Genomic DNA, 58300 nt, shown 5'->3' on the forward strand with positions numbered 1-58300 from the left:
AAGTAACTGTTAAGGTCTTTAGTTTATTAATAGGCTCCATGTACTTTTATCAAATTAGACATCAATGAAAATATGTCAGGATTAAGGACCATGACCCCATCACACCTACAAACAGATAAAACAAATTCAATCAGGAGAGACTTCATTCTGACTGAATTTCCATGTGCAAATACAAGAGAAAAAAGGTGACAGATGACAGAGTCTTTGGTGATCAGACCCCATCGTGATGTCATCATATTTGAAAAGGGGGTGAAACTGTGTTAAATAGGAAACCCCCATAAGGATAAATGATTGAACTCATGTCGAGCTTCATCACTACAGTAGTGATACCTGCCTTACAAATATTACAGACTGGATGTGCAACAACTAAATGAGGAAACTGAACTGACAAAACTTAAATTAATTGGTGCTGATTTATAAATGAGAGGAAATTCAACCAGAACAGAATGAGGCAAAAAGTTTGGGTCTAACAGATTAATTAAACTTCAGTAAGTTTTTTAACTATGTTATGTTCCCAGAAAGAGTAAAGGGATAAAGGGAAGTAACAATGAAAGATAAAGAACCGGGGAAAACAGAAACAGGAAACAGGAAACCAGATTCCAGAAATAAACAAGGAGGAACTTAATTCACAGTAAGGGAAAACTATAACGAAAAACCGTCAGTAGAGCACTGGGTAACAACAACCAACGTCAAACACACAAAAGTAAGACTGTATTTATACCACGAGGGGAGTGATGCAAAAGTGAGACCATATGTCGCTCTTCCGTTTGTAAAGAAACTGACTCATGTTGTGATTTCTACTTGACTGTTTTAACTTGACTAAGCAAAGTACACACTTTGTCTTTTCCTGTTAACAGTGACTCACGTAATTGAACTGTTCATCATGAGTGATGAATACAGTGTACAGTGGCTTCAGAAAGTATTCACACCCCCTTCACTTTTTACTCACTTTATTGTGTTATTTTTTTTATTTTAAATTGATGAAATTATCATCAATCCACATTCATTAACCCTTATTAACAAAGTAAAAACATGTTTTTAGACAATTCTGCAAATTTTAAAATAAATCATAAAGTGAAATCTCATTTATAGAAGTATTCAGAACTGGGTGGGGGGTCCTCATGTAGAGGTTCTCCATGGATTTTAGAGGATCTTTAAGCCACTACACAATTAATGTGGCCCAATAAGTTCATAATAACGATATTATTGTGATATCTTCAGAAAATTAGAAAATAAAAGTAAAATAATCAGTCAAATTAATTTTTAACTTTATTTATTGTGTGTTTTTTTTTGGCAAATGAATTGGACGTAAATATGAGTGTAGGGAGGTGGAGAGAGTTTGTAGAAATAACTACAAAAAGAACAATTAGACTTAATGGAGAGTGAAAAGGAAACAAGATGAACTGATCAACAAAAGATCATCAAGGCTGAACATCTGCCATTGTATCAGTATATTAAAGTTTTTAAAATAACTTCTATTGCTGTTGACGAAATAACAGTGTCATCAATTAGTATTAAAACATGAAGTCAGATGAAGAAACCATGTTCCCCACAGTCTTGGTTAAGCCTTCTTATTACTTTATCTACAAATAGCACAAAGAAGAAATATAACTGAGACACTTGTTGCATATCTTTCATAAAACAATCAATCTTGATCTTTTAATGTCTCACTCAGAATCATCTGTGATTTGATATAAAAGAACAGAGTGCCAGACTAAATGGACAGCACTTGGTAAACGGAGAGCACTTATATAGCTCTTTTCTATTCTTATCGACCACTCAAAGTGCTTTACAACACTTGCCACATTCACTCACACATTCATGCACACACTCACACACTGATGTAACAGCCATCGGGGGCAATTTGTGGTTCAGTATCTTGCTGACAGCTGAATTTAAATCAGCATCAACTCACCCATACAGAAATGCAATATATGACACATATGCCCCTGTATCAACAGTGATGTTGCCATATATGTTAACTATAAGGGGATATATTATTATCACATATATACATCCTCTGGATATATGAAGGCATTTTATAAAGTTTATAACATATATGAAATACACATAGTAAAACCTGTATATGTACATATTAAAAATATATATGATGACGTTTTATATGGTATCTATAGGCTTTTATATGTTTTTCTTATTAATTTCTCATTAATTTTAACATTCAAGGAAAGTGGTCTGAGACTTTTGGACCCTACTGTTTATAATATCTATATATCAACTGGTTTTAGAATGGATATATATATTAACATAACATATGTCTACAATATAAGCATACATACATAAACATACATATTTGTAAGGCCTAGACATATATGTCAATATATGAAATTGTTCCAATTTCTAAAAGGTTTTATAATTTTATTTTATATGTACATGACATGTACTTTACATACTTATGTTTGGAAATTCAATATATGTACATATATTACATTACATACAGTACATGCGTTTGGACTAAGTGGAGTCTAAAGAGATCACAGGGTGTCCAGATACTGAAGGTGCTGTAGATTCATCCTGTTTACCCAAATAAAGGTTATCTGTCAGTGTGGTCACAGGTGAGAAATATTCACACAGAATGTGTCTAATCCAAACAAAACAGGAGAGCAAGTTTCCAACGAGCAACAGCACAAGCAATAATAATAATAATGATAACTTATATTTTTATAGCACCTTTCAAGGTATCCAAGGCCGCTTTACAGAGTAAGAAACACAAAGTAAATAAATAAAACAAATAAATGAAAACAAGACGAGAGAGAATAAGGATGGCAATGATTGGAGGAGATGAGTGAGCTAGACTCCAGAGGCCTTGGTGAACAGATAGGTTTTCAGCAGTTTTTTGTAAATGTCCAGAGATGAGGCTGTGCCGATTTCTTCCGGGAGAGAGTTCCAGAGGGTGGGGGCTGCCACACTGCATGCTCTGTCGCCGAAAGATCGCAGCAATTCTGGACTTTGCCACCAGGGGGTGCACCAACCAAGCATACAATAACAAAGTCTTGGTAAGACAATGTTCCACCACCTTCTGGTTGAGATCTGGTGTGTAACATATGATTCACATTATTTTCATCAACCCACTGACCTCTCGTGTATGAAAGCATCTGGATTTGTTGTTCCTCTCCTCTCATTTACTCAGGTTTTCCCTTTAATTTAACACCAGTTTGTAGAAATACATGTTTCACCCCTCTCAGAGAGCTGTAAAGTTACAGTGTTGATTTGAGGCAGATATACAGTTGTACTTACCCACTGTATAATATTGCAGTAGGCTCTATATGTCAATAATGATTATACAGATTGATATATTTCAAATAGATTCATAATTTTGTAAATATAAAATATCATAAAAATGTAATAGTTGTAGAAAACTACACATCAAGTGAAGCCACATGAGGTTCCTACACCAGGGATGAGGAGCATGAATTTAGTTTTTCAATTTGATCTCTGCAGGCATGACAACACTGCCAAACAGCAGCACAGAGGGAGGCCTCCTACTCTTTGCAAGGAAAAATGAAAATAACACAACATCTCTTCGTCAGGATTCCTAGGAACTCCTGGGAACATTCCCCCCCTTGTTGAATTTCAAACAAGGACAAAGTTCTACAGATTTTTCTATCAACCAGACAGAATTTCAGGCTTTAAAATCCCAGATTTTGAATCTGTTGCCTTTTTCTGCTGCTATTTGGAGCTGGCAGGAGATGATAATGGAGATTTAAGTTGGACATATAGTAACCACACGTTTTCCCTTTTTCTATTGTTTAGTTGCGTCGCTCTGTGAACGCCTCAAATCGCTCAAAAATAGGATAAAGCTGCAAAGATAAACACTGAGCAGCAAACATTCATTGGACTATGAGGCAAAACAAAGGCTGGGTTCACCACAGTGCTCTGCACAGTGAAGTCTGTTGTCAAAATTATGAGCTCAAATTACACTATCATTTCACTTGAGAGCAAATCATATAAGCAAAACTCCACAGAAGCTTAATGGAAAATTGTATAGTTTTGCATCAGCAGAGCAGGACCCTCTAAAATTAATTGAAGGAATAGTTAAACAATTTGAGAAAATACCCCTATTCATGTTATTTGTGTTCTTGCCTTTTTATATAGTCTATGGCTCTTGCCAAGAGTGAAACTGATACCACTGTCACGTATGAAGCTGCAGCAGGATGTTGCCACACTCTTTCACCTGGCAACCAATCAGGACAAGAGTTAGCAGCTTTGTCCCTCATTAAACGTATCCCTACCTCTGGTAGCTACAGCACGCTACATATAAACTGCACTAATCAATATTTGTATTTTAGCAATAGATCAAATGACTTTGTGTAATGTGAAAGGAGTTGCTTGTGGTGGGGGGCGCAGGATATTTTGGTCTGACTCTCAGACGTTTGGGGTCGACCCATGTCCATCTTTGGTTTTAGAGTTTCATTGCTCTTGATGTAAGGAGTTTTCAACAGGGTGTGAGCACAGCACCTTGAACACCAGTAGTTATATGCAAAATATACCTTTGTAGTTCTATTTCCATGTTGTATGTTATGTTGCATGTATGCATGTCTGTGTATGTGCTGTTTTTTGCACTTTGGTCCATGAGAAACAACATTTTGTTCAGCGTTATACTTTGTATGTGGATGAATGACGATAAAAGTTGACTTGACTTGACTTCAGTGCCTTTATGTCTTTATTGTCATTGCACAGTTTACAATGAAAACAAGTGTCTCCAGTACATACAGTAAACATACCTATATTCAATGACATAACCTATAGACAACTAATAAATAGTACATGTGCTCAGTTCTATCGCACATAGGTAAATTGCACAGATAATATTGCACATGTTTAGGGTATTACTGTAGAGGATACCACTTGGTTATGTATTGTTCAGCAGATTAGTTCTCTAATGGCACTTGGATAAAAACTCTGAGTGTGTGTGTGAGATTTTTTAAGGACCTGTATCTCCTTCCAGAGGGCAGCAGGGTGAAAAGCTGGCGACCTGGGTGGGATGAGTCTCTGATGATGAAGACAGCTGTTCTGTAAATGTTCTCTAGTGATGGTAACTGAGTACCAGTGATTTGTTGTACCAATTTTAATTTTATGAGTCTTTGAAGAGCTTTCCTGAGTGCTGCGGCGCAGCTGGCAAACAGCACCTGCATGCCATAGGTGAGAATAACTTGAACTTGACTTGAACTTGTCTCTCTTCTGTTCCACTGCACAGAAAGACAAGAGGAGAGAAATGTGAACATATGACAGCAAAATGCAGTAGAGACTCACCCACTGAGCTGAAATGAAATGAGTGAACATAAATTAGCTAAATAACATAAATAAAGTACTTTTTATTTAAATTTTTTTCTTTGGTTTCTTGGGATTGGGGTGGGGGTCCCACTGGGGGGACAGGCTGCCCCTCAAGGCAGTGGTTGGTGGGGGAAACACTACAGACCACAGAGAATGATCTCCTGAGTCAGCACTTCCTCTCTGCTCAATGTAGAGTTTTCAAGTCTTTCAGCTCGTTGTTTTAAAGCCTCAGCTTTACTGCTTTGTTCACTCTCATGACTCCTTTGGTTTGTATTGGTTGTCTTTCAATAGGCCTGTATAAGCCAAGTTTCTCTGTGTGCTGCTCCTTTATCTCTGCACATCATTTCTCTGCCAGCTTGTGTGATTAATGGCTGACAGTATTAGTCCTGCATGCTCTGGATTCTAACACCCACTCTCTGTCCTAATGAAAACCATCTCTCCCCCATCAGCAGTGAAAACAGGAAGACCTATGTTTGAGAGAAAAGGGATTTAAAAATAACTCAAAAAATGTTGGAATACCTCAAAGATGCCATGTCTAATTTAAATGTGTTAAGTAGGCTGACTCCAATAATGTTAGATATTGCTGTTCATTTTAGCATGACACAGGAGATCTCTGATTTAAAGCACTCAGCATCAGCTAATATATTTTGTTACAACCCCAGGTTGTTCTATGAGAGAGGGGAGTAACAAATATAGATGATGAACAAGGAGTCAGCTCAGTATTTTAGTCTTTTAATAAATAACAAATGGAGTCTGCCCAATGTCAGTAGTAAATAAACTGTCAAAAAAATAAAAGTTATAATCCTGAGCCTGACTCTCTATCAACATGAAACACAGGAGAAAAGGGGATGAAAGAAAACATGGCACCTCTCCCCTATGGGGCTTCCTGACAAGGAGTCAAAGGTAGTTAAAATACAAAACATATGAAACAGTAACTTATAAATAATAAACAACTGATGATTGATTATTGAAGAAACAGTGGTTATACTCACTGGGTGAAAGCAGACAGCAGAAGTGGCCAAGAGGCCTGGAAGTGCAGCCCCTCAGCATTTATAAAGGCTACCATCAGATTGGCTTCATCTCCCCAGAGTCACCAAACAATAGTAGTGTGGAAGAGGAACTACAGCTGAGGCCCAGAGTATAAGGAGCAACACAGCACATATTAACACACCTTATCAGCTGCATATTCACCTATGAATGATTTAACAAATGTATAAATATTACTACTAACTCATACCACCCTGTATAAATAAATCCAAAACTGTTCCTTTAATTTGTTAAATTTGTTTGCCAAAAGCATCTTGGCTAAGACAATCTTAGCTCATAGACTTTCAATAAAATTTTTGTTGCCTTTTAAGCTTTTCAGAAATGGGCCGTGGTTCTGATGAGTGGAGAACATGTTGTAGCAGAATTGTACGGAAGTCTGTAACTGCAAATTTTAAAATTAAATCACTTAATCAGTTTGACATTTTATTTTCAGTATATCTACATTGTATAATCTTAATTAAAACAAAATCTAACTTAAACTAAAACTAACTCATCATTTTCAGTGCCACTAAACCTAACACTGCCACAATGATAATAAAATAGAATGTAACTTTGACTTTTTATTTTCATTTTCAACTGGTCAGACAATATACAACCTAAACTAAAAATCGCAAATTGGAGTATTGCATTAAACAAAAATGAAATTTTTCATAGCAAAGTCAACCATATAAAATTTACCTTGATGGAAATTACCATGAAAATTACAGTGTGAAAGTCCAGTTTGCCAATAATGATGCATTTTTAAAAGTAGTAGTAGTAGTATACTACTAATATACTCTTTTTAATACCGTTGGAAGTAACACAAAAAGTAAAAATAATCAAATAAGTGAAAATTCAACTGGACTGAATCTACTAATCTACTTTACGTTTACATCTTTGTGTTGCTTTATGTTACTGAAACAAAATAATGTCAGTTTTTACATCACAGATCTTGTCGCACACATGCTTGTGTTTATGCATCGAATTGACCTCCTTGTGTTAGTGAGTGTGTATGTGTGTCTTTCTAAAATTACCAGTTAGATGCAATCCTCATCACATCCACACCCAAACTGAGAGTCAGTGGCTTCTCTGTAAGTTTGTGTGAAAGCCTCATGGTCTTAGTACTGACAGGCTTGTTTGTGAGACAGGCTGCAGCACTCCCTCCCTGAGCCTCTCTGTTCCTGACATATTACTACTCCTCAGACTCAGACTTCGTTTCCCACACCTCCCCAAAGAATTTCTCATGTTAGCTCTGGGTGATGAGTTTATTTCCACATTCCTGGGCCCTTAAACAACCACCCTATTAACAGGAAGACTGTGCTTATTTTGTAATGCTACCATTACTCTCATTTATTGGCATTTGAAATGTTGGGGAAATAACTCCATAACATCACTCATAGTATTTGTGGATACATAGAAACATGTATCTCTGCCTCTCATGAGTTATATTTGCCTTGTACCCTCACCTCAGTGATCTTCAGGAGGGTTTTAAGATGATGTCAGGTTGTTGTTTTTCAGAGACGTCACTTCAGCTGAGCTCAGCTTGTTGACCATCTGACCCTAACTCCACCCGATCCTCCCGGCCCCTCCTGCTGGCACCAGTCATCACTGAGTTTGGATGAGAATGATCTTGCATAAAATACTTTCATGGTATGGAGGTTTCTAATATTAATGACAGATACATTTTGTAACAATGAGCATAACCTTTAGTCATGTTTGGCTGATATCACTGATGATTCAAACAGATTTACAGGATTTATCTTTGTTCCTGTGCACAATATCGACCACCATGCAGGATGAATCCTAATGTTTGGTGATCCCTGGATTTTTCTTCTAGCACCACCATCAGGCCAGGGTTTCCACCTGTGTCCATGAAGACTTCCTTTTGCACCACGGCCAAAATATCTGCAGTAAGTTGGCTAATTTTTAGCTATGGTTTGATGGTTTGATAAAAAGCCTGCTGGATAATTGCCATCAGGGTAGAAATTAGATTAGGGGAGTCTGACCCACCTGATTAAGAAGAGGTGGGGGGGGGGTTGAAACATTTATATATCCTACTTACCTGCAATTTCAAATATAATAACATATTTCTCATATTCATGCCAGGAAAAATCTTGTACTATGATTTCATACACCCCTAAAGTGGACCATACCATTTCATAACCTTGACATTAGTTGAACGTCTTGTCTGCCTCACACTCCATCAATGGCTAACGTCTCTTGTGTATTGCACGCACAAATTGAGACATTGTAGGTAAATGTAGCAGTAGCTAACTATTTAGCTTTTTTAATACACTTTACTTTCATACCTTCGGAGTTTCTGAATTAGACTGTGTCAAGTATCTATGGGTGTACAGATCCCCATGGTTCACAGATGATGACTGCTAATGACTATATTGATCTCTGACCTTTCGTCTAGCTTCATCATTATGTCAAAAACTCCCTGTACACACTGAAATGCCTGAACATTTGGGAACCTGCAAAATCTCTTTTTCCATTTGAGTTGGCAAACAGTAAAACTCTGGATCACAGCCAGTCTAGTCAGGAGTTGGACAGACCTGGTTAGTCAGTCTCAGCTGGTAAACCTCTGTCTCCTCCTGCTCTCTTTTATCACCCACACTATGTATAAATATAGCTAAATTTAAAATTTAGTTGTTCTTGTTTACATATTATTGCTTCTCTTGTCAGACTAACTGAACAAGCAGTTAATAATGAGTTGATCATGGGTCATAAAAGCTACTTGTTAACCATACCAACAATAACAATAATTCCTGTGCTTCTGAGCTGAGATTATTCAGAAAAAACACGACATCACTAAAACTACTACAGCTACTACAACATCACTGTGGTGCATTGTCAGCCACAGTGTGTTTGTTGGTGATACTCCTGAGAGTCACCAGAGTCATGCATGCATCCTACAGATCAGGACTTTAGTGGCTCACCTTTCAGCCCCAGGCCAAAATCTCAGCGTCATGAACATGTCACTGATCACAGAAGGTAAAAAGTTCCCACACAGGAGAAGACAAACTGTGTCATCACACCAGTCATCTGAACTCCATCAATCCTGCCATCCACCATGCACTTCTGCAACATCCAGCATAAAGTAAATGATTCTACCTGTAACTTTATACATAGATTATATGAGTTGTATGTTTTCTGGTAAACTTTCACAACAGCCTCTCAGCTGGACATTTTTACAATATTCACCATTCAGTAATGTTTCTTTGATTTGTGTTCCAAGCAGATTACTGAGGGCACAGCAGAGGACTGTGATTCCAAAGTCAGGGGTTCTCTGATTTAGGCAACAAATGCATTTGGGTTAAAGTTAAGAAAGTTAATAAAGATATTTGTTTCCAACAGCCTCTGCATAAACCAAGACCATGATCGTCCTAAACTTAAACAACTGCTGCCTAAACATAAGAACGTTTAAGAAAGCTGCTGTCACTAAAAACAGATGATGCTATTGCATCACGACCTTTGAATATTTGGATAGTTTGGTGGAAAACAATTGAAATACGTTAAATAATAACGTATTCAATTGTTTTCCACCAAACGTTTTACTGATATTCACTATCAACATCTCTAGCCTACGTTAATTAACAATTAAGAAACTATGTTTTCAGAATTATGTTTCCTTCATGAAGTCTGCTGTTGTAAATTATTGTACATAAAACATTTTCTAGGAGACATATCGTGACAGCAGGTGGATTTTCGTTGCCCCCCAACCCTGTAGGTCCCGCCTACACACAGTGCTGCTGCCATTTCGTAGAGGACACAAAGAAGACCAAGTATCCCTGACTGCAGTCGGACGAGCCGCGCCCCGCTGTCGGACCTACAACTTGAAACACTTTTTTCTTTTCTCTTCACCTGGGTGAAATACTTTGTTTCCCGCTGCGAGTATGAGTGTGGCGGTGGCGGTGGCGGAGGGCTGTTTTCTATCCGCCCTGCAGCCCAACTCTTCCTGCACCGCTTATGTGGTTCCCTCGGGCGGCCCGTGTCCGGACCCCGTGGCTAAAGCCAGGAGAGTCCAGGAGCAGGTCCGGATGCGGCTGGCTGAGAAGAAGTCATCCTCCCTGCCCAGACTGGACGACTCGCTGGTCGGATCAACAGGTGAGCCACATCCCGTTGAGATGGTTGGCTTCAAATTCGCCCCCGGTGCTTTGTCCAAGACATTAGCAGGTGATAGTTATTAAACTGTTATTACTATTACAGTTTACATGGAACATATGTTAACCTCTATTCAAAAAAAAAAAAAAAAAAACCTCCGGTCCAGGCACCCTGAGGGGTCCTTGAGGGGGTTCCTGGGTTGAATAATTTATTTTCATTATAATTCCAATCATGACAAAGTCATGGGTTTCAAACACTTTCTAAAACATCTAAAAGCAAAACTTATCAGAGCTGGGTCCGTGGAATGAGACCATATCAAAAGGGGGTCTGTGGTCTAGTTTGTTTCACTTTTGGGGTCCTTGACGTGAAGAAGTTTGAGAACCACTGTCTTCATTGATATAAATGGGGTCGAGAAAATAATAGAATACAGTTTAACAGCATCACAAACTGCAGCCATCATCATAAAGCTGGAAAACACCTCTCTGAAACAACATGCATGTTGTTTTGATAAACTAAAGCAGCTGGTGTCAGACCACTAAATGAATATTAGGCAACAACAGACAGGGTCACCGGTGATAAAATAAAATTCTAATAAGTAATTAAAGGGCAAAGTTAATGGTGCAGAAAATTAAAAAAGAAAGCAAAGACTGGGTTAAGGGGTGTACTTGAAAGTGGAATGTGAGTCAGTTCTGTAGTTTATTTATGGCCACCGCCTATAGATCGCACTCTTAACTGGTTCAGGCTTACACTTGGTGTCCTAATTTCACTCTCACTCTCTTGCAAAAGTTAGCTGAACCCCTCTGAAACTGATCGACCACAAGTTAGACTGTGAAAAGAGTGAATCAATAAGCCTCACCACTGGAATGAAGGCTTGAAGCTGCTTTGCTTATTTTTTTTGGCACGATGAAACAAGTTGTAAACACAACAGGGACATATTATATGTTATAAAGTTGTTGTGGTCAAAGCGTTAGCCAGCAGTCGCCCATTTAAACATCCAGCTGATACAGAGCAATGTGAGCATGTTGAATCTAAGTCTAAAATCCAGTCTCCTTTATCTTTGTTTTAGCTCATACCAACTCCTGAGGACAGTATCTGACTCTTATGGTGTTAAATGCTTCAGCCTGTTCACCAGCTTGTGGGAAACCTTGTCTGTCTGCAGCCCTGTGCCGGACAGGCAGTGTACAGTAGGTTTATCAGGGGCTTTTGTGCTGAAAGCTGACTGCTGCTGCAGGAAATGAGGTTAAAGAGAGTAATGTTGTGCTCTGTAGAACCAAAACAATGAGATGACAAATGCTAAAAGGTTTTGTGGAGTTTCGGGTTACAGCTCTTGATGGGTTCAGCACTGCGAAGGTATTCTTTGACGTTACACAGTCACTGTTTGTTTGTAGTCTGTTGTCAGTATAAAATATTGATTAGTGCAACTGTGGAGTGGAGGGAGGCACGGTGGGGCAGTGGTTAGCGCTGTCGCCTCACAGCAAGAAGGTTCCGGGTTCGCGTCCCGGCTCAGAGATGCGGGGTCTTTCTGTGTGGAGTTTGCATGTTCTCCCCGTGCCTGTGTGGGTTCTCTCAGGGTACTCCGGCTTCCTCCCACAGTCCAAAGACATGCAAATGGGGACTAGGCTGATTGGATACTCTAAACTGACCATAGGTGTGACTGTGAGAGTGAATGGTTGTCTGTCTCTGTGTGTTTGCCCTGCGATGGACTGGCGACCTGTCCAGGGTGTACCCCGCCTCTCGCCTGAAAAGATGCTGGGATAGGCTCCAGCCCCCCCGTGACCCTACTAGAGGATAAGCGGTAGAAAATGAATGAATGAATGAACTTTGGAGTGGAATTTGTTTTCCAGCGATAAAGACCAAGGTACAGAGCAGTCATTTAATCTGCAAAACATCTAATGAACTGCACAAAACTCTCAACAATTCTTTATATTTAAAAGACTGAAACCTGTGAATATAAAAAAAAACCTAAACAGTTCATCATCAGACTTTTCTGTCAATTGTTTAGCACGAGTACAGACTGACTTGTGGGTGAGCTGAACCATTGTTCTTTCTCCTATGACTTCACCAGAATCTAATATCCCCATAGTGCATTTGTTGCATAACCGACACTTAAGTTTATGGTAACCTTGTCATACTTGGTAAAATTGTTTCATATTCTGCAGTTCTGGCTTTTGTTCCTGCTATATTCCAACAGAACCAGAGATTATAATAGTGTCATGGTAACAGATAGATGCTTGTATAATATTTTGTGTCGTAGTTTTATTCTACAGGGACTGTGACAGGTCTCTGTGCTGAGGGTGTACAGTGTTGCACATTGTAGTGTTTATCAAGACTGTCCTCCTGTAAAAAATGAGCCCATAGGTCGTTTGTGCAGCAGGTTATTACGATCCATAGTTACGTTTTGTTGCTAGGCGACATCTAATGGTCGTAGTAATTATGACAGGAGCAAAGGGAAAAGCGCAGTGATGTTGTATAAAGAGAGACAAAGTCCATGTCAGGAGAAGGTTGATGTGGATTAATGAATCAACAAAAGGAATAAAGGAATATGAGACAGGAGAGCGGTGTTTGATTTCCATGTGAAACCATTAGTTTAACAATCGTCTAGTGTTGAGGAGGTACGTACTTTAACCCAAATCATGATCTTTTCTTGAACTTAACCAAGCCATGACCATTATCATAGTAACCATGGTGACGAAGGTATGTATGCCACTGCTGGTATGGTCGGCGTGTTTATTATTGTAACCATGACAACCAAGGTCTGGTAGACTCCTATGGGTTGTATCAGGAGGTTGAAAAAAGTACTTATATGTTGAAGGAGTTGTTGTTTTTATCATAATATTATTTTCATGTTTATATTCTTATGCAGCCTATGGTGTAATCACTGTACCATGAACACCTCATTGTTCTTAAAGATGTAATGAAATATGACTCAACATCTTTTCTCTGGGGTCTGCTTGTAAGTTTGACATTCATTCACCAAGCAGCTCAGTAAACATTAAACTGTCACACAGTTTATTATGACTTTTGTCCTAGTTAAAGATGGAACAGTAGGTATCATTTTTAAGGTGTAAAGGGCATTTTTCCTTTTCTGAAAACAGTATTCTGAGTGATGACCACATCACTCTTTGTTGCAGTCTCGCTCCACTTTCCTGATGTAACTGTACACCACAGAGAGGCTTTAGGTTTTGATCCAGAGGGAGAAGTCATACCAGCAGAAGGGACTTGGCTGAAAAAAAAACATCTGAAACCCTTTAAGCAATTCCTGTTACTCATGTCAGTCGCTTAAAAATAAATTCAGGAGAAATTCCTATTGTTATCTATCGAGGGGGGGTGATGGGACACAGGGTTTTGGGGTCGTGGATCGGTTACACTGTGGTAGGAAATGCAGAAAATAACATTTTGCTTCATTTCCTTCAGAAAAAGAAACATGGTTCTTAACTTAAAAGATAATCCACTGAAATGCTGACATATGGCCAATAAAGAAGAAAGTAAGCAAAACTCTACATCAGTAATCCTCCAAACAAAAACACTCCGACTCTTCAGTTTACCAGGGTTTAAACAAACAGTCCTGATGATGTCATCAGGGGTCATCTCTGCCTGGGCTTGAAAATTTTTAACAGAAAACATGTGTCTCAACTGGAGGTAAAATAAAGTGTGACAGAAGTGGGCATTTAGGAAGCATGGAGGGTGTAATGAAAGACGCTATCCAGTTGCAGCATGGGAAATGTAATGTTTCTGCTCAGATGTAAACCTAACTGGACAGGATTAAACTCATTTATCAGTAATTATTTTGTCCATAGGATGCACTGAACAAAAGAAAATTATATACATAATTCAGTGTCAGGTACCAATGTGTGTGGAGTGAATCCACATACCACTACAACACTATTATTCATACGGTCAAGATCAATCCTCTCAGCATAAAACAACAACAGATGTTACAGATGTGGGAAATCTGTTACACAGGCTTTATGCAGGAAACTCATGTGGAATTTGGGAAATTCCACTTCATCATTACTTTTTTTTTTACTTTTAGAAAATCTCGCTCTTACGGTCACTTGACTCAGTGATCAGCTAAACAGACTGTCCTGCATTGTGTTGTGGGCTAACTTTAGCTCTGATAATAGATGAAACACATGGCAGGAACACAGGAACAGAGCTGTAGCATCCCTGTGTTAAAGCTAAACATGCACCAGGGGCGTGTACTTGTTATTGGGGTCCAGTTCATCCCAAGACTGCTCTGAGGACTGACACATCACAGGACTCATGGCCAAACCATTAAGTAATTTCTCATGAATGTTCATCAGTTTATTCCTAGATGATTAAAACGTCAGCTGGCTTTATGAAGCCATTGATTATAACCATAACAGTTCTTGATAGGAGATGAAAAATTTATAAATGAAAACAAATGAAAAATAATATTTAGAAGTGCATATAAACATTAATTCAGAATATTGATTTATGCTTGTGTATTGTTCATCTTATACACACACTATTTGTGCGCTAAGACTACCTGGAAATGTGTTTCCTGTTTTTTTTCCTGACTATGGAAAATATAATGATGACGGCAGGAGTTCCAGTCATGGGATGGTTTTGTTTTATAAATATTCACATGTTGCACAAGAACTGCTTTCCCATTATGACCCAAAATGTATTAAAGTGACACTTCAGTACACAGATCAAAGAACACCTCCTGGTCTCTGTCTTGACATAGGCAGATTTATGTAAGTGGCCAGTCGTCCTGCAGAGTTCAGATGATGCACATCTGTCTCAGTGCAGACCGGATAACAGGCTGGATCGTCTGTCTAAGAGGAAAGTACAGGAGAGGAAGGAGCAATCCCTCCCCCTTACTACCGCTACCCCTGCCTCTGTCTGATAAGACAGCAGGGCCTCAGTTTGACCCATGACGGAGTCAGGATGTTGCATGAAAGCTGCATGTAAGCTTGTGTGAGATCTGCTCTAATTAGTATTATGACCAACTGCATATCTCCAGGTCATCATGAATTACTTTTCATTCAACTGAATCTCCTTTTGTTAAATAATAGAGATGTTCCTATATCATCTTTTCATTCATTATACCGATCCTGATACCTGAACGTGTGTAACAGCTGATACCGAGCACGGATCCGATACCAATGCATTAAATTACTTATATTAACTGTATACCACTAGCCCTGTGGATGTGATGCGATTGCTGTTGTTGTTGTATGGTATGGCTCAGGTTTAACATAAAGGCCATATAATCTTTATTTTCTCTCACGTAACAATTCCTACATTAGTTGTCACAAAACTAGAGCCACCCTTCAGAATGAAAGCTTTGCTTACTGTACACGTTGCCTTTTTACGGGTGGGACTGTCCAGTGTACCATATTGCCAAATTGGTTATATTTTTCTAATAGCTAACACTGCACTATTTACCAGCCTACACTGTTCAGCCACCGACTATTAACAACGACAGAAGAATTGGTCTCCAAGGAAACGATGATTATAATGATGTGTTTTGAAAGTTTAAGCCCCATCACTACAAAACAGGTGTAACTTACATTTTTGCTGACCATTTTTGAAAACATGCAGTAAAAGTTTAGATTTTTAGTTGTATTTTTCCCCCACTGGAGATGGTGGTTACTGTTGATATGTGGCATTCATTAAAAAGCCTGGAGCATTACTGCACAACAATAAGGTAGTCTTCTAATACATTTACACAAAGTACATATGTGAAAGCGAACTTATGAACATTTGGAAAGTAAGAATAAAATAATTGTAACTGAAATGAAACAAACCGAAATGAACATTATTTGCTAAGAAAGCTGTATACTGTATATAAGTATGTTTGTATTTGTTGAGACTTGTTTACTTATTCAAATTATGTCAGTCAGGTCATTTGCCATCACCAAATCTAGACTGATAAAAGAAAGACAACTACACTCCATCCTTTACATAATATTTCATTTCATTTATTTATTCATAAAGACAAAGTACATTAATCAACATCTATGTATAATGTTAGCTGGCTAACACAGCAACCACAGCATTGCTCAGTGTGCAGGAGATCAACAACACCACTCTGCAGATTCCAAAATAACAACGATAGATAAAATCGAGTGGGAATCAGTGCTAACATTAACAAGCTAAGCTAGATAGCCTCTACTTTTAGAGTGGAATACAAACTTAAAGGGACAATGAGTCCATCCGAATGTTTAATGTTGTAAAGTGACAGACATCTTAAAATGCAAATGGTTGATGATAGTGTGATGTTCTCCAGTTAACATGCTTCATGGAAGTCGACACCACCTGCCAATGGGAAATGTCCAGCCAGAGGTTTGAGGCTAAGAAGCTGTTTCCTCAAAATATGTCCAAAAACTGTAATCCTGTTTTGAAACATTGAAAAATAACTAGTATTTTTTCTGGCCATTTTCTGACAGCGAGAGAGAGACCCGAAGGTTAGGGAAGAGAGAGAGAGAGAGAGAGAGAGAGAGAGAGAGAGAACATGCAGCAAAGGGCCTGAGGCAGATTTGAACCCAGGCTGCTGAGGTAAAGACTGAGCCTAAATGGTATGCACCAGGTGAGCCAGTGGGGAGCTCTCAATAACTGTAGTATTATCATAGTTTTCATTTCTTCGCACAAAATGTGATTGAAAGTCTTTTAAACACAGCAGCAGAGCAACTGTGAAGTTGTTGTAAAGTCATGTAAAGATAGTGATACATGGGGAACCACTGAAACCACTGAGGTTAGGTTTGGATATTTGATGTGTCTCAATTTTAGAAAGCCTAAATAAGTCAGTCAGTGCTTTACCTGTCTGGAATTTGTTCTGTGTGACGTGAAAGAGGATTGTCAGAATAGGATGAAGCTCACACTATAATCTGTGGTCAGTGTGATCTGGATACACTCCCTCCACAATTAAAATAAAAAAGCAAAGGAAACAGATGGAGAGGGTGAGTGGAGTGAAATACTGCAAACGATACAAGCTTGTGTGGACGGGTGTGAATGGGGGGGGGGGGGGGGGGGGGGGGTGCATATTGAAGGACAAATGTAAGTGGGCTGATGTCTGATTCAACACGCCCTGAGCTCATTGACCACCCTGTGTGGGGAACATTCCTTTCCAATCTCCTCTTCACAACATGTTATCAGAGACTATTTTAGACTGGACTGAACTTCAGGTTCAAGCCTGTTGTGACTGATATTTAAAAATTGGCCTTAAGATTTGAGGGTTAAATGTGGGTGTTTTTCAAATCTGAATGTATTTGACTCTTTAGAAAAGATTATTTTTTAATCAGCTCAGCATCTCAGGCCTCTCAGATTTGTAGATTTGATCGTCCTGAGACCTAAAACAGACCATGCTGCATATATTGATTATGAAAAACATCTCAGAAGAGTTTTTTTTCATTATTTTCACTTTTGATCCATTTTATCCGCAACTGCTGTGGATAAAACAGCTCAGTTTGCAGTTGAGATACGAGACAAAGGGCACAAGGACACGAGAAAGGAATGCAACCACAATCAAACCAACAAGGACAATAGCAAAGTTTCAGTCCAACATAACAGCAGGAGTCAGTTCTACACACAATCCTGTCCCCTTTGTTTTGAGCTTTCTCCAACAGCTCAGGTCAGAATATTAAAGCAACAGTTTGTCATTTTGGACAAAAAGTTTATTCACTTTCTTTCAGAGAGTTAGATGAGAAGGTTTTTAACACACTCATGTCTGTATGCTGATTATAAAGCTACAGCCAGCAGCTGATTAACTTAGCACTAAGACGGGGAAAACTAGCCTGGGTCTGTCCAAAAGTAGTCTCCACTGGTCTCCTGGTATCGTCATGGTAACAGAATAAGGAGTCAAAGGAGTGTGGTTCACAACACCCTGTCATTTTCTGTTTGGATTTAACAAACAGAACATAATTAGTGAGATGTAGTGGAGCTGGAAGGTGGATTTTGTTGTTTGAAAGTTGCCACTTAAGTTCCCAGCTACATAACTGTCTATTTTCATGTCATATGATATTGTAAAAGGAACGGTCTAGACCCACTCTAGATAAACTCTGCTATGATATGGCGCTATATAAATCAAACTGACCTGATATGACCTTCTTTTTGTGCAAACCTTTAGGACGTTGTGTTTTTTTTTTTTCATACCAAACTTTTGCATTGTGAGGTGTAATTAACGTGCAGAGGGTTGGAGGTTACACTCTGGTAGCTGGGTCTGGAGTTAGGACGGGTGTGTTCCATGCTGTTGGACAACAGGTTGTTTTTGTGCATATGATGGGACAAACACTGGAGCTTTAGCAGAAGATGGGTTCATGGCAATGATAGAAAGTAGAGAGTAAGGCTTGGCTGCATACCACAGCCTCATAATGGAGAACAGTGAGTGGAGCTGTGGTCATAAATCAGTGAAAGGCTTCTTGTTTTGCAGAAGTCAAAGAAGAAAAACTGTGTCAAGATGAGCTTAATTACAGTCATAAAGCTTTGACAGAGAAGTTGTTTAAAAACATACTTCAACTTCAGATAATACCACTCCCTTATTCTGAAATTCTTGTGGTACATGAATATGTTCTTTGTTATGCAAGTTTCTAACCCCCCAAGATACGACTTACAATGTCTCCAAGAGTCTGATTTATATTTTAGGTTACATTGTGCTCTAGGTTCTTGATAAGAGTTGAATACTTTATCATTAACCTACGGTGGCCCTGAGAGATCAAAACACTGCAACTTGAAAAAACACATGGAAATAGACAAAACCCAAACAACTTCAGAAAATCTTCATCTACTCGACAACACGTGCTGCAAGTACGCAACACAACAGAAGTGTTTCCATGGGACACAAAAAACTGATGAACCCAGCTGTGTTATAATACATCCATGCAAGTGCAGAAACACTCCCATTGTGTTGTGAGTGTTTGCAGCACATGAGTTGTCAAATTGAGAAGATGTTTTCTGAAGTTGTTTGTGTGTTTTCTGAAGTTGCGGTGAGTTGAGCTCTCAGGGCCACCGTAGTTATCAAATAGTATTCAGAAACATACATAACGGGACAGGTGATGCCTGTCAGATCTAGTTTGTGTGACATTTTTCTGAACTGTCAGTTCTGTCAGAGAGAGAGAGGAGACACAGTATTGTTTGACTATGCGGTTAATGGTGCACAGCCTCTCCTCAAGGCATTCATCGTGTTGCACTTTGCTGTTCATGTGAAAACTGATATAAACTTGAGAAAGAGAGAGAGAAGATAGAGAAGTTCAGACCCTGACTCTTCACTCACCTCCACACAAAAATGATTAACGGTTAAAAATTGGCTCAGTTCTACAAAATGTAATGTAATCTCTAACTTCTCCCCTCCACTGCAGATGAATCAATATTTTATACTTAGTCATGGATATTTCTTACCTCTCTTTTACAGCTGTTACTGACTTTTTACCAAAGAACCATGTTTTTTTTTTAGCAGATTTCTTTTTTTAAACTGATTATTCAGCAAGAAAACCTTCACCCCTTCCAGACCTTAGAAGTGCTCTAACATCTCTGTCATCTAACAGAGCACAAATGATTAGACTTTTACTTACAAACACAAGGTGCCTTAAAAGATTTGCAGCATAATCCATGAGTCTTAAAATGGTTGTTAAATACAATCAGAACAATCATTTCCCCCAATTTTTCTGTCGGGTTCAGAAGTAGATACCCATTTATTTTATAAATAGATGGACAGTAAATCCTGGTGTCTACCCCCAAATGTCTGCACGCGTGAAAACCACGTAGAACACCTGGAGTTGATGCTTTGAATTGTTGTTCTGAGTTTTTCATACTGGGTTACAAGAAATGCTACATATACAGCCTTTGTCCAAAATGACTACATGGCCCACAGCCGTTCCTGACTTGACTTGAGTGGGAGGTTAGATAAGCAGCTTTGGATCCTTGTACCTGTCCTGGGTTTGTCCATCATCTCAAGTGGCAGTGGAGACAGCTGTTGCACTTTTACAATGTTGACCATGCGGACAAATGTAGGTGTTCTTCATTTTTTCCTTCACCAACAGTGACAGTGTGGACAGACTTCAAACCAACTCCCACTATTGAATGAGATATAAATAAGATTTATATTATATTTCTTTAAATATTAAAGCAAAACATCTGATAAAGTGGCAAACCTTGTGTGAAAACATCTGGATTATTACAGCTGATTAGAGATGTAATGGTTTCTGTGTGGTTCTGTTGTTGTGTGAAGAGAGATCACTGTTACATTTGACATATTGTTGGTTATATACTGTGTGTGTTCTCCTGATTGTGGTGGTCATGTATGAGCATACCTCCCTTGACCTCTGACCTGGTGATTCTTATGTTCAGGCATGCAGCCCCTCCCAGTGCAATATCCTCCCCCCTTCCTTCTGTGCTGCTGGACTGGATGCCCCCCCCCCCCTGTTCAATTCACAGCAGCTCACTGTTTTGAGGTTTTACAGTGTAACATGCTCTTCAGTCTGAGTGGTCATACGTGTGGTTACAGTGTGTAATCTATATGAGGTTTTTTCAGCCACAGTTCTTAATGTCTGTGTACATCATTTCCATCTGTGCAGTGACTGAGTCCATCTGTACCACAGTGCTTCTGCCCTCTGACTCTTTACATGATGTTACTCAGCCCCAGCCGACTCTGAATATCTGCCCCCTGCTGAAGCCCAGTGGCCTGACAAGGCGTGTTCAGATTCCACAGTGGACACACCCATTCAAGTGCCTTTCATTCAACTGCAGGGTGTCACCAATAGATGCTGCTTTGTTCCCAAAGCCACAGTCGCACACTGCAGAGTCAGGTTTCTTTGTGTAGGCCAGGGTTTGCCAGACTTACAGTAGTAAGTTTAGTTTTTATTCATGTGAAGTTCAAGCAGGAAGACAACTGTGAGCGAGCCTTATCTCATCATCACACTGACGCTCCACCTCTCCATTATTATCCACTGATTCCAGTGGGTTCTGTCCTATCCAATGATCATCTTAGCTGAAGGATATTTAAACCACCTCGCCATGTTCACTCTCTCTGCTGTCACTGCAGTCTATACTGCTTGCAACTTTGCCGCTCCACCACCCTGCCTCCACCAGTATTAAGGCCTCATCTGAAGCTCCCTCGGGGATCTCAGATTAATTTCTACATAGGTCTCTATCCTTATACGTCTCTTTAGTTGATGGGGTCAATGTCAAAGCCTTTTTAAAAAAAGGTTTGCAACACTAAACAGTGGAAAACTCAAAATACTTGAGACATTTAAAAGTCTGCATAGAGCCCATACCACTTAGTATATGGGTTTGAATCCAGCCCGGGCCCTTTGCTGCATGTCATCCCCTCTCTCTCCCCCAACTTTCCTGTCTCTCTTTCACTGCAACTGTCAGATTAAAGGCTTCTTAAAACTGCCCCAAAATACTTTTGCACCTACTGCACCCAGTATATATCAAAGTTAAAAGACACTCAAACATCTTTCTGTCCATATGTGAAGACAACCTTCTCTCATCTTTAACTTTCTCTGCAACACATTTTAAATGTCTACGTAGCGGATGATACGGTACAGCTGTCGACCTATTGGTTATCTGTTCATTTTGACAGACGATGTTTGATCGTGATTATACAGCCTCATGATTTGATTACTGTCACGGCAGCAGCTTGGATGTGACTTTAACCACTGGGTTATTTCCATGTCCTGTTGTCTGAAAACAAAAACACAAATATGTGTCAAATAGAAAAACCATACTGTGAATTCAGCTGCATTAAAACTCAGTGGAGGTATAATCATGGAGGAGGGAACAGAGGTTTGGGCAGACGCTCATTATCTGTCAGAGGGTCTTTTTATTTTCTTGTGAGATTTAGTGTAAAAAGACGGAATTGAAAAGAGCTGACTTATGAAGGTGTCCGTTTTTAGAACCAGTCTATAGTCTTTAGTTCTTTATGTTTGAACCACAGAGACGTCGTTTTTCATTCATCTGTAGCAGGTGAGCTTGAAGTGTCGTGCTTCACTCATACGTCAGTGCATCTTGGGAGGACACATCACTTGTAAACAGCTGTAGCAGCTCATGCTAAAGACCTCAGGGAGCTCTGGTTGTGATCGGTAGTCAGAGGTCAGAACATTCAGAGTATCTCCTGACACTGAAATGACAGACAGCAGCAAATCTGTGTGTTTACTCTGGAGCTGCCCTTTGGTCCGCTGAGACAAAAAAACAACCATGTGTAAATCTGAACTCTTGGTTTACTAGTCCGTGCACACAGATTAGTAAAGAGCACAATAAATGCAATGTTACACATTGAAGGCTGTGAAACGTCCAATGCCAAACAAAATATAACATCAAATCTACCTTTAAATCTAGATAAACTGGGTGTTGAAATGCTCCCTTCCTTGTTCTCTGAGCCTTGTGGGCCTCCATAGTTTACACTGTGTTTATGGCCAAATGTTAACAAAATATGCAGTATATAAAGTTTAAAATTATATATAGAGTAGTGCATCATCATCATCATCTTAAGCTACTCTGGGTTTCTTTCATGATTTAACTATTGGTGAGTCTCTCTGTATTCAGTACCTTAATTAATTATCTTGTAGAAGCCCATTTTACAGCAATTACAGCTTTGGGTCTTCTTGGTTAAGTCTCTACACAGCTGGATTGGGGCAGTCGTTAGCCTCAACCAAAAGAGGAGAAATGCAAATACTGGCTTAGTAACATTAGCCATGGGTACATTTAGATTTAACAGTTGAAGGAAGTATAACCACGTTTCTGAGGTCGGGACTTCTGGAGAGCTTTGTGCACTCACCAAAGCTAAGCAAGCTGCTGCTGGATGATCAGTCAACCAATCCAAATTGTAGACTGCCTGTTTGCTTAAAGTCAGATTCCTGTTTTCTAATTTTCCTCATGTTAAATACAAATGATGTGTTGTGTGTGTGTGTGTGTGTGTGTGTGTGTGAAGGATTTGAAGAGGTTTAAAGGCACCCTTCACAGAGCCAAGCTGTGTAATGTAAAAAAAAAAACAAGTAATGCAATGCATTTTTACAAGTTTTATAACGATAATATTTATAATGATAATAATAAGTAGACTCACGGGGAAGTATAATGGAGTCCAAACACACAATTTGGACCTGGAGACTCACTGACCCTGAATTATTTTTCCTCTCATGAGTGATAAAGTTCGACAGTTTATGTAACGTCTCTTTTCTATCAGTGCAGCTCAGGATAAGATGATGTGACGTTCTGAGCACGAATATTAGATCTTTTTTGACAATCTGGCACAATGATCAAAAACACTAATATTTCATCTTTCTACTTTTTGTCCAGATTACAGCCTTCCTGCAGGAAAGACCTTCAGCCATGGTTTCAGTTCCAGATCCATGATACACACACCCAGCCGCGTCATGGCTGTGAGTACCACCTGCCAGTACTGCATTACACCACGATACATACCCATCCAGCACAGATCAGTGCAAAATACATATAAAGGTTTGGGACAAGTTTATCGTAGCTCAGGACAAAGACAGGAAGCAGGGGAAACCCAGCAACTCAAAGATTGCCCATGAACAGTCTTTGTCTTGGTATTTTATACTGTGTGTACTGAGTTTCACTACACGGCTCTGTGAGGACTCACTGTAGTCTCCCAGCCAGAAAACTCTAAGCTTGATGGATGGTGTTCTTTGTGGAATTTAATCTTGCAGTCCAAACAGAAGCAAGAATCAGGTTTTGAGGTGATAACCAACTAAACAGTAGGAGTTTGGCTGTGATGGACTAAAGTAATGATCAGTGATTATTCAACAATTACTCCAGTTTATTACATTTTCTGACTTATTTTTGTGATTTTTTTAAAGTATATTTTTTGGGCTTTTTATGCCTTTATTGATAGCAGAGTAGAGAGAGACAGGAAATGGGGAGGCAGAGAGAGGGGGGAACAACATGCAGTAAAGGGCCGTCCGATGCGGGATTTGAACCGGGGCCGACTGTAGCGAGGACTGTAGCCTCTACATATGGGGCGTGTGCTCAACCTACCGCGCCACTCGACGCCCCTTATTTTTGTGATTTTGACCAGCATTTTTATCATTGATAATTTCATTGTACACTACTGAGATCTGGTCCGTAGCCAGGATTTTAGAAATGCTGGGGTCATGTGTTGAAGTCCCTCCAATGTCTCCTGCTTAATTATTTGGATTATTCAAATTCTATTTAGTTAGTAAACTGTTTGTGTAAATTCATTCCCAATTATGAAGACTAAAGACAGTTTTAGACTGTTTTTTCAACAAGACCTTGCTGCCAGGAAAACTTGAGCTGTGGTATTTCCAGTTTGGCATGCTGCCAACAGAAATCCCCATCGGCGAAGTGGAAAAGCCAAAAGGAAGGATCAGCAGGAGTGAAACAGTGGCTTGGACTTGATGATGCTGAAGTCCTGTCAGACTGTACGGAAACAGCAAATTGGAATTACCAATTGCAATTGTTGTGGAAGAATTCAATTGCCCTCTTCCCTTCACTTCATGGATGTGGTCGGTCAAGTCCAACAGGGGAGAGCCGGTCTCAGTCTCATCTCAAAAGGGCTGCATGATATGCAAAAAAAAAAAAAATCACATTGCGATTATTTTGGCAGATATTGCGATTGCGATATGTGATTGCGATTTCAGCTGGAATGGTTGTTTTAGCGTTTCATTTTCACTGAAAACAAAACATGTTGATGTGATTCTTATTGACTTCTTTACCAAACAATCATGTTCCTTTACGTCTGGAGAATAGGATTTGTAGGCCAGGGCATCTCTGTAGCACCACCAACACTTATGGTGCTAACAGTACACAGCAATATTGTGAAACATTTTACCAAAATAAAAGAGGAAAAGAGGAAACTCAGCTGGCATGACATCTGGGCCGTGGTTAAGTTTTGTCATCAGAGCCACTTATGACCTCCTACTCAAACCCCAGAACCTGAAGCAGTGTTGAGGAGAAGACCCTGCTTGCTCCCTTTGTCAAGCACCTGCATCACTAAGGCACATTTTCAGAGGATGAGCCTGACACAAAGGCGTTACAGTTGGCAGCATTATAAAGTTTTCAGACAGCTGGTTTCCTGGCATAGACGTGAACCACTTCAAACACAGACATCAGCAGGAAATGCCCATAACACTATTTGTATGAGCAGAGCAACCTCCAAAGAACCATATAACATCAAAGGATACAGGCGCTCTGCAGGTTGCTCAGGATTGAAAAGTGGACATGGACTTGGAAAAACAGCTTGTGTTTCCCCCAGACATTGTGACTAGTACACTGACCAGACATGGTCCTGTGGTCCACAACAGCCAAGCTGGCATACATTGTGGAACAGACAGTACCATGGGAAGATGGTGTTGAAGAAACTTATGAGAGTACAAAGACTGAATAGTCTGAACTGGCAACTGAAGGTGCCTAGATGGAACTGGAAGACCAAGATTGTCCCTGTAGAACCAGGATGAAGGAGATTCGTTGCTACATCTACGAACAGTCTGTTGGAGAAGATGGAGGTGAGGGGGGCGCTCCATCCAACAAGCAATCAAGTCTTTACCAAAAACTACAAAGAAAAGCAGCGATTGGCTTTGGATGAAAAGGAAAGACAACAGCTGGGCTGCGAGATGAAGACAGTAGGGTACAGAACTGAGGGGCTGTACCTGGGACGTCCGATATCACTGTTGAGCCATTTGGAGATGTCGCAGCCTTATCAATGAAACGTCAAATGCTGATTCACCACAGGGATAAATAAATCAAGTTCTATTAGCTCTACTACTGCAGTTCCATATAATTTGTTAAATGAAAGAACGGGGCCAAAGATTTCTATATTACCCAGAATTATGTATCATATAGTCTAGACACCAATATTGATGGCCAGCCCAAGTCCATTACATAAGCCAGTGAAATACCCACCATGTTCACGTTTGACATTTGTTAAATGTTTAATCTAAACTCCCTCCGGGTTGCTAAAACACCCAAAGAAAAAAGTACAGAGGCCGTGCCCTCGAGTGTTCAGCTCTGGCAGAAATATGGAAGTGCAGCTTTATCACAAACTAGAAGTCTGACTAGCTATCAGACAAACACACAGGAGAGCAAATATTAGTAGGAAGGGAAAAGAAAAACAAATCTGGCTTTTGTAAATACCATCCAACAGTTTAAAGACTCACTTCCTCATTTAAATTTTGAGTTACATTGCACTGAATTGTTTGTGCAGAGGTTTCCTTATTAGCAACATGTTGGGTGTAGTCACTTTCAGTTTCGCCTCAAAATGAAGTGGTTTAGATCAGCTGGATGGACTGTTGGCTTGTTTACAATATGTCACACTCTTTATGTTTCTTGTCCAATTGCTGGACAGATTTATGTGTGTTACAAGATCTCAAAACTCAAAGTATGTAAATAAGACCAACGTTGTAATGAATATGAATTATATTTAAACTATAGTTAAAGTACAGTTTAACAATGGTTAAATTAGTGATCTAAAACATTATTTCTTCTCTAAAAGACTAGGGCAGTGGTTTATTCCTTGACTGGAGATCTGCGTGCCAAGTGTGCACACCACACACACATACACACACACACACAGCGCCGAGCCAGTGTTGTGTATGAATAATGTTTCCTCTCTGGTCTAATTGTATCTGAGTCAGCGAGAGGAAAAATGGAAGCCTCACGCTGCCGACCAAATTCAGAACAATGTAAAGACTGAAGAAAAATATAAACAGGACATTTGCCTGTTGCTCTTAACTGGCCAGTCTAACAATGCAAAGGCTGCAGTGTGCTTCCTGCAGGTTACAGTGAGCAGGCTTTAATAAATGAGAGAAGGAAGAGCTGCTGATGTGGGAACTCTTACACTGTCTTTTACTGTACAGGACAGTTTCACTTAAACACTGTTTCTTCTAAAGACACCAGTGATCTTTCTCTCTGTAGTGTAAGAGCTTCTGTATAACAACTTTTAGCTATGAGGAAGTTGACTTTTTGTCTTTTCATATTATAAATCAGAAAACATTGTATTTATCTTTGCAGTGTGTCTGCTAACCTCTGACATCTCCCCACCCTGCAGGTTCCCACAGTGCCCCTCCACTCCTCTGGTTTCTCCTCTCGCTCTGCTGCGGAAACAAGTTCAAAGGTGAACCACAAAGGAACCAGCATGGTACAGAGCAACTTCCAGACCTACCAGTCACAGAGCAGAAGCAGGCGCTCTAAGTCACTGTGCCAGGGTGACCAGGAGGGGTTTCCACTCACTGTGTTGGATGCTCCAGAGAATACCTCCTACCAAATCAATGTGCCTCCCCCAGGCACCCTTAGGCGCAGCCTTAGCGGGATACTGGCCCAGGAAAGAGGCCACTGGCAGGAAGAGCTGCCGTGTCAGTACACATACAAAGGCCCGTCCCACCGCACCATTAGCCGCATCACCAACAGGCAGCAGCACTACCAGCAGCAGGGCTCTGCCTTTGAGAGGGAGGGCTGGCAGGGGACGGGCAGGAGCGTCCCCATGGCAGGGGACGGCTGGGGGACACAGTGGCAGCAGCATGTGTCCAGGGCCAACCATGCAATGGGGGCGGGGCAGTACCAAGCCTCCCTCCACCGGGCTGCCTCACTCCGCAGTGTGAGGAGTGTTGGGAAAGGGGTGGACGTCTTGGATGGAGCATCGATACACAGCAATGACCCACTGGGAGAGTAAGACATGTTATTTTTTTAATTTACCTTGAAACATCTGTTTACCTTAAGATTTAGCTAAAACATCTGGGCCACCAGGGGCTTGGATCAGATTTATCTTTATATTGAACTATTTCTTGTTCACTTTTTCTGATTTCGTGGACAAAATAACTAATTAATGACTGGAAAGAATAATCAACAGATTACTGTAATACACCTCTTTGCGTTTGTGTTTGTGTGTGTGTGTGTGTGTGTGTGTGTGTGTAGGATGCACGGTCTGGACATGGCTACAGCTGTCAGATATCTGTCTGAATCAGACACTGCCTTGCAAGTTCTGGGGGCTGCATACATACAACACCAATGTTACCATAGCAACGATGCCAAAAACCAGGTAACATGTTTGGTTATATGCCTGATATTTGGTGTATTATATATATATATATATATACTATATGTATCAGTGGCGGCTGCTGGTCTTATAAGGAGGGGAAGCTCATTTTCGGCCTACATCATAAAATGTGTCCGTTTATTTATATGTAAATTCGCAGAGTGACAGAAGAGAGTCGCCAAACACAACGCTAGTCGTTTTTAACAAAGACAAAGTCGCTGAGGATCAGTAACGTCTCCAGATCAACTCCAAACAACAGAATGAAAAACTTGAAAAATGCTCTGGTGGATGCTTATACTTCAAGATCGCTGATTTGCTCATTTCGCTGTCAATCAAAAAGGGACTCGGCCTCAGACAGATCATCCAATCATCATGCAGAAGCCGAGCGCCCTGGCCAGCCCACTGCCCCATACACCCCCAGAGACGCTGAGCGTCCGATGGGCGGGACAAAGCCCAGCATTTATCCAATGACCGTCTAGTTTCGCTGCAGTGGAACAACCCACTCTGTGCTTCCCCATTGAAGTCAGTAGACGCTCGGCGTCTACACTGTGTAAAGCACTGTGGCGCTGTGGGGATGAATAACAAGGAAGTCATGTCGGTTACCTGTGATAAGTAGCTGATTCTGAACAAAAGATGAATGTGTTCTAGCACATATTTAGTCAATGAAATGTACACACAACAGTAGATATTTGATCACTTATTTTGTTGATATTTTAGGGGAAGCTGAGCTTCCCTTGCAGTCTTAGAGCAATCGCCACTGATATGTATGTATGTATTTGATTGTCCATTTATGTGTCCATATGTGTGTTGTCACAAGCATTGGTAAGCTGGGTCCAAGCACATTGTTTTGACCTATATGGATTAAACAACAACTAAGTACAAGAGTCACGATGTGTGTGAACAGAGTCAGGGAGAGAGAGAGGAAGAGCGACTATCAGTTCAGGTTAGGACATGTTGTTTATAAAGATTTGTACAAATACTTTCAGAGTTTTGAAAGTTACTTGATTGTACACATTCTGAATAAAGTAGAGTGACTTTTGAACATTGGTTCAGTGAAACAAAGTTTTGTTACGAGTTGAGGTCAAATTGACACACAGTATCAAGATAAAAATTCATTTCTTCTGTGTGACATAATTCAGAATGGCGGAAATGATGCAAAATTATCCACAGAATCCAGGGAAGAAATAATTTTCTTTCTAGCGTGTGTAGTTTGAACGCTATCTGCAAAAATGTAGAAATGGTTATTGTGGCACCGCCATGAGGTCAGTCAGTTGTGGGTAACTTCTTGAACGTCTTGCCAAGTTTGGTGTCGATAAATGTTTCACAGTTACAGACACTTTCAGTGGAGAATAATAACATCGAGAGAAAGTAGTTCCTGAATAAACTGTGAGTGAGCTGCTAAGTGCTCCCTGGCGTCTTTCTGATTAGGAGACTGCAGTCTTAACCACAGAGGCAACTCAGCCCACAGAAAGAAACATATCAAGATCACATTTTCATGAGGAGATGTGTAATTAGCCATAAAATAAAGCTTTAGCTCTGTCAACAGTTAAGAATGATGATGTACTGTTTGCTCACACCACGGTAAAATTAAAGGGGAATCTGCAAGTTGAAGAAAGCAAATTAAAGTCAGGTGAAAGCAGTGTACAGTCTTGTGAACATTTTAAAGTTTGAGTGGAGTCTGTAGCCTGATGTACGTCTTTCAGGTCCGTGCGCTGCACGGTGTTCCAGCTCTGGTTCAGCTCTTCACCAGTGAGAACCGAGAGGTGCAGCGTTATGCCACCGGCGCCACGCGGAACCTCATCTACGAGAACAGTGACAACAAGGTGGCGCTCATCAATGCCGGTGGAGTGACGCGTCTCGTCAGCATCCTGAGCGAACCAGACGAGGAGCTTCGAAAGACCATCACAGGTAGTAATGGTCTTCTGGTTTCACACTGAATTGAACCATGGTTATGAGTTTGTATCCATGGACTGATGATTCAGTGATTTATCTTTATCTACAGTTTGTATTACCATCTTAAATTCGTTATTCAGACAATGAATCAAAACCTTTTGTGGCTGCAGGTGTCCTGTGGAATCTGTCCTCCAGAGACAACCTGAAGGAGAAGTTGTCCAAAGAAGCTTTACCAGAGCTGACAGAAAAAGTACTGATTCCTCTGTGCAACAGCATCCCACTGAACCCATCTGAGAGGGAGATCTTCTACAACACCACCGGCTGCCTCAGGTGACTCCAGAGAAGACGCTGCTCAGTCTGTTACCTGTGCCTCACACTGGTTTGAATGTTGCACGAGTTAATCTGTGGATATCGTGGTAAAACATTCAGACGTTGTTGTTTGCTAATGAGCATGACACACACAAAGTACAGATGAGGCTACTGGAAGTGATTCATTCTACAGCAGAGTGATGAAAAGTCAGAGAGTCACATGTTCGTTAAACCAGAGACAGTTGAGAAAGGAGACGGTTGACTTTCAGTTATTTCCCATAACTGTGTCACATGGGTTTCTCCACCTCCCCGCCCCTTTAGGGCTTCAGCAGCAGGTGGGAGTCTATTCATTCCAACGGGAGAAGTGAACATGTTCACAGATTATGACAGATTCTTTAGCCTTCTTTAGCATTCTTTTATTTCTTTGCTTAATAATATTATTGCTATTATCATTTAACTGTTTTTGGAGGGAAAACAGAGTATTATTAGACTGATATGATCTGCTACTGGATTGATCAGATATTAAGATAGCAGATAAAAACGAGCGGTAAAATCAGGTGCATGTTCATATTGTATCTGGTGTTGTTATGTTTTGACATGAAGAAGCAATCACGACCACTTAGGTGACAGGAAGTGTATCCCATTTTATACCATTGGCGCTGCCTGTAATGCGTATCTTCTGTATAGAGTATCTTTGTTTAAAATAGCTGTGAAGTCTGACATCTACTAGTAAATGCAGGGTGATGTGTTCAGGAAAGAGGTACAGGTGCTGGGCCAATTAACCTTTCAAGATAACCAGCTGAAAGTGAATGGATGGATAAAATTAACCTCACACTGGGTATTTTTTGATAAATATAGTACAGTTGCCATGAGCTTGTTTCTGTTATTATAGAGATGTGAGGAATACAAATACAGACTGATGGGAACACAAAAGCGCAACAATGAGGCAGCAGAGTCTCAAAGAAAGCTCAGTTTACTGAAGTCACAAAGCAGGTAATCAGGCAAACAAATCCAGTGGCGAGCAGGCAGGAGATCAAAGGTCCAAAAACAGACAGGCTAGGTCAGAAACAGGCAGATTAGGCAGCACAGGGCCAGTAATGCTGGACCACTTGGCAGTAAGACAAAAGTCAATCTGGCAGAGGGCAAGGGAAAACGGACTGGTATATATATTGAGGGACTGATGAGAGAAGGAGCCACAGGTTTGGAGATGGGCAGGGAAAACCAGGTCAAGGTGATGAGCAGAGTGCATGGTCTAATTGGGAGGCAGGATCTGAAATGACAGGAATGTTAGTGATGAGACAACACAACTAGGTGAAAACAAACTAAGATTTGGAGGGATTCATGTCAAGAGATGCCACTACCAGAGGACCGAGCCAGAGTTAAGAACAGAGCTGTTTCTTTTGAAAACAAAACCATTTATTGAACCAGCTCTTTATTCATTGAATCACTCTAAAGTATTTAAATCTTTTTACAATCTCTTTACACTGACATTACATATTGCAGCTTTCATGCTCTGTAGCAGAATTTTAGATGTCTTATCTCAACGTACAATTCGGTATATATGATAAATGCTACATATGAACCTGATTCTTCATTTTTATCATATGCAACTGAAACTACATTCAGGTTACGCCTTATAAAGCATGATTGAGTCCCTGAGGATAAAACCTTAACAAATAAAACCTGTGTGTGTGTGTGTGTGTGTGTGTGTGTGTGTGTGTGTGTGTGTGTGTGTGTGTGTGTGTGTGTGTGTGTGTGTGTGTGTGTGTGGACAGGAACTTGAGCTCAGTGAATGAGAGGACGAGACAGAAGATGAGAGACATGCGAGGCCTGGTGGACTCTCTGGTGTCCTACATTGAACAAGAGGAGAAGGGTGATGACAAGGTAAAAGGATAAAAAAACTCCTGCACTCAGTACTTTTTGACTTTGCTACACCGTACATAGTAATCATCTGAATCAAGCGTCTGACCTGCTGCCAGCAACCTTTGTGAAACTGAAAGTGATGCTCAGTGACGCCTAAAAGAAGAAGTTGGGATCAGAATTTGATCAGATTTATTTTTAGCTGACCTATAATTAGGGTCAGGATCAGCTCAGCTCTTGTTCCTATTGAACACGTCAATCTATAATAATTAGTGCGAAATTGAGGACATAGTTGAAAGCTGTTGTGAAACTGCTGCTATCAACTACTTTCAATGGAAAGTAGCTAAAGACCAGTCGAAAGGTCGCTAAATGTCACTTTGATGACATTATACACCAGTTTACATATTTGTGACATCATTGTGTCCTGTTTTCATTCAGCCTAGTGTTAGCCAGTTTCAGCCCTTTCTCTGTTTGCCTTTCTCCTTCTCTCTGTGCCTCCACTCTCTCTCTGTCTCTCTTGATGTTCAGGGTTTGGAGAATTCTTTGTGTGTGATGAGGAATCTGTCCTACCAGCTCTACACAGAGCTTCCTCCCTCAGTCCGACTCCGTCTGGAGGGACAAACGAGAGCTTCCGCCTCCAGGGAGAACACGAGCATCGACTGCTTTACTCTTTACAGCAAAAAAAACACTGAGGTAAAATTCATCATACTGTCACCAATTATTAAATCAGCTGAAATCCTAAATAATGAATTCCAGGATATTCAAACATCCTTAAAAGGTACAATGATCAATATTTTTATATTAAGAGGGGGTGAAATGATTATGTGTGTGTGAGGGGGGTCTTCAAGTGACAAACCCACAGAGAACTTCCTAACTCTCAGTTTTTTTATCAGTTTATTTTGGAATTATATTCAACACTAATTCTCATGTTGCTCTGTGTCTGGTAGATGTGTTAATAGACAACTGTGTTCTGTGACTTTAAAAGGTGATAATATGTTAATGTTGATTTTAGACCTTCTTCCCTTTCTTCTTGTCTTAAAATACAAGGTATAGAGTTAATGGCCAGTTCCTGTAACTAGAAAATCAGACACAAATCAGACATTTTTCTTTACGTTTATATATTAGCAGTATACTGAGAAGACTCCAGTGCAATATCACTACATGTTAAATGATTCAAAATTGTACGATCTTACAATAATTGTATTATGATAATGGTATGTTTTTAATGTTTATTTGAAATGTAGAGGATTTCAGGAGAGAGCGAACGTGTAAGATAATTGAAATTAAGGGCTTTAAAGTGCAACCTCACTGCAACAAATGTAATTACATCTGTGATTTCCAGTTAAGGTTAATTTAATGAACAATGTTATAAAATAACCTGTGAACACCACATTCCTCACTTTAAATCTTGCGTTGTGTCCATATAAGGAACTGCCTGAACAAGTAAGAAACCAGACTGTTAGACTTCAGAAAGATGGAGGGATACAAGAGCATCAGTAGATGACTGAACAGAAGCTGAAACACAGGTGCAGCAGGTTAGCAGGTATAGGAAGAGCTGCACTACCAATAACAGAAGGCACAGTGACTGTTCTCCAAAAATGATGCCACACACAATTTGCAATGCTAACACAAAGGCCAGTGCCTCTGACTTGGTGCGAGGATTATCTGTGGAAATTGGTGTCTCAGTGACTGCGTCCAAAAAGAAAATCAGAAATTACAAAACAGCAAAAAACTGCAAGAGTAGACTTGATGAAAAGAGGTCTGATGAATATCAGCCTGTTGGACAGATTTGACTTTGGAATTTATGGCCTCCAGTTTCCCACCGGAAACTGGCTTTAATAGCTGATAACACCATGGTGGTGTGTGTTTCCTTGTTGTTTGTCCACACCTTCAGACTGGGTGTGTCCATCCTGGTGTGTGTGTGTGTGTGTGTGTGTGTGTGTGTGTGTGTGTGTGTGTGTGTGTGTGTGTGTGTGTGTGTGTGTGTGTGATAAATATTCTGCCTCTTCTCCACATCATCTAGCAGAGCACACAGATGCACAGTCCCTATAACACTATAATAAAACAAGAGAAAAACTTGAATCAGAAAACTGATATGAGAAAACCGAATGTACTGTATGTTATTATACAATAAATCATTTTTTTCTCTGTCTCCTTCTCCATGGCAGCGTAACCAGAACCTGTCCATAATGTCTGAGGTGTCCCGACAACCTAAAGGGTCTGAGTGGCTTTGGCACCCTAAGGTGGTGGCGCTGTACAAGCTTGTTCTAGAAAACAGGGACATCAGCTCCACTAGCCGCGAGGCTGCTATAGGAGCGCTGCAGAATATCACCACAGGAGACACCAGGGTAGGCTCTCAACGTCATAGACATATTAACTATGTATATATTTAGATTTTGAAATTATCTGTCTATTTTTTTGTTGCTTTTGGATTCACAATCAGCAAGAGAATCTCGGTAGAGGCTCATGTGATCTGTGTCCCTCTCTGACAGTGGTCATCAGTAATGAGTGGTGTAGTGATGGAACAAGAGAGGATGCTGCCCATCCTGCTGGATCTGTTAGACACCAACAGTGACATGGAGCTGAGGTCTTTGACCGGCCTGCTCAGAAATCTGGCCAGACACTCCAACAACAAGGACCACACGGGTAAGACACATACTAGAGGGTGTTCCCGTCTTCTTTGGGCTAGAAACTCTCCCACTCAGATCTCTCTACTTTTTTATGATTCATTGTGTGGTAACAGATTTAATTGTAAATGGATAAGATTTCTGCCGATCAATCTACATCCAATAATCCATAGTCACAAAGTGAAAACATGTTTTTGGTTTTTGCAAATTTATTGAAAATCAAAAACAGAAATCTCACATTTACAAAAAATATTCAGAGCCTTAATTCAGTAGTTTGTAGAAGCTCCTTTGGCAGCAATTACAGCTTTGAATCTTCTTGTGCACAGTCTGACAGTCAGAGGACCAAGCCCCTTCGTCCCCAGTTACTCAGTTTGGCTGGATGGACAACTCTAGGAAGAGTCCTGGTGTTTCTAAACTTCTTCCAGTTCACAATTATTGAGGCCACTGTGCTCCTGGGAAAACTCCAACTTAGGAACATTATGGGTCTTCCCAAATATTGAATATTATAAAGGGACAGATGCCAATTTGGTAACTAACAATATGTAGATGGTTTTATTCTTCCTTTCACAAAAATAGGAGAATTCGAAGTTCAGTTTGAGGTTACTCCTGGGTTCTTGTACATTAACAAACGATAAGAACATGAATTATGTGAAACACCAAACTCACAGAGGTGGACCTTTTCAAAGGATGAAATTACAGAAAGGTCAGAGCATTTATCCACAAACAGTTCTGTAAGACAGACACCCTTCCTCTTTGTCCTTGCAGCAAAGAACATGGTGAACGTTCTGGTGTCCAAGCTTCCGAGCGATGGTCTTCAGAAAACACCATCCAGCGAGGTGGTGGTCAACATCTGTGGAGCCCTCAATCACCTGGTCGCCTGCAGCTCCATAGCAGCACGTGACATCTCGTACTTCAACGGCCTGCCCAAACTGGTCGGCATTAAGTCATTCCATGATAGCAGGTAGGACTGACTTCCACTGTAATACTAAAAACAGAGCTGCTGCTGGAGGAGTAAACATTAACTCACCAATAATGTTCTATAACCTATGAAACTGTTTTTTAGAAAGAAGCCTTTTCCTCATGCTCCTTATACCAGAGCTGTAACCTCTCAGTGACCACAGTGTTTCCTGTTTATGACTTTCCTATCCCTTTTAACCACAGGTCACACAAAAATAGAACCTTTTGCTAATTTGTTCGTGATTATCACTGAGTTTCTCCCCTCTGTTTATGTTCTGGTATTTCCTCCTTGTTTCTAATTGTCTGTCACTGTGTCTTGTTTCAGCTCTGGGAGTCTGAAAGCTTCCAGAGCGGCCTCAACTGTCCTCTGCAACATGTTCCAGTACAACAAGCTGCACAAAGACTACAAACTGGTGAGATCCACAGCTGCTGATATCAGACATTCTACAAAATAATTTAAATATCATATATACACAGCTGCAAACACATCATCTTTGTGAAATCATGGTTCAGGCCAAAACGGAGAAAAAGGGGAGCAACTAGTTTATGTCTTTATTGATGATTAATGAGACGATTTTTTTTATTTTTATATTATTAATTGTTTGGCCTATAAAATTTCAGGTAATCATGAAAATGCTTTCCATAATTTCCTGGAGCCTAATTTAATGTCTTCCAATTAATCCAAAGTCCAAAGAGAGAATTTCTTGGGGCATCGAGGAGGCAGAGGTGAACACTGGCAGTGACCTCTTTCACATTACAAATAGTTATCTGAGCCATTGTTAATATAAAGATATTGATTAGTGCAGCTTTAACAACTTCAACAAGTCCTGTTTGGACATCAAGCCACCAACCAATACAATTAAATGTTGCAAGTAGAAGATTGACTTTAACTCTTTTCCATTTTATAAATTTAAATGTCAGCTTGGATTTGAATGTAGGGCTCCATGTCATAGTGCATCTATGTGACCTCACACTAGGGCTGAACAATTAATCCAAATGTTATTGAAAACACAATATGGCCAAGTCCAATATCCAAATCACAGGAGCTGCAGGTTTTTGATGAAGGTAAAATGTGTCATAATATACCATGAATGAACCAATGTGTTGCTACAGACATGCCACCTACAGATCATAAGGGAACATCAAGGGAAAAATCACGTCATCATCATTTTATCATTTTTTTCTGGGAAAATGAAAATGCAAAAATTACCAGTGCCAATTACATTGTGACTCATATCGTAATATCTTTCAAAATAATTGTAATGTGTTGTATATACGGTTCAGCCCCACCTCACACCTCATACAATTTTTGTATAGTGGAAGTAAGTGTTTCACCCCATGCTGACAGTGGATCAGCCACTGGTTTGAAGCACTTCAGAGATGATTTGGAAGCATTGTGAACCAGTCATGGCACCAGAGCTTGTTTAAACTGCACCAAACAGGTTCAATAAAAAGCTCTCTCCGCAGAGCTGAAGGGTTTTTGTTGGGCAGCAGCAGTGAGCGCTGTTATCTCTGTGTGTGTCTGCTTCTCTCAGTGTCACAGAAGAAGAACCATTCTTCAGTTTTCTTAAGATGAGTTCTCTGACAGTGACTGGAAGCAGCCAAAACATCATTAATTCCATTCAGTGGTCTCTGCAGTGCTGTCTACTGACCTGGAGTCACCTTACTGAGATGTTCTGGGTAAAATGAAATTGAGGCTCAAACAAAAGATCACAAAAGTCTTCAGTAAAATTTTTGGCCTCCAGTGTTTGTAAGACAGGCTTCCAAGACATTAACTCTACCCATTATATCTAGGCAAGGGGTCCTGCTTTCTTCCACGGCTGGTGGTGATTTCTGGCTCAGTGTTTGGCTCAAGTCTCAGACTCAGTATCTGTTTTCCCAGTGAACCCTGGCACTTTCCCAGCATGCCCCCCACCTGCACTTGTATACTGTTAACAAAGATAAAAACCTGTGACAACAAAGATGGAAAATACCACAAACTAACTTTGAAGTATCACCATTCAAAAAAACATCTACACTCTCAAACACTAGCAATTAGAACCAACTCCACATCAGTGCAATAAATCGATTCTGCGTGTTTGTTTTGACACCACTGTACACATTCACTGTAACTGTGATTCCCTGTGAGCAGGCCTGCCATATAAGCTTGAGGTTGTAGTTTACACCCACACCTACAGTGCTGGGGATATACACATTTGTGATCAGAAAGAAAACAATACATCAGAAACACTCTAGTTTGCAGGCTAAATGGTGAAGCTGCAACTTTTGGGACTCGCTGTCTCGACACCTACAGTGAACTGAGATAATCCACACGCACATACATCATCTTAATGCTTGTTGAATAGTCTCGTGCCTTCCACACTGTGTAGTGTTATGCTCATGAAATCATTGGTTCAAAGCTCAGTTTGAACTCAGACTCTCTTGTAATTAACTGCAAGCCTAACTTAACACCAACAGTGTCTTTGATAATTAAATGATATTGGACTTTGTCTATTAGTTCTTAATGTAGCCACTGCTATAGAGAGCCAAAGTGAATTTCCAACTTCGCAAGACATTTGGAAGACGTTGGATTTTGGTTACTCAACAACACAATTTAAGACCAACAAAATATCAACATCAGTTGTCATTAGGGCTGCACAATTAATCGAAATATAATTGAAATCGCAATATGGCCAAGTGCAACATCCAAATCACAGACGCTGCAATTTTTTTGATAAAGGTAAAATGTGTCACAACATTGTTGTGCTTTGTGGGCACCATATATGTTGTGGTGCTATAGAGATGCCCCGGCCTACAAATCACATTCTCTGGTTGTAAAGAAACTGTTCAGTACAGACCCAACAAAAATCACATCATTTTTTTTTTTTTTTCAGTGAAAAATTAAATGCAAAACTGATCATTCCAACTGAAATTTCAAATGTAATGTAATGCAAATGTAAATATTTAAATGTAAAAATAATTGCAATATGATTTTACACATACATGTAGTTCAAACATTCCTGTGCTCTGGCTAACGTTCATCTCTCAAATACATTTTGTCTAGAAATCAAATAATCTGTTGTGATGATAATATCTTTCATTTGAGAAAATGTGCAACACTATTCAACAAATTACTGTCTATGTCAGTCAGACGAAATTATTTTATTTGGCCAACAGTTAATCAGTTTATGCCTCTGTTCACTATTTGGCACCTAAACACTAATAACAACGGTTCACCCTGAAAACATCTTTGCCTTAATGTTTTTATCAAATCAAAACATTATCAAACAGACAGTGTCTTAGCAACATGTATTCAGGGAGGGGGTATATTGGGTGAATTGCCTATCCGCAGGGAGTTTGAGAGTGTGAGAGAGAGCAAGCAGACAAAGGATTATGAGCAAGAAGCAGGAGACTGAGTTTCCGTCTTGGCCTCTAATTTCTTGGCAGATCTCGTTATACTCGCTCGCTCCTAATGCTGAGATCTGAGAGCTGAAGTGTGGTTGTATGCAGCACGGTAGCAGAGAAAGAAACAAAGACAGAGGGAGCATGCAGGATCTGAACTGAATTCCCCAGATGTCAGCTGTACTTGGCGATCGTGCTTGTGAGCAACCAGATGTGTGACTGTCCATCTTTTCCACCAAATAGCACAGAGCAGATTCTGCTGGAGGTGTACAGCTGTTTTTATTTGCTCTTCAGCTAGGGTGGGTGAATGTGAATGTTCAAAGTTCTGTGATTTTTGGATTCAGATGCAGACACGCACAAAGGCAGTGAAGATACTCAACAAAGGTCCAAAACTTGGAAGTAGGCAGGAGCACTGGGGAAAAACACAGGGAACAAGATCAGAAACCAGACGGGAACAAAAACAGTAACTACAAGCAGGAAAGTAAAAACACTGGAGAATGATGCAGGAGTAAAACAGATCCAACAAATAGCGAGGAGAACACAAAGACTAAATACACAAGGAGGGGAGGTAACAGGACACAGGTGCAATAGATTAGGGTGGGGCGGGTAATCAAAGAAGCGGGAGGCAAGAAATAAGACAACAAAATAAGGAAAGTAATTTCAAAATAAAACAGGAAACAGAGTCCAGGCAGATTGAGACAGTGAAGCCCCTACACTGTAAAATGTAAAAATATTTTTGACCACTCCTGTTCACTTACACAAATGTGTCCAAACAAATGCTTTTTGGGATGACTAGGTAACCAATACACCTCACAGTTATCTTGTGGGTAGCTAGGAGAGCAATCTCATATTAATTTAATTAAATACTATTTTGTGTAATTTTCCAAAGAATTGGATCCAGGTCTATTTTTTCACTTAAGCCCCTTTGCTCCAACAACGGTGAGGTGAGGAAGGTGTGGATGAAGAAGAACATTTGCCTGCATCTTTATCTCTCCACAGGTCTCTAGATGTAGGTGTGGTATTTACTGCTCTCTCTGCCACAGAGACAGAATGCTAGAACATTAAAGCCTTAGATAAAGCTTGAATCCAACTAGCATAGAGATTTTCCCCTATAGCTGTTATCTGTAATTGAAAAATATCAATTTTAATTAACCAATCATGATGGATGAAAAAAATAGCCAAACTCCTGCTAGAAAGATTAGTTGGATTAATTACAGTCTTTGCCTGTAGCATAACTTTAAATTAGATATTTAAGTGTATTAAAGTGTTAATTAACATATTATATTGATTTCATGATTGATTACAAATATTGTTTGGTATACATAATTGTCTTGGGTGATTGCTGTTGTCTTAAATGGCTTTTCTTACTGATTGACAACCTCACTAATCACGGTGTCCTGTTGGTGCAGTGGGACAGAGAAACCTGCAGTACTTAATGGTCCACATAACACAGAACCAAAAACAACATTGCACTGTTAATAAGATATTCTACACTGATACGTTTGAATGAAGACGGGAGTCTGGAGTTTGATGGAGAGCAGGATGTGTGGGTGTTGGCTGACATTGTTCTCTAAATTTTTATCTCCACCAGATGGTTTTCTGGTTTATGAATATACACATCTGCTTTTTAACCCACTTGACCTCCACTCCTCTCTTCCCATTGGTCCTGTTCCTGCCTCCCTCGCTCCGCTCTGAAGGCCTGGACCTTGTTGGCTTCTATCCATGCCTTATCTAGGGACACTTGGCTGTGCTAGTGCAAATATTTTCTCTGTAGCTGATACCAAATAGATCGCAGAGTCATGTCACACATTGGGAAATGAGTGGAAATGCAGATTTTACATTTTATTTTTTTATTACACATCAGCAGGTTTCAGAGAAAGCAGCTGGTGAAGATCTAGTCAAATTTGAATCATGCGAAATCTGTCTGGTGTTTTTACAGTAAACAGTAATGGAGTCAGAGGTTACTTGAAGAACTTAACATGTTATTATTGGAAGGTAAATAATCCACAGGACCCAAGTGTTCTTCATGTTTGATATAAACAGGGAGGGGAGGGGCTGGAGTCGAGACCATCCCAGCTGAGATTGGGTGACAGGCAGTGACACCCTGGAGAGGTCACTAATCAATCTCAGGGCTGACACACGCTCTCATTAACACCTGCAAATCAGAATGACCAATTAAGCTAAACTGTACGTCTTTGGACCGTCAAGTCAATTTATTTCTAGAGCACATTTACACAGCTTGAGCTGACCACAGTACTTTACAAATGATTAAAATAAATGAAAGCAAATAAAACAAATGTACAGAATAAGTAAAACACAAGGAAAGTATAGTAACTATACTGTATACAGAACATGTAAACATACTACTACTAGACTGTGGACAGAGATTTACTGTGAAGCGGTATTAACTGCTTTTTTGCCACTTTGAGGCAGCACAACAAACTGTAAATGCATCACTTAGCCTACATATTATACCTTATAAAGTTAATTTGACGAACGTGTTACCAAACAGATGCCTATTTACTCATGCAGCAGATACATGATCATTCATTGTGTCGCTCTGGTGAATGTAATCGGTCCAGTATTCACTCCCCTTATCTCCTTCTGTTGGTCTCCACCAACAACCCATGTTCATCAGCTGGTAGCTAACATTGTGTGTCTGTTGTGTTTGGTGTTGGGCAGCTGCTTTTGAAGTTACAGCTGAACAGCAGTTAGAGCATCTTTAACTTCTGTGACGTGAGCAGGTTGTTATTATGAGAGGGATTTTATCAAATTGTTCAAATCAATCTGAGGGAAACTTTTAAGATTTCAGTTACAGAAATGATCTCTTTTTGACTATTATTTGGCAAATACCAAGAGATAACAATTAACGCGAGGACACAGGATTAGGACTTGGGAAATGTATATTTTATTTCAGTGGGATGTGAAATGTTTTTGCTTGAAAACTGAACTAAAACAGTAAAGTTCTGGGCTGTAAAACCATAACAATGCTAAAGCACTGTAGAGCTGAGGGGAACTGTAGTTCTCTCAGCAGCTGGTTGATAATTCTGTGGCTTCATCTCTTCCAATGTCCCCATTCACATTATACATTGTAAATGATTCCAGTTTTAATATAAAGATATTGATTAAAGCAGCTTTAAAGGTGCTACCTGATTGATTACAGCATATTGTTGCTCTCCCATCAACTGTGTTGGATAAGGAAGAATTTAATAGTAGAAATTGATACAGATCCAAAGTGAGAGGATAACAGGATTACACCAGCCTGGACACGAACAAGTGAAGCAGCTCCTTTTTATAGAATGATCTTCTACCATCTTGCTGTGGACTGTCAGGCTGATTATACTTGTTAATACCTTACTCCTCTAATGCCTAATGGTAAGGGTTTCTTATTGTAAGAGTAAGAAAAATCCCTGTATCAAAACTACTCGTGCATGACTTTAAAGATTTAACAAGCCTAAAAACTTTTCTTTTTGTCTAACACAGTGACGACACTCCTCTACATCATGATCCCTGCTTCATCTCCTGGATATTCTACTTGTGTCTTTCATTGCTGGTGTCTAGTCTGGGCTTTGTTGAGTTTTAGTTTTTGTGTGACCACTCTCAGCAGGAATGGGTTTGTCTCTTTTGTGCCTTCTGAATGAAAGAGGAGTTTGGGTTGGCGGACATGGCGGTCACTGTTATGTTCCTCCTGTATGAAGCCAAAACAAAACAAAACTTCCTTCACACTCCGACTGTCTTCGCAAGTCACGGTGCAAACAAACCGGTCCAGAGCATCTGGTAAACCAGTGAACAGAACACCGTGAAACTTGCTGTGGCTGTTCATGGTTCCCAGAGAGCAAATCCATTCAATACTGTAACTGCCCATGAGCTCTTCTTTAGAGCCACACTCTGGACAAAATGAATATTTCCTCATCTTAAAAGAGACTGATCTGAACTTCACTGGGCCACCCCACCTTAAGAAACAGACCATAAGGAATGGGTGGGGCAGGTTTGTGCTGTTCCCCTTAGCTCTACAGAGCATTTTGTCTTTGAAGTCATTGTCTTGGTTTTGCAGACTGCAACTTCAAAACAATCCTCCAAATGAATACTAACGTTGCTCCGTATCTGCTGGGTGTATAAAAAAAAAAAAAAAAAAGGCAACATGTTTGCTGAAACAACTTTATAAGGTGATAATGTCGCTGATGATACTGTTAATGTTTCATTTTCAGCTTCTTCCACTGTCCCTGCAGTCAACACAAGTAATCAATACTGCTTTAACAAAAATAACTTTAGATTAATCAGTAGTAGGTCAACAAAAAGCCCTGGTTAATATAAAACATGTTGTAGCGGACTAGAATATACATTCAGCTAATAAGCAGGTGGATTCTTTATTTTTTCTTTCCTTGAACCCAGTCTTAGCCTGAACCCAACCAGTTATCTCTGTGATGCTTCACCATAACCCTAAGACTTCACCTCAGAACACAGCGCTATGTGAAACGCACTGGGAAACAGTGTTGTACAAAGGGGGAGGTCTTGTCTTTCATCAAGAATCACACACTGTATATAGTGAACTGTTGCAGGGTCACATTTGCAAAAGCTCGGTCCCCTTTGCATTTGAAGTAAGTTTAGTTTGTGGCTAAATGCAAAAATACAGAAATTGTGAAGGTTGAAAGTGTGGTCAGAATGGTCAGCAGTGTAGCCTTGGGTTTTCCTTTGTACTGCTTCATAGGTGATTAAAATAATTTAAAAATTGTTAAAAAAATGGAAGGTGTACTGACGTTAAAATCAGAGTAAACATAGCAGCAGAGTTTTAAACAATTTGTTCGTGATTAAAGACTCAAATATGCAGGTGAAAAGTTCATCGCGATAAATCTAGCCGGGAGGTGACTAACTGTGGTGGTACACTGTAGCACAAGCTGAGTGTAAATGTCACTGCATCATTCTTCTGGAACATGTTTACTGTGTTTTTGTTGTTGTTGTTGTATTCATATTGTTTCTCTGTGTTTTTCAGAAAGGATTTGCCAGACGAGACTTCACAGACGCCACCATCTAAACATGTGACATGATTCTTCCTGAGCTTCTGACCTCTGGATCAAAGCTGTTGTGAGGAAGGGAGCAGGAACAACAAAAGGCTTTAATGAGCTGATTATCTCACAGTGATCGACTTAAGGAAAGGGAAAAATGGACTGGATCGACTGGAGTGATGGACTTTGAGTTTGCCCTCTTGTAGATGGTTGTTAACTTGGCTTAGTTTGCAGAAGATTGACTGTCATGACGGGAACTTGATGGTTTCAACACATCAAAGTGGCTTCACCCCCAAAATTACCGTATACTGCGTGTGTGTGTGTGTGTGTATTAGGGTTTGACTGATATGGGTGTTTGCTGGCACTGACTCCATTTGTTTTGGACTGATGTTGCTGATGTTGCTGATATACAATGGTACACATACACACACACACACACACACACACACACACACACACATTAACTCAACATCTAGTCAGTGTGTGGAGTGTGGGTGAAGCAGTGTGGACAAAAGTGGAGAGTGTAGGTGGAAAAAAATGAGATAAAGAGAAACAGTGGAGCAGAGAGAGCAAAGTCAAACACTTTCAGGGCCCTGGGCACATTGCATCATCTCAAGTTCATTCTGTTTTAAAAACGAAGGAATTAAGCAATCATGCTATATAGAAAAGTATGGAAATATAGAAACTAAAGTCTTTTCTGTCAGGTGGAAGTACCTGAGCTTCTTGGTGATCAACAGATGTTCTGAGGAAACGCCAGGTGCAAAACAAAGACCTCAAACCTGCACCATAACTGTACATATTATTTCTTCTTCACATAGACTTAATTAGTGCATTGACTAACTCTTGAGACTGAAGATTCTTTGCTTCTTTTTTTTTTTTGGATGTTTTATGAAGAGGTATTTGTGTGTATTATTAAAACAGTAAACAGAAAAAATATATTTACACAAAACAGTAACAGTGTTCGCCGTTTGTTATAAATGTGTAGAGATTAGCCTGGATGTTAGAGTCCCAGTTGTGCCCTGACTTTGATGATGATCAGGTCAAAATTTGAATTTGGTTTGGTTTATGACCAAACACCTGCAAAACGAATGACATTTCCATCAGACTAGAGGTGTATGAACAAAAATTTATCGATGAATTTTCAAAGTGAACTGACTTTACTGACTCACCATTGTCAGTGAGCGAATCAGCAGCTTTTAGCAGTGGAGCTGGTGACTTGCAACACTGTTTGTACAGTAGGTCAGAAATAATAGGCTGCCGAGCAATTAACCTTATGTACAGTGCTGCACTGTATAGACTAGTTTTGTACTGAAATGAATGTGACAGTTTGCACTAGTAACAGATTGAACATGTTACTGTAGACAGTCGGAATTCACGCTGAACATCAGCCCGTGTGAATGTTATTGCTTTGTATCTACTGAAGTGCCTTACCTTACCTTGCCTTAGAGAGAAAATCCAACAACCTACATAGAAATGTCATTCCTAATTTCCACCGTTGTGGGACGGCGCTGATTAGCAAATCTTAGCATACTTACATGCTAAAATGATTAATACGGTAAACATTATCTGCTAAATATTAGCATGTTGGAATTTTTTATTGTGAGCACGTTTACATGCTAACTTTAGCATTTAGCTCAAAGCACCACTGTACTTACTGTAAGGCCTCAGAGTGTTTGTAGACAAATTCTCTATCTCAGATATTAACCATCAAACACATGGTTTAACCATTTACATTGAGTGTGTACAAATGAGCTGTTAGAGGGGTAGAGTTGCAGTTAGGTTTTAATCCACATTGAATCTAACACACACAGTATTAACCAATACACAGCAACGAAAAAGGATCTGGAATTTCCAATGAGGTAACTCATGACCTTGAAAACTATACTGTATGTGCAGTGGTATGGGTTTAAAGATGGTAAAAACAGTGTGTTATTTAAAAAAAAAACAAAAAAAAAAACAGACACTTATAGACAGACACTCTGCCCCATATGATCAGTCCAGTCAAAAAAAAAGTTGATTAAAAAGCTGAAGCCTCACAATAATTTCTGAACTGTGATGGGTGAATGACTCAAAGAGTAAACAAGGGGATTTCTGCGGATGGGTGTGTGGGAGAGACTTGGATTTTATCTGACAGAGGATACTTCAGATTCCGCAGAAGCTCCACAGCATTTAAATGGAAGGGAGGACAGGAGAAGGGAGGGGCTCAGCCAGACCTGGTTCTGCAGTGGGAAAAACACAAGAGAAGGGCTTCAACATAACCTGAAATAGAAAATGAGTAAATATTAAGAGTCCCACAAGGCTTAAAATACATCAATTATGCTGCTGGAAGTTATTTTCATGAACCTTTACATCCATTATCTTCCTTCAGTTTGTCAAGCAGGTTAAGCTGCACCAATGAAGACAAGAAGTTAGATCAGACAGACCAGCATCGTTTATGGAGTATGCAGTTGTTTTAAATGTGTTTTTTGTTATTTTGTCTCATAAATTGTTTCCCTTGTTCTGTAATTTTGTAGTCCACATATGCCAGTGAGTTTACTGGTCATATGCTGTTGTTACTCTACACAAGGCTATCTCCTTACTTAGGTTTTGATACTTTGAGAAAATAACCAATTAGATTTCTAAAACAGTGTCAGTTTATCCACGGAAATTTGCTCCTAATATGTTGAGACTGGAGGTCATCTCAGCAGCTTGTACTCCAGCTCCCAAGTAGACTGGCCTGTTTATGTGCACCTTCCTCCTGGGAAGAGGAGTCTTATTTCAACAAAGCCCTTTGGTGATTTACTGCTGGCTCTGCTGTCTAGTATTTTAATGTATCTTCCCCTTCCCTTGTGGAAGATAAACTTTGGTCTCAGAGTTGAAATATAATATTTGTTGTTGTCAGTTTGTCTGGAGGTAAAGGTGAAAACATAATAAATACATGTTTTATTTGACAGTTGAACAACAGTGTTGTTGTACCTCTATGGATCTTGGGGCTCTTATATGTTCAGATACTAGAGAGGTCCTGAGCCGATCTTAAGGATCAGTATTGGTGCTGATCCAGGCATAGGTTAATGGATCAGTATCAGCTAAAGTACCACAGCTCTAAATCCAGTCCTGTCATTACTGTACTCTGTGTTTTGTCCACCTCAGCCTGCTAGTGTTACAGCTCATGTTTTTTAAGATGCTCTAATCAAAATCTAAAGGGTTAATTATTCACATGATAAATCAAAGTGACCTTTGAAAACCAAAACTATGATGAAATGAATAAATTTTTTTGTGAATGAATAAAAACGATAATGTGAACAACAAATGAGTGGACATGTTTTAATGGAGTCTTATTCAACATGCATGCACCTGTGGAATCACACACTGTAGCTCCTGATTAGCAAAACTACTTTTTCCACTGCCCAAAATATCTGATGTTCAGAAGATGATGTAGCTGCTTGACCTGTTGCACAACCATCAGTAAGAAACACTTTGGAAAGTTATGTCTCTGTCAGTAATGTTAACTGATGTGAACAGTTCTTGGAAGAACCATATTGATGGAATAAGTAAATCTACAGTCCACTGAGAATTAGACAAGAAGCTACAACAAAACAGCTGAGACAGTCTATGAAAACACGCAGGCAGCACACTGACATTTATAACGAGGTAACTTAACGATCAAGTGCTGTGGATGTAACATTACTTTCAGTCAGCGATCTCTAGTGTTGCTATGAGGAGTGCATACATTCTATATTTAAATCATTGTCTTATGACTGACTCACAGCTCTGCAGTGAACAGCACAGGTAGCTGCAGTGATGCTACATTAGCAGGAACAGCTGTACTAGATTATATTAGCTAGACTAAAAGTAACAAAAATTAAATGACTAAAATTTGACTGAAACTAATATAAATTTTCATCAAAACACTAAAACTAAATCTAAATGAACAGTGTCATGTAACAATTCTATTTGCATGTGTTTTCCCTCTTAGTATCTGTTTTTGTATTTGGAGTGTGTTTCACTTAAAGTTTGTACTTGCACTCTTGTGCTTTGTCCTCAGGGATTACTTTAGATTTGTCCCCACAAATGCTGCTTTAGGTTGTGTGTCCATGAAAGTATGAACATTATAATATTCACAATAAATAGTAGCATTGTTAATTGGCTCACAACAACTTACTAGTTTTGAGGTATTTGTACTTTAATTGAGTGTTTTCATTGTATGTTACTTTATACTTTAAATTAACTATATTTCAATGGAAACGCTGCACTTTTTACTCCACTGCATTTATCTGACAGATACAGCACATCTTTACATTTAGAGATTTCCATACAGGATGAATGGATGGGTGCTGCTCAGATGGATCTTTCCTGCCCTCTTGTGGCAGAGCTGCTGACACTACTCTCAAGGAAGTTTCACATTACTGTGTGGGACTTTTTAGGTGTTTAAATATTTGACTCAGTGTAAATGTCCTAGTTTCAGTAAAGTGTAGGAAGAGAGTACATAATTGAAATTGACAGATAATATTTATATATAACATAATATATATAATATAACTATTGTCAAAATACTTCTTTATAACAGATGTGCCCTGGTGGCCACAGTGTCCTCACCACGGTAGCCCAGGTTTGAATCCATCCCTCAAAACCACTCTTTGCTGCATGAGATCCCCCCTCTCTCCCCTGCCTTTCCTGTCTCTCTACACTGTCTCCATCATAAAATAATAAAGGTTTCTAATAATAAAAACGTCTTTATAACACTAAGATCATTGAAATTCGAGCTGGTAAGCAGAGCATAAATCATAATCAATCCCCTCGATCTGTCTTCATCTCATAAACTCTCATTTGGTGCCATTTCTGATTTTAGAAAATGTTTTGACCAAATCGTACATGAACTGCTTGGCTGCTAATCTTGGCAATGAAGCGATTTATCCAAATAGTCCAAATATAGTCATATGAGATAGAAAAGCTTAAGATGCATTAAAATGAACAGCTTTTAGACTGAAGTCTCAGCCTATCACACCATCCATCCTCATCTCCACCCTTTCTCCTGTTAGTTCCCAAATTTGAATTGAAATGTGTATCATTTGGAAAAAGTAAGTGTGACAATGATAAGGTAATGTAATTTTATTGCAATGTGTCAACCACATACATATAAGACACTATAAACATAAGCAAGAGAGTGTAACAACAAATATAACACACCTGCATGTCACTCAGTGTCAAGCCAAATCTGAACACAATGCTGCTCTATGGATAACACAGCTATAAAAACAAAGGAAAATAAATAGAAAACAGAAAATACTCTTGAGTGATCTTGTAGTAATATTACAACACATTCATAATAAATTAATGTAGTGATTTGGTGATAAAAAAAATTACAATTTTGTGGAAAATGAACATTTATAGGTTGTCTGTGCAGACAGATGTTGTTTCAACAGCAATTATACATGTAATGTATACTATTACTATTAAATGCAATGTCTGATTAAATTTAACTCAGACACATTCATCAAATCTAAAATATAACAACCAAACCAAACAACCAAATGAAAACAAATCATACCAGCTTTTATTAACAATGATCAAACAACAGCAGGTGAAGTTAGGGAAGCAACAGACATTTTCATGAGCCAAGAGAGTTCAGGAGAACTGTTCTTCCAAAGGTACAAATATACACTATCCTAAAAATGTATATAGAGCTGGTCATATTTACAGAATACATCATGCTTAAGATGCTCTCAAAGGCAGATTCACATTGTTGTTTTACAAGACAATGAAATTCCTGTTAGTAACTTTGGTATACACATATTGCAGTTCATAATTATATCTGTGGGCAACATGGTGTAGAAAAACATTTCTGTCTTTAAATCTCAAACCACAGACAAACCCTTAACAAGGTCAGCCCTGTGTAGGTTCTACCTGTAAAACTGTGAGCTGGGGCAGAAAAAACATTTCATGTTAAAATACTAGTACTGCCTGCACCAAACACCCACATTTTTAAACTATTTAAGTAGATCACCTCCACAGTTTTATTATTTTAGAGACAGTAATTTAGCCTTTTTTCTTTTCATTTTTTCATATCAGTAACTTCATTCCATCATCATTATATTCTAATTAAAACTTTGTGGTTTATCTTATTCTGAACTTCTTCATTGTAGTCAGCATTACAATGTCAGCATGTAGCCAAATCAGGTTGTACTGTAGCACTGCATCAAAAAAGAAGGGAGTTTAGGGGTTCAATTCAATTCAATTCAATTCAATTCAATTCAATTCAATTCAATTCAATTCAATTCAATTGGTATACCACAAAATTATAACATTAACTCAAGGCACTTTATGAGGTAATGTCAAGACCTTAAAATATTGTAAAGAGAATCCCAACAGTTCCCCTATAAGCACCACTTGGTGACAGTGGGGAGGAAAAAAACTGGTCCGCCTCAACCAGTTGGGTCACAAAATTGTATTCTGTAAATATGACCAGTCCTGGCAGCTCATTTTAAGTTTCTGCATACTGGCTGTGTAATTTTCTCTGGACTGAGCATTTTGATACTTTCACAGTATTTATATAGTACCAACACTGACTTGATAATCAGAAAAGACATGGAAATCTCACAATCTATAATACGGGACCTTCAAGATCAATTACACACTTACTTGCTTAATCACAATAGACAGATAGTGTGTGGACAGTGCCAATATTTTGAACAACAATACAATAACCATCTCTCAGGTCCTCTCGCACGCGTCCATGCTCCATCCCCTCGACAGTAAGGGCAAGGCCAGTGGTGAGCATCCCAGCGCACTGGCTCCCACATTCATTGCACCTCAGTACTTCCTCAACCATCTGACCCATGTATGCATTGGACTCCTTGGTCCATGTTTCAAGACAGGTCAGGGTGGGACATCACCACAGACCCCTAAAGCCACCTTGCTTACATGGCGTGGTTGGAGCGCACTGAGGACACCACCACGGAGGAAATGCACTCAGCAAGGGATAGCCAGCAGCATATAGAGGTCTAGTGGCTGTCCCAAGCCCACTGCGTTGAATCCCTGGATGAGACTGCATGGACCCCCACCTGTTTACCTCTCAATGGTTTCACACCCTCTTGAACTCGACTATCGGCCTTATACTGGTATGTATGGAGTTTACCATCTGTTTTGAGCTGCATTCCCAAACAATCCAACTCTGAGAAAACTGGACACCCGTCACTGGCACATCAGTGGCCATTACAAGCCTTACACCATCCTGAGCCACGATCAGAAGGATTCAGGCCCACAAGCAACACCCAGCAAGCGGTCTTCCATATGCCAGATTTCCCACGCCCGCCTGTCAGATGTTAATTCGGTGCTAGGCTCTTCCCGCTTTGCTCGCCTCTACTGAATGAATCCTGAATAGTTATTTTACTCTGCTAAGCAATATGGTTAAATTTAGCGGGTTGTCTCATCTGATCTTAAGAGGATGCATGGAAATGGTAATGGTCCTTCAGCAGGTTCACCTTCAGAAACAGGAACTTTCCCCAGGAACCAAAGACCTTTAAAGGAACTACATGCGTTTCGACCACAGGAACCAGGGTCTAAATTTAGTTCTGGGGAATCCAAAGGTTCAAGAAGAAGCAGCCCTGGAAATCTCAGCTGAGAGCATTGAGGAGGCAGGTCGGGAGTGGGTAGTTTGGGTGCCTGCTGCCCTCCTTGGATGTGGTAGCCTTTTCTCAGGCTCCCTCTCTTGAATCAAACGCTTATTCTCTGTTACCAGTGGTGACCATGCTAGGCACAAAATGTGCCATCGAAAGTTTGAAAGGTCAGACATTAAAATGAGACATGTACTCAAGTGTACTCATTCAAATTACATGGCCTCAAAAGACTCCTGTATTATTATTTTTCGTCGCTGCCTCCCGAGTCAGGAGTGGGTAATTTGCGTGCCTTCTGCTAATTCATACATTTCTGGAGGTCAGCACTCAAAGCAATCAAAGTAACCATTACTGAGTTAATAAGTTCACTGTTCTGGCCATGTGAGATTAAATTTCCATAGCTTAGACTTTGAGACAAGCTACTACTGGAAGAATAAACCAGGAAGCCTTCGGGCACAGTATGGCGCAGACACCGGTTCAAAATGAACACTTTGGACCCCAAAGAAAAACCTCAACTGAGAGCATCCTGGTCAGGATTGGTAATTTACACACAAGCTACATTCATTGGAAATTGGTAGCCGTTTCTCAGGCTCCCTCTCTGGAATCGAACCCTGATTCCCCGTTACCTATGGTCGAATGAGACGTCACCGCCATGGAGGCCAACGATAGTCTTTAAGTTATCTAGAGGGAACCATTAGCTTTAGAATTGCCCCAGATATTCACTCAACTGAGAGCATCGAGGGGGCGCCAGGAGACATGCCCTCTGATTGATCTTTGTAAAAGGATATCAAGTGTACTCATTCAAATTACAAGGCCTCAAAAGAGTCCTGTATTGTTATTTTTCATCCCTACCTCCCAGTCTCAGGAGTGGGTAATTTGCGCGCCTTCTACCTTCCTTGAATGTGGTAGTCATTTCTCAGGCTCCCTCTCTGGAATCAAATCCTGATTCTCCATTACCTGTGGTCACCATGCTGAGCATCGAGGGGGCGCCAGGAGACTGGCCCTTTGATTGATCTTTGTAAAAGGTCATTTCTCTCTTTAGAATCGAATCCTGATTCTCCATTACGTGTGGTCACCATGCTGGGCACATAATATACCATCAAAAGTTGATAGGGCAGACATTCGAATGAGACATCGCCGCCATGGGGGCCAGCGATCGTCTTTAAGTTATCTAAAGCCATTAAAGTGGCCGGGGTAACCCAAGAGGAACCTAGCATGGGTTTTTGATCTGAAAAATCATGCATTCCCAAAGCTAAGGGCTTGTTTGCATGTATTAGCTCTAGAATCGCCCCAGATATTCAGGTTACGTTCAAGCAATCAAAGGAAAGCTGACTGACTTAAAAGCCAATTGCAAGTTCACTGTTCCGGCCATGTGAACTTAGATTGGATGGCTTCATCTTTGATACAAGCTGCTACTGGCAGCATCAATCAGGTTGCACTCGGGCACAGAACAGCACAGGCATATGTTCAAATTGAACACTATGGACCCCACAGGAAACTCAACTGAGGGCATTGAGGGGAGCCAAGAGACTTCCCCTCTGACTGCTCTTTGTAAAAAGTGTACTCATTCCAATTACAGTGCCTCCAAAGTATCCTGTATTGTTATTTTTCATCACTACCTCCCAGAGTCAGGAGTGGGTAATTTGCACGCCTCCTGCCTTCCTTGGATGTGGTAGTCATTTCTCAGGCTCCCTCTCTGGAATCAAATCCTGAATCTCCGTTAATTGTGGTCACCATGCTGGGCAAAAATACCATCAAAAGTTGATAGGACAGAAATTTGAATGAGACATCACCGCCATGGGGGCCAGCGATCGTCTTCAAGTTATCTAGAGCCAATAAAGTGGCCGGGGTACCCCGAGAGGAGCCCAGTATGGGTTTTTTTATCTGAAAAATCATGCATTCCCAGAGGTCAGCGCTCGTTTGCATGTATTAGCTCTAGAATTGAAACAGATATTCAGGTAACATTAAAGCAATCAAAGGAACCCTAACTGTCTAAATAGGCCAATTGCAAGTTCACTATTCCGGCCGTGTGAACTTATTTGCATGGCTTCATCTTTGATATAAGCTGCTACTGGCAGGATCAATCAGATTGCGCTCGGGCACAGAACAGCACAGGCATACGTTCAAATGGAACACTATGGACCCCACAAGACACTCAACTGAGAGCATCAAGGGGGTGCCAAGCGACTTGCCCTCTCACTGATCTTTATAAAAAAGGATATCAAGTGTACTCATTCCAATTACAGGGCTTCAAAAGTGTCCTGTATTGTTATTTTCCGTCACTACCTCCCAGAGTCAGGAGTGGATAATTTGTGCGCCTACTGCCTTCCTTGGATGTACTAGTCATTTCTCAGGCTCTCTCTCTGGAATCGAATCCTGATTCTCTGTTACCTGTGGTCACCATGCTGACCAAATATACCATCAAAAGTTGATAGAGAGGGGCATCGAGTGGTGTAGTGGGTTAAGCAGGTGCCCCATATGTAGAGGCTACAGTCCTCGCTGCAGTCGGCCCCGGTTCGAATCCCGCATCGGACGACCCTTTACTGCATGTCATTCCCTCTGTCTCTGCTTCCCCATTTCCTGTCTCTCTCTACTGTGCTATCCAATAAAGGCATAAAAATCCCAAAAAATATGTACTTTAAAAAGTTGATAAGGAAGACATTTGAATGAGCCGTCGCTGTCATGGGGGCCAGCGACGTCTTTAAGTTATGTAGAGCCATTAAAGTGGCCGGGGTACCCCAAGAGGAGCCCAGCATGGGTTTTCGATCTGAAAAATTATGCATTCCCAGAGGTCAGCGCTCGTTTGCATGTATTAGCTCTAGAATTGAAACAGATATTCAGGTAACATTAAAGCAATCAAAGGAACCCTAACTGACTAAATAAGCCAATTGCAAGTTGCTGTGTGAACTTAGATTGCATGGCTTCATCTTTGAGGCAAGTTGCTACTGGCAGGATCAATCAGGTTGCGCTTGGTAACAGAACAGCATAGGCATATGTTCAAATTGAAAACTATGGACCCCACGAGACACTCAACTGAGTGCATCAAGGGGGTGCCAAGCAACTTGCCCTCTCACTGATCTTTATAAAAAAGGATATCAAGTTTACTCATTTCAATTACAGGGCTACAAAAGTGTCCTGTATTGTTATTTTCTGTCACTACCTCCCAGAGTCAGGAGTGGTTAATTGGTGCGCTTTCTGCCTTCCTTGGATGTACTAGTCATTACTCAGGCTCTCTCTCTGGAATCGAATCCAGATTCTCTGTTATCAGTGGTCACCATGCTGGGCACAAAATATACCGTCAAAAGTTGATAGGGCAGACATTTGAATGATACGTCGCCGCCATGGGGGCCAGCGATTTCTTTAAGTTATCTAGAGCCAATAAAGTGACCGGAGTACCCTGAGAGGAGCCCAGCATGGGTTTTTTGATCTGAAAAATAATGCACTCCTAGAGGTCAGCGCTCAATTGCATGTATTAGCTCTAGAATTGCCCCAGGTATTCAGGTAACATTAAAGCAATCAAAGGAACCCCAACTCACTTAATAAGCCAATTGCAAGTTCACTGTTCCAGCCATGTGAACTTATTTGCATGGCTTCATGTTTGAGACAAGCTGCTACGGGCAGGATCAATCAGGTTGTGCTCTGGCATGGAACGGTGCAGGCATACGTTCAAATTGAAAACTATGGACCCCACAGGACACTCAACTGAAAGCATCAAGGGGGTGCCAAACGACTTGCCCTCTCATTGATCTTTGTAAAAGGATATCAAGTGTACTCATTCCAATTACAGGGCTTCAAAAGTGTCCTGTATTGTTATTTTCCGTCACTACCTCCCAGAGTCAGAAGTGGATAATTGGCGCGACTTCTGCCTTCCTTGGATTTCTCAGGCTCCCTCTATGGAATCGAATCCTGATTTTCTGTTACCTGTGGTCACCATGCTGGGCAAATATACCATCAAAAGTTCATAGGGCAGACATTTGAATGATACGTCACTGCCATGGGGGTAAGCGATCGTCTTTAAGTTATCTATATTCATTATAGTGGCCGGGGCAACCCGAGAGGCACCCCGCATTGGTTTTGGATCTTTTGGATTGGAACATGAAAGGGTGGTTTTCCGGAAGCTGGTGTGACATGGGAATAATTCAGCCGGATCGCCACTTGGCATCATTTTTGTTGGAACTACTATGGACTCTAATCGTCTTTAAACCTCTAACTTTCATTCTTATTTGAACAAAACATTCTTGGCAAATGCTTTTGCTTCCATCCTTGTTGTGCTGGTCCAAGAATTTCACCTCTAGCGGCTCAATACAAATGCCCCCCGCCATCCCTACTGGCAAGATCAACCAGGTAGCCCTTGTTTATGGAATGGTGCAGCCTGTCCAGACCACACACTACAGGTTTGCGGGGCCCCCAGACCAGCGGTTTGGCAGTCGAGGAAGGCATAATAACCTTATGGGGACATGAGACCCACCTCAGCTTAGGCTTTTTGAGCCTGGTAAGGTTTGAAAAACATCATGTTTTCTGATGGGCCCACCACAAAGAGGCACTGAGGTGTCTCAGGCTGGGGCTGTGTTGCCAGCATCTCCTTAATGGGTTATGTTGTGGGACAACTGGGGCAGACAGGACATCTCTGTCCCACTCAACTCAGCCTATGGGCCCCCAACGGCATGCAGCCGTCATTGGGGAACCCGTTCCTGGTAATCCTCCATAACCTCCAGGGGCCATTGATCACCCCCTCAACCAGGCCTATGAGCTACCTAAGGCAAGCATCCATCATCAGGGCGCCCATCAGTGGTAATCCTCCATAACCTTCAGGGACCATTGAACAAATTAGCAAAAATAAAAAACTCCATAAAACCTTCTAAGTCAGATTGGCGAAATCCTTGGGAAGAATGCAAGAATGCTAATGCTAATCGAATATGCCTATCATAGCGGTACTGTTACAGCACTTAAATGATCCTAAATGGTCCAACTATTCAGAAACAGCTTCACTACAACGATCAGCCAGCACAACTTTGTCAGCTCTCTGCACAACTTTCAGTGCAAAACCTGCGCAACTCATGTGTCACAACCAAAATAAAGCCGGTTATAATAACAAATTAAATTTACATTTCTCAAATATGAGCAAGTGATGTCTCACTACATTAAATCCTACAAAGAAAAAACATCTGATGCTGCCACCATGTTCACCGAGTAAAGGAGAGAGAGTGACAGTGAATGAAACAGACAGAGAGATAATGAGAAAAGGAGAGTGGTAAGCAACACAAGATCCACAGCAGTCACCCTCATGACACACACCATCACTTAACATTACGATTACTAATAGAATTATGTAATACAGTCACGAAATATCTTATTTAGCACGTCGATAGCTACCTTTTAGAAGCTATATCCAGGATTTTGCACAAAGTTTTCTGAATCCACTTTCCAGAGCAGGTCAAAACGACATCACGGTATTTTCTTCTCCTATTAATTTCGGTGTTCCTTTTGTCTCTCCTGTTTGTGTGTGTTTTCCACTTAGCAAAAACATTGCAAGACTAAACCATTCTGATTTCCAAAACCTAAGCCACTACTAAAAGCCACTAAAAACACGCAATAAATAAATACATATTAGAAGACTATTCGTATTCTTCCTCTGCCATAAACGACGGGAATTCCTCCTCTGTCTCGCATCAGAAAGTTAAGAAACTTAATGAACGAGGAAAAGCTCTGAGATGTATCTCCAACCAGATCCACTGTGTGTCTGCCAGCTGGTTTGTCCAGTCCACAGCTATATAGACTACTTTCTAATGTGGCTTTATACCGAATGATACGTCATAATGAGATCACAGAATTAGGGCGGTCCACAGCTATATAACTACTTTCTAATGTGGCTTTGATACCGAATGATACGTCATAACAAGATCATAGAATTAGGGCGGTCCACAGCTGTATAGACTACTTTCTGATGTGGCTTTGATACCGAATGATACGTCATAAAAAGATCACAGAATTAGGGCAGTCCACAGCTATATAGCATACTTTCTAATGTGGCTTTGATACGAAATGATACGTCATCACAAGAGCAAAGAATTCTAACACACACACACGGACATGCACATGCAAATGTCTGTGCGCATGCGCGTTTTAGTGCATTGAGATGCCATGAAATAAACTTTTTTTTATAATATTGAACTCCGCACAGCAGCCTACTACTTTATAAGTTGTAATTGTTAGTAAGTCATTCACTTTTTCCTCCAGCACTGTGAATGTTTGATGGCTGTTAAATTTGGACACAAAAAA

General features: G+C 40.2%; 1 protein-coding gene across 2 annotated transcripts; it reads left to right on the forward strand.

Moving 5' to 3' along the window:
• The first annotated feature begins 10102 nt into the window (after positions 1 to 10102).
• LOC111219723 (plakophilin-3-like) lies at positions 10103 to 46396 on the forward strand. Of its 2 annotated transcripts, none has more exons than XM_022742460.1 (13): positions 10103 to 10497; positions 23686 to 23768; positions 27416 to 28032; positions 28279 to 28402; positions 30103 to 30307; positions 30463 to 30622; positions 32377 to 32485; positions 32990 to 33154; positions 34630 to 34809; positions 34954 to 35107; positions 35854 to 36049; positions 36371 to 36458; positions 44417 to 46396. In XM_022742460.1, the coding sequence occupies exons 1-13, from the start codon at positions 10218 to 10220 to the stop codon at positions 44456 to 44458; spliced, it is 2403 nt and encodes an 800-aa protein (XP_022598181.1). In that variant the 5' UTR covers positions 10103 to 10217; the 3' UTR covers positions 44459 to 46396. The 2 variants fall into 2 exon arrangements, with proteins under 2 accessions (XP_022598181.1, XP_022598192.1); XM_022742471.1 differs by having other exon boundaries at positions 10103 to 10428.
• Positions 46397 to 58300: the final 11904 nt, after the last annotated feature.

The sequence above is a fragment of the Seriola dumerili genome, unplaced genomic scaffold (assembly GCF_002260705.1).
Source record: "Seriola dumerili isolate Sdu_G_001 unplaced genomic scaffold, Sdu_1.0 BDQW01000003.1, whole genome shotgun sequence".
Lineage (NCBI taxonomy): Eukaryota > Metazoa > Chordata > Actinopteri > Carangiformes > Carangidae > Seriola > Seriola dumerili.

What these genes read in the sequence shown, in the direction of transcription:
- LOC111219723 (XM_022742460.1), top strand. Translation starts at nt 10,218, where the DNA reads ATGAGTGTGGCGGTGGCGGTGGCGGAGGGCTGTTTTCTATCCGCCCTG. An exon ending in AGGAGAAGGGTGATGACAAG is followed by an intron (nt 32,486 to 32,989) that starts GTAAAAGGATAA and finishes CTTGATGTTCAG; the next exon opens with GGTTTGGAGAATTCTTTGTG. An exon ending in TGCACAAAGACTACAAACTG is followed by an intron (nt 36,459 to 44,416) that starts GTGAGATCCACA and finishes TGTGTTTTTCAG; the next exon opens with AAAGGATTTGCCAGACGAGA.